At 41.7% G+C, this 60,948-nt stretch overlaps 1 protein-coding gene across 1 annotated transcript; it reads right to left on the bottom strand.

The window, feature by feature from the left end:
* Nucleotides 1-4,770: 4,770 nt before the first annotated feature.
* Nucleotides 4,771-35,409, bottom strand: RRP15 (ribosomal RNA processing 15 homolog). The gene is made up of 5 exons (XM_012930378.2): nt 35,206-35,409; nt 24,209-24,480; nt 22,087-22,184; nt 16,931-17,132; nt 4,771-5,277 (listed from the first exon to the last, which is right to left on the bottom strand). The coding sequence occupies exons 1-5, from the start codon at nt 35,348-35,350 to the stop codon at nt 5,134-5,136; spliced, it is 861 nt and encodes a 286-aa protein (XP_012785832.2). The 5' UTR covers nt 35,351-35,409; the 3' UTR covers nt 4,771-5,133.
* Between the last annotated feature and the right edge of the window lie 25,539 nt (nt 35,410-60,948).

The following is a 60,948-nucleotide window of genomic DNA, read 5'->3' as shown; positions in this document are numbered from 1 at the left end:
ATACTGGTACTTCTTAGAATGTCCAGTATAAAAATCACTGGGTTTATTGTGCATGGGAAGGTCCTAACTGCACTCAAGATGTGATAAGCTGTCTCATGCAATCTAGTTATTCCTAGTGTTCCTGACATTCTCAAAGAACAGTATCACATTGACTCCTCTGGATTATGAGCTTTTATATTTATAATACACTTAACACAGTCCAGTGTTATTGTACAAAGACAAATATTTTTATGTAGCAACAGCCCTTATGTTATGCTTGGTACTACTCAGTATTTCAAGCTAACAGTTATGTCTGGCTGACTTGCTGAGGTTTTCAAAGCTGATGTCAATGTATTGTTTATGCCCTTTTCATGGGAGGAGATATATTTTTACCTAAATCTCAAGTCTTGTTCTGTAAGAGCAAAGAGGCAACTGTCTGGTAGCCTAAGGGTAAACCAACAGCTGCACGGCCACCCACGCATCGGACACAGCCCTCAGCTGTCTCTATTCAGGGCCCCATACAAATTTGGTGTTCTCGCTTTGATGTTTATGAACTGATTGCATTAAAAATACAGGATAATGATTCAGGGGTTAGAGAAACTGTTATTTATACAAATGTGGTTAACACCTCATCATTTCAAACTGACTGTGCTAATAACACTCATTGTACTCTGTTTTCATTTTTTCCCCCGTTTTCTTCCCAAATCTGCAATCTACATTTGCTTTGGCAGCATGCTGAGTGCATGCTAGCAGAGGATGGAACTATTAGACAATTCTAGAGTCCCATCCTTAAAGGTACTTCCTCTGGAAAGCTCCTAAAGAAACAGGCTCCCAGACACATCCAAACCACGGGAATTCACGACTCACATGAGAAGTGGTATCTTTCTGGCATTTCTCGGTATATCCTTGTGCGGCATCTTAAGCCTAGATGACAAACAATGCCACAAACCAAATGCTATTTGTTAGTAAAACACTGTCTATCTGTCCATAGGCTATTATATGTGTGTACAAAAAAGTTCATTACTATTTAGAAAAAGTTCTAAAACCCAAACTCTTGAAATTATGTTTAACAGACAAAAGATATTAATGAGATTCTCCTCGCTAACATACACTCTGCAGAGAACATAAAATTATCCAATTGTTAGGATACACCTTCCATCTACTTCTTGCTAGATTCATTGCTGCTTACCATCTTAAGACATCAATTGCAATTCTAAATGTCTCAATACTTACAAAAACCACTCTATTTCTAAATCTGCTTATAGGTCCTCATGATCAACATATTTGATAAAATTTCAAAAAGCTCCTCTAATGAAAAAAGTTATCAAGTCTACCTCTGCCACAATGATCAGTAAGGTTCAACCACTCAGCTGGCCAAAATTCACACTCCTCTCTTCTTGGGGAAGGAATGTGAGAGCTTGTTGTAGGCGCGGAGTAGTTTTCTGTTTCCAAAATCTCTGTCAATGCTTCTCAAACAGTCTTCATATTCATAGTACCTACAGGGCTTAACAGCCTTGCTGGCTATCAGTGACAACTTAGAGATTCTCAAAGACGAGTAATGAGGGATGAGCAGAATGAATTGTTAACCTCAACCAGAGAACTATTCACAAATAAAAAATACAGAGCACTAAGAAATTTTAACCAACATAGCTCTAGACAGTTTCATTATTCCAGACCTCTGGAAATATGTAACATAATCCATTACAATATTAGAATTTTTAAAAAGGTATCTCTTACAAAGAATGTATAAGTCATGGCAGATAACGGATTCATTTCAAGTTACCATTGTTCAACAAATGTGCCCCATAATTCTTATAATATACGGACTTATAGGAAGTCAACTTTAACGAGATTTAACCTCTTGTTCGGTATAAGAGGAAAAAAATACACCTGTATTTTACCACAAACACTTAGATAATTCCAGCAAAGTTCAGAGAACAGGTGTTCAATTAATGGTATCTAAAGGTTTCACTTAGCTTTCTAATTCTTTGATATATATGAGACACAGTGGCAGTTACTGCTACTTTACATCTAAGTGAAGATTTCAATTTATGCTATCTTGTTATCACATACATATTTCCTGAAGAAATTACAAAAGTTGAATATAGTCTCCAAGTGTCTTAAAAAGGAGAAACTTGTGCCACAGACGTGAATATACTGAGTACAGTAACAGTATTCAGTACAATAAAAAATGTTCAACGATTCTGAAAAAAAAAAAGTCTTGTTTTACTTATGACTCTTCTAAAACTTATATTAACAAAATAACAAGAATACATGTAAGGAGGAAAAAAATAATTCAAATGACCTAAAAGCGCTAGCTCTCTTATCTAATCTCCTCAAACCTTTTCCTTCCCTTGCTCCTTTAAAGTCCTTTAGGGCATATTGTTAGATCTTCTAATTCCTTGAACTCCGTGGCAACACAATTCATATTTTCAGTTCGCCTATGTTTGTGTCCACATTTCCATCTTCTTTGTCATAATTATGTTTTAAGAAGTCATCTGCAAGAATCTAAAAACTGTAATCCGGGGTGACTTTGTAATTAGGGACATGTACACACACTGTGCAGACCCAAGCGCAGGTAGCAGCCTTCCGTCAACTAGCAGCCACTCAACATTAGCATATCCACATGGGCAACATTCAGTAAAAAGCCTTAGGAGTTTTTCCAGAATTTAAGGTGTCTTTCTTTACCGCAGCTAAGACAAAAAATATTTTAAAGAACTTGGACCTTTTACAAACTTGTACTGAGCGATTTAGGGTCTAAAGACTGAAAATAACCTTTGAACTGATCTGTCCAAAGATCCAATGGGATATTGTGCAGATCTGAATACATGACTAGTACAGAGTCTAGGTAAACTGAAATGAATTCAGTATATCAACTTTACACTAAAGAGCTAAGCTACCACACCGATCACCAGCTATTCCTAGTACTAAACATCTCTGAATTCCAAGTTCTCAATACTAATAAACGATAACCAACATACATACTAATATGTAAAGAAATATTATCTTGACATTATTATTTTCTACACTGCTTTTAAATTCAGAAAAGCAACTTCTTTACAGTCTATTTTTTATTTATAAAGCTTTCTTTTCTTCAATGCTTATGTTAATGTCCTTCTAAGACAGTTATCAGAATCAACACAGCTCTTAGATGCAATTTCAAAGATCGTAACTTTAGGAAGAAGAAAATCCTAACAGCATTAGGTTTAGATAGGTGGAGCTGGCTGGTAGGCTGCAGTTCTTTCCTGTTCCCCTCCTTAGAGAATTCAAGATAATCCAGAAAGAATCACAATTACTTATCTCACTGGTATCAGACAAAATTTAATATCGCAGGTGAAGTATTTAGGGTAGAGGGGTCATTAGATTATTTAAAGTATCCATGTAAAGACACAGTTTCTCAGATATGCTTGATCTTAGATTTATATTTAAACATGGTGATATCTGCTTAAATAGTTTTATATACAAGATACAAAAGAAATACTAACAGATTCCACATGACCAGAATTATTTCATGTAACTTATATATGCATACAGCCATCTGACATAAGCCATGCCCAGCTTGTATCATCAAAAATATTCAGAAAAAAATTCTGCAAACTTACTGGATGATGACTGAAGAACAAGAAAAATATAAAGTTTAATATTTAGTTCTGAGGAAAAGCAAGTTTTAAGTGTTATACATTTTTTCCAAAACTATCAATAATAATATTACACTGCAATATTATCTATTCAAAAAGAGAAATATTACCTATTAAGTTTCATCAGTATGCTGAGCACTCCTGTATTAACACTGAGGAATAACTGTTCACATTTATTTATATTGAAGTGACAAAATGGCAGTTACTAATTTAATAAGAAACTGAAGTTCAAAAGTTGGGACAAATACAGAAATGCATGCTGAGCTCTGCTGTTTTAACCACCCGATATCTTGGGTGTCTACCTTCCTTTACGATAACAAATACCAGAACATGAACTAATCTAGCGTTAGTCACATAATACTCAGAGCACTCCAATGGATTTGAAAACATAAGCATCTCTGTTCTAGCACAGTTTCGGGGGAAGGTTATCCCTTCAATAGGTAACAGATGCAGTGCGCACAACTGGCCGGTAGAAGGGAACTGTTTTTATTATGGAAATGATAGAGAAAGAGATTATACTTTTCCAAGATGAACAGATCACATTAATAAATAATTCCCTTATAAACTTAGATCTGGGGCTGAGTTTCAAAGGAATTTCAGAATCATACTGAACAGCGTTACTTTTCTCTTTTTACTTAAATACCAAGTCTCAAGTCAGAAGCAATATTCTGATGCAAATTGTAACTGAATTGACTGACTTCTGGATGTTTTGATTCTATAATTTTCCTATTAAATTATCAAAAAAAAAAAAAGATTACCTATTGCGCAACTTCATTTCACTGCTTGGGTTGTCCAGTTTGCAGAACAGAAAGGGAGTAAAGATACCAAATATGCTTCCTAAGAAAGCTCGTCTTTTGCATAAGTTACACATGACAATTTCAAGCTCAATAAATCTTTAGTGAAAAAAATAACTGGAAAAGTAAGTGCATATCCCTGTCTGTATTACTTGGTATATAAAAGGAAATAATATAAAAGTAGAAAGCTGGTATTTCTAAAATATCTTCCAGTTTACCTAAAACCTAATTTGTCATGCAAAATCAAAAATTTTAATTTCATTGCAAAGGTTTTCACAACTTACCAAAAACACAGAAAAATCCATCACTCCCAAAGCTAGATACATGATCTCTAAAGTGAAAGGCAAAAAACCCACTAACTTCAAAGAGCTCATTATACTTATGAAGCAGGGCTGCATGCCCAGGACCACTGGTGACACTGAGACAGCACAGCACGGACATGACCAATCTGTAAACATCTGACAGTACTGGCACAATGCGCATCTTACTGAGTAAGCAGAAATATTCCTAGTTGCAAATGGTTTGAGGAACAATGCCTGAAAGTATACAAAAGTTCAAAATAGAACTTTAACAAAGTTTGCATGTAAAGGGGGAACATCAAAGCTGGTAAAAGTCCTTTGGCTTTCTCACAAATAGTATTCTTCTAATTCCCCAGATGTCAGAGATTGGAGTATCTTTGTAGAAAAAACACACCGACTGCCAAATGCGTTGCCTCCACTGTTTTACACGTCACAGTCACTTGCAGAGCCTGGTCGGCTGTCATCAGGCCCGTCACTTTCCTTGTCCCAGTCTTTCATAGAGGCTCCCATCATGAAATCATCACGTAGGATCGTCCAACCTGGAGTCTCTTCTGACTTCGCTTCAGGCTGAGGAAAATTACAGAATCAAAACATCCAGAAGTCCATCAATCCAGTTACAAGACAATTAAAAAATTCAAGTGAACAACGCAAACTTTTCAAAGTTTAGGTTCACAATAGGGAGGAATCAAAATAAACTACAAAGTGACATTATATACTACAATTGCATGTTAATTAAACATCTTTGCAACTCTGTAAAAGAAACATGAAAGCTAAACAACTGTGGCGGCAGTAGAGAAAAGTACAGTAAAACCTAGGTTTGATACCAAATATTTAAAATCTTTTAATAACTGGAACAGAACATGAACAAAGGTTTTTAAACTAAAATAACCCAAATAAAGACAGAAACCAACTTCATATTTTGCTAAGTTTCTATGGATGCCTTTTTAACACTTAATACATATTCGAGCCAAATCTTGTTTATTCAGGTTATAATACCACTGACCCAATCATGTAATTAAAGACTAATCATATGCTAGAATTACCAGTAAGCAGACAATGAATGTAGCAGTCAATTCATTTTGGCCACAGAACTTTCCTAATACTATGTAACCTAGGATTTACTTGGTGCAACAGTACCACCTTGTGGTATTAATTAAGTAATACAACATATGCAATACTGAGATTTAGTATTCATTCCACATTTATCAAAAACCGTCCCAAACACTTCTTAGTTTGGACAAAACAAACCTGCTGTCTCATGGAGCAGAAATACACAATTTTGAAAAAGCCTAAATATGTACGAATCCATGACATCTAGTTGTTAAATAGCGTTATCTTTAACAGTTAACCAGGTAAGAAGCAATCCTTAAAAGATATTTAAGATATTTGCAACAATAGATTATTTACCTGACACTATGAAACTCCCCATTATTTTACAAAAGATGGTAGTAACCATTACGTTGAAAAACAAACAAACAAAAAACACCATTAAAGTAGGAAAACTGTTCTACTGGCTCACTCCTGTCTTCCTAGGACCAAGAAAATTAAGCACAGTTGCTGTCTAGATATAATCTGATGATTACGCGACAAATGATACAAATGATCTTAGAATCAATACAGCCAAAGTCAAAATTCAGCACACTTCCTTCTGTGATTTAATCATCACCAAGATTTAAAGATTATGTTATTAAAAAACCAACAGTAGGGCCAGTGTGGTGGCACCGCCGCTAACTCTCCACACTGTGGCACCAGGCTCCCATAGGGGCTTGGTTCATGTCCTGACTGCTCCACTTCGATCCATCTCTGCTTGGGGCCTGGGAAAGCATAAGATGGCCCCGCACCCACGTGGGAGAGACCAGGGAGGACTCTTGGCTCCCAGTTTGGAATCAGCCCAGCTCTGGCAGATGCAGCCACTTGGAGAGTGAACCAGCTAATAGAAGACCTCTCTCTATTCCTCTTTCTCTCTGTAAAATCTGCCTTTGGAATGAAAAGAAACAAATCTTAAAAAAAAAAAAAAAAAAAATAGTTCTAATACTTCTCATGCCACAGTGACATAACAACAAAGTAGAAAGATACTTAAAAATGCTCCTTAGACTGTGCTAACATTGCTATGCCTTGCTTCTGTAACAGCAAGCCTACAGTCTTCACCCTTCTGCTTCAGGCTAAAAGAGCAGCTTTCCCCGTCTCAAAGCTTTCTATGCCGATGTATTTAACTTAAGATGAAGAACTGTTTTCAACAGAGATCCACTTAGAACCAACACTCATTAAACCTCTTGATTTAATACTTTTTTAATGAGATAACTGAACCCCATTTCATTCATTTTTTTAAAAAAGATTTATTTTTTATTTTTATTACAAAGTCAGATATACAGAGAGGAGCAGAGACAGAGAGGAAGATCTTCCATCCGATGTTTCACTCCCCAAGTGAGCCGCAACGGCCAGTGCTGCGCTGATCTGAAGCTGGGAACCAGGAACTTCTTTCCAGATCTCCCATGCAGGTGCAGGGTCTCAAAGCTTTGGGCCATCCTCAACTGCTTTCCCAGGCCACAAGCAGGGAGCTGGATGGGAAGTGGAGCTGCCGGGATTAGAACCGGCGCCCATATGGGATCCTGGCGTGTTCAAGGTGAGGACTCTAGCTGCTAGGCCATGCCGCTGGGCCCCTGATCTAATATTAATTGAACTATTAAGTTCAAAATTTTCAACTAAGTTTTTTGAAGTATACAGCCATATCCGAATGATTGACTAGCCAAGACTTGTCCTGAATTTGACAACTGTTTTACATATGAACATGTCCAATCACAACAGCGAGCTTCAGAGTTCCATTAACCATATCAAAACAGTATCAACACGTGGCCAAGCGATAGCAGGCAGATCCCAGAATAGCGGCCTCACTGCGGAGTGATACCGGAGCTCGCCCCGACAGGAGCCAACCTCTTCTATCAAGTGGCACGAAATATTTGTAGGCAATAGATTAAAGATGGCAAAGGGAAGAACAGGGACAAAAATTTAACTAGGTACTCCAGCGAGGAACAAGATTAACTCAAAGAAAACGCATTAATATGGTAAATCAACTATCTTGCATGTCTATCCTATAAGATGATTATCATGAGCATAATTTAGGCAATGAAAGCAAGTAGCAAAGTAAGGTTAAGGTTTCTCTGAACTGACCAATTTGAAGAGTAACAAGTAAAGTTTTATAGGGAAATTGCAGCGATGTTTTCCTTTTCCAAGGTCATCTATAGCATCTGTATCAGTATTTTTCTTTATATTTTATTTATTTGGAAGAAAGAGAGACAGAAAAGGACCAAGCTTGCTTCCACTGAATTAGTCCCTACATGCTGTGACGAATGGGCTCCGGGCTAAAACCCTAAGTAAAAAGTTCAACCCAAGCCCCTCATACGAAAGGAGCACAATCACTCCAACTATCACCACCGTCTGCCAGGGTCTACAAGCAGCAAGGTCAAGGCAGAGCCAGGCATTAGACGCAGGCACTTCCATATATGATGTAAGGAGTCGGCATGGTGGCATAGCATACAAATCTTACATATGTGCAACTGGCATCCCAAACACGCACCAGTTCGTGTCCTGGTTGCTCCACTTCCAATCCAGGTCCCTACTTACAGCCTGGGAATGCAGTGGAGGGGGACTCAAGCCCTTTGGCTTCTCCACCCATGTGGGAGACCTGGGAGAAATTACTGGCCTTTGGCTTCGGGCAGGCTCAACTGTGGCCGCTGCAGCCATTTCAGGAGTGAAAGACCTCTCTCACTGTCTCTCCTTCCCCTCTGCAAAATCCGCCTTTCAAACAATCTGCGATGTAAACATTTCAACTGACGCCTTCCCCACCAGGCCAAACACCTGTCCCTGTATCGGTGACTCTTGAAGTGTGAGTCTCAGATCAGCAGCTTAAGCAGCAGCAGCACCTGGAGACTCAACATCCCCACCTCTGTTCCTGAGCTTCAGAAACCCCAGTGCCGGCCAGGCATCGTTCCTCTATGCCATCCAGTGATTCTAATGCCTACTAAAGCTTGAGAAACTGCTCTCTACAGAAGGAAAAATCTTGTAGTGGTAATTTTAATTCACTGTGGTAAGACCAAGTACACTTTATGAATGAGAGTGAATGGAGACTCCAAAAGGACCCCTAGGTATCAGGCATAAGGAACACCTGCAACCGGGTGACTGCAGGGAAGGCACACTCAACACCATCCTCTCTATGCCAGTGAACAGCACTACTGTGACTTCAACCCGGCATGCTCTCAGGAGGCTATCCAGCACACACACACACACACACACACACACACACACACACACACAGAGTAAGCCAAGAAAAGGATTCAAGAAGAAATAGAAAACTCCACCCAGGAACAAATCCAGCAATCACAGGCTATGTAAGTACTTGAATAAGAGAACAGTCACCTTAAACAAAGGAGAATAGAAGTTTTCAAGAAAGAATAGCCAAACAGGAAACAGTGACTATCCATTTGTTACTTGAGGTAATTCCAATCTGAAAAACTAAAGAAACTAATACGAGAAATCAAGCCATTAATAACTTCACGATAACAAAGAGGGAGAACATAACATCTGGAATATGATCCCATGCAGCTAAGGTATAATAACGGCGAAGGCTGATTTAGGAACTGTAAGCCACCCCAAGAGGGGAGGGAAGCAAACCATCTAAGAGAACCGTCTTTGCCGATTCTAGTAGGAAGCCAAGAGAAAAGCACCTCAAACCGAGAAATCCAAGAGTCTGACTATGTGTCAGGCATGAAGGCTGACCTGGGCAGCTGTTTATAACCCAGGGATCAGACAGAACACGGGTGAAAACGCACACAAACGTCGGAGTATGTGCAAGGGAACGCCGACAAAAATGACATCTTACACTGGTTTTACATCATTTCAATTTCTGGTATCTTCCCCCAAAACATGATCAGTCATTAAGTAAGCAAATTTCCTGAATGCTTGGAAAAGGTAGATCAGAGATTATTATGAAAAAAGGAGAACGGCTGAGGCATATTCCAAACATGACACTCATTAAAACAGGATGTTCCCAGAATAAATTTCATTAAGTGTTAGAAAACCATGCAAACGGTTTTCAATTTTGTTTGTTAAGTAGCAGCAATTCATTGTACAGCTTTACAAGAAGCATAAACAAAAAGAAAATTACTTGGTTCTTAATTAGGCCACTGACTACAATACTACCGTTCAGGAAAAAAAAATTAAAAACTGCTTAACCTAGATACAAATACACAAAAGAACTTAATTATAACCACATGATGCAAGGCACCACAACAGACCGCATCCTCACTGGCCTGATTTTATCCAAATACTGAAGACCATCCAGTCTGGGTTCCCCTTACAGAGGAAGATAGCTCTTCAGCCCGTTACTCAGCTTCCACCTGAGTCCAGGCACACCCGGCAGCTGGCCAAGCGGATGCTAACACAAGGGCTTCGGGATCATTCGTTAGTCTAACATAAAACAATTAAGAACTCAACCTCACTTCATTTTGAAGGGGGAAAATTAGACCCAATCCCTTACTAAAATACTGTTTTCACTTCAAAAAAGTTTCTTAACATAGGCTAAATACTTTTGCTGTATTCTGTAAAACAAAAAAATACTATGTTGAAAGAAAAAACTTTTAGTAAACTACTTACAATTGTAGTTAGTAACATAAATTAAAGCCTATCTATCTAAAGGGCACCTGAATAACTCCCCTAAAGAAAAAAAAAGGTATTCCGGTAGAAATCAACGGAAATAAAATATGACCTTTAATCCTCAGAAATAGAACAAGAGCACAACACTTGTCCAAAAGGTACAGTCACATCCCACTGGTCCTAAGGAAATGCAAGTTTCCAATTTGGATTATAAGGCAATTAATGGGATGCTAAATACAGAGTTCCCTAAGAAAAAATAATTGCACTTTCTCTTTTTTGCATGATTTATTTTTATTGGAAAGTCAGATATACAAAGAGAAAAAGAGAGGAATGAGCTTCCGCCCACAGAATTACTCCCCAAATGGCCGCAAGGGCCGGAGCTGAGCCGTTCTGCAGCCAAGAGCCTCTTTTGACTCTCCAACGTAGGCACAGGGTCCCAACGCTTTGTGCCGTCCTCAACTGCTTTTCCAGGCCACAAGTAGGGATGGGGCCGCCCGGATACAAGCTGATGCCCAGACTGGATCTCGGTGTGTGCAATGTGAGGACTTTTTAGCCACTAGGCTACTGTGCCAGGCCCAATTACATCTTTTTTTAAAAAAAGATTTATTTTTTATTTTTATTACAAAGATATACAGAGAGGAGGAGAGACAGAGAGGAAGATCTTTCGTCCGATGATTCACTCCCCAAGTGAGCCGCAACGGCCAGTGCTGCGCTGATCTGAAGCCAGGAACCAGGAACCTCTTCCGGGTCTCCCACGCGGGTGCAGGGTCCCAAAGCCCAGGGCCGTCCTCAACTGCTTTCCCAGGCCACAAGCAGGGAGCTGGATGGGAAGTGGAGCTGCCGGGATTAGAACCGGCGCCCATATGGGATCCCGGTGCTTTCAAGGTGAGGACTTTAGCCGCTAGGCCATGCTGCCCAGCCCCAATTACATCTTTCTAAGAACTCCAGTCTTAATACTAGAAGACATGCTTTGCTGATTCATTTTTTTCCTCTACTGAATTATTTTTGCCTTAATAGGTTCCTGCTCAAAGTGATCCTGTTGGGGCTTCTATTTCAACTGGCTATCCATATACAACAGAAAAGAGTTTTTCCTTAATTATTTTGAGATTTATTTATTTGAAAGGGAGAGTTACAGAGACAGAGTGAGCAATAGCAGCCAAGAACTTGCATCTGCTGACTTACACGCCAGGTGGGCCCCAGGGCTAGTGCTGGGCGAGGCCAATGCCAGAAACCAGAAGCTTCCGAGTCTCACACGTTGGCACTGGGCTCCAAGCAGCTGGGCAATTTTCTGCTGCTTTTCCCCAGCACATGAGCTGGGAGCTGGACCGGAAGTGGAGCAGCCTGTGCCCACAGGGGATGCAGGCGTTGCAGCTGGCAGCTTAATCCGCAATGCAAACAACAGCCCCAGGAGTGAGTTTCAGAAAAACGTTAATTTAAGTAGCTGCCAACCTTATACCGAAACAGCCCTAAGCTATCACTTTCAGCAATATGGGTGTCAACTCAAGCCCCAACTGCTCCTCCTTCAATCCAGTTCCCTGCTGGTGTGCCTGGAAAAGCAGGATTGGAAGGTGCACGTCTTTGGGACCCTACACCCATGTATGAGACCCAGATGAAGTTTCTGGTTCGCATCAGCCTGGCCTACTACTGCCCTGTGACTAACTGGGGAGTGACCCAGTGGCTGAAAGATAATACTGATTTTCCTCACTATTCATATCATTTAAGAACTGTTAATAAGTCAAAGTTAACTGAATTGTCTTAAGAAGCCAAATATAATATCTTAAGGACCTTCTAACATAGGGTCACATACATGTTCATACTAAGTGTCTGAAACATTCAACATGTTTAAACATTCTGAATCTCTTCCCAGTTAGTGCTTTTTTTTTTCCAATTTTTTTTTCCTTTCCCCTCCTTGGCCCATGTCCCTGCTCTGCCAGTTAGTCTCTTAAAGCACATCTCTGCTGCTTTATTTGCTGTGTTAGATGGAATGTACAATAAGCCTATATTTATACAATGTATTTATATGCTGTTACATAGTATATAACATATGAATGAGAAGTAGTTATAAAAAAAATGGAGCAAAGGTGTGTCTTCTCATTATCGCATTTATTAAAAGGCTCAAAACAGAAAACACATGGAAAATATTCTTTAAAATTTTCAAATATCAATAAAACTAAAGTGTGTCTAGCAATATCAATCTCTCCACTGAGCTCAACTGATAAAAATAGACTGCTACCATCACAGCTCCCTGGGGAAAAGGGTCATTCCAGCCCAGTCTCAGGACTCACAGAGCCAAAGGGCGCCGGGGCGAGCCCATGCCCAAAGGATACAACAGTCAGTTCCCACAGCCACGTTCACAAACTTTAAAGAAATATGCATCTATTTCTATTTTTAAGACAGAATTACAGAGAGACAGACGGAGGGACAGAGAGAGAATATATGTCAATCAGAAGCCAAGAGCTTCCCCTGGGTCTTCTGAGTGCACAAGTCCGAGGACCTGTGCACCTCCAGTGCCTGCCCGGCTACCAGCAGGGAGCTAGAATGGTTGTGGAGCAACCCAGACTAGAATCTGTGCCATTCTAGGATGTCAGCATTGCAGGTGGAAGCTGAACTTGCTAAGCCACAGCACTGGCACCACCATCCATATATTTAAGCACCAAAGATTCATGATCTGTAGCTTATAGTAAAACATTATATGAATAAAAGATAACTTCAAAAATACCTCTTCATTATTTTAAAAAGAAATAAAAGCAGTGATGGAGTAAGGCAGGCTTAATTGCTGACACTAGAGCTGATTGTTAACCAACTCCTTACCCTGGAAAGCACTAATTAAAAGGAACAGAAACTAACACCCATCTCTAGGAACTTTAATTTCTCTCCGGAAAAGTCAACTAATGAAATACAAAATAACTAAGAAAATCACCATTCTGTAATCTCAAACACAGAACTCTCTGAGGTGAAGATCAGTTAAAAGACGGATAGGGAAAGGTATATTCATTCCCAGAAACTGTTTTCTAACTTAGCGTGGGGAGAAGGAAGAACGCACCTTTAACAAGCATATTTTTATATTACATTAACTAACTGAAAGACTAGCATCACTAAATGGGACATTCTGATACAATCTCTCTTGGTGCACTACAGTAAGCACACAGCATGAAATAATCAAACCAGAAAACGTTACTCTAAATATCATCAAGCCTTTAGTACGATTTTCCAGACACAGAAATAAACCACACACGTTACGAAACATTATAATAAAACAACTGACAACTCAAAACTAGGGCCTGATTGCTCTGGCTGAGCAGCGGGGTCCCTATGGGTTCTGGGGTCATGCAAAACTGCATATGAATACGGATCCCATCAGTAGCTACCAATGAGACCTCAGGTAAGTCAGTTAACATTTCTATGTTTCTCAACTCGAAAACACAGTCCCTAATTCTTCCAAAAGTATTATATAAAAACACCATGCATGGAATATCTGTCACAAAACAAACACCATTCAGTTTCAGTGCCTCCACCCACTATCTTATGCTGACACCTGACTTCTCTGTACCCAAAGACTCCCCCACCTGGGACATCTGCAGTCCCCGGATGCTGCTCTGCGCACTGTTCGAAGGTGAGCACTTCCCAGCAGCACAACAGCATCCCTTAGAAACCAAACTTTCTTGGTAAGTAAAATTTTACAGTTAGTTCAACCACAGCACAAATCTGGCAAAATCTAATTTTTTTTTTTTGTAAGATTTGTGCATTACTAAACCCAACCTACCTAAAATATGTAAGATTTTTTCAAATCAAACAAAATTCTGACTAAATTACCGGCTTATCTTTGATACTCAATAATTCAGATAAGAAATAAAAGTCTTCTTTCAAAATTTACTAACTGTAGAAGTGATCTTTGAGAAGTAGCCTAAGTATTAGAAATTCATGACTCCCCTTCACACCCTAACGTCCATCCACAGACTGAACTATGAGAGGTGTTGGGGACCAGCTGGTCCTGTCAGAGGCAGCCCCACTCCTCCCAGACTGCCTTCTTCAGAACATCTCGGCGGATCTCAGCACCTGAACGCCCACACAGTCTGAAAACTAACAGCAATTTGGATTCTGAGTTTTAAGATATCAAAGCCACTCAGGTATTTCAAAAACATTCTCCATTCTCACTACTAAATAACTAATTATGAAATTACAACACTGTCCCTTCTGAGAAAAGAGAAACACAATACGGTAACTTATCTCTGTGCCTGAGAGCTAAGATACAACACAAAATCACAAAACCAAGTAAACAACAAAAACTAGCATCTTCTAACAACTTTTTTCTCTAAGGACTTTTTATTTATTTTAAAAATTTATTTACTATATTATATATTTATATCGTATTATATATTTTATATCATATATTTATTTGCTTTTGATTTATTGCTCTGCAATCACTAAGAGAATGCACTGAGCAGAAGTTAGCTAACATTTTCCATTACCACAGAATTTTCATTACAGGTTCCTTAAGACAAAATAAAACTTAAAATCGATGCCTGGCTTTTTCAAATGAATGAAAACCTTCCAGAAACTTTGTATTTCAGGAGAATTAACAAATAACCAATGCTTTTTCAACAGACTAAAAATATCTATTTGCTTCTGTTCCACCGTTAGGCTAAGAGAACTAATTACTTCTAAGAAGCCCTAAAGAGTTTGAGGAAAAAGTAAAAACAATTAAAACATTAAAAACGAAGAAAACATTGGCTCTAAATGAACAAAACATTGATTACTTTAACATATTGGATACCCAAATACTTTAGATAGGTACATGTTCTAAATGGGGGCCAAAAGAAGAACATTATTCCCTTAAAATTTAAAGTTTAAAAAAATTTATGAATATTCTCTTAAACAAAACATAAGCTTTTGTTATTTCCTTAAACAGCATCCTAAATACAAATTAATCTTTTTCGAAACCACTCAGGGTCAGCATTAAGAAAGCACTCAATGTGCCTTGCCATTTGCTGGGATGTAACTGAGTTGGTGCAAGAAAAGAGTTAAGGTTTTAGACTAGAGAATTACTTCCAGATTAACTGACAACTAATTCTTTAAACCCAGAAACTTAAAGTTAATCTTCAGAGAAAAAAAAAAATCTCTAAAACATGCTATTCACCTTTCCTGACCTGGTAAACAGGCCTCTGGCCCTGAAAGCGAGGACCAGGAATTCACTATTGACTGAAGAGCTAGCCTACTAAACTCCAGCCATTCCAGAGAAAACGCAGAGCGACAGGGATAAAGAGAAGATTCTAAACGCTTCCAAAGAGTAAAGAAGCAAGAAGCAAAGCAGCACTGAATCAATATTGGGGCAAAGGGAAGGAATCCAGGACAGAAGCGGGTACAGACGATAAGGCAAAAGCAGTCGTTTCAAATTCCTAAATAAATTATTTTCCATCACAGAAATCTGTTATACTGATTTGTTATTGCTTCCATAAAACAAAACAAAACAAAAAAACCCCAAACAAAAAACCACAAACTAGGCAGCTTGAAAAAAAAAAAAAAAAAAGCAACTGACTCTCACACAGAAGTGCATTATCTACATGATAAGGCCTTGTTCTCTTTGGGAGTTCCAACTCACACCAGCACCAGACCTCATGGCATTCCTCCAACTTCGTGCAAACAGTTCAATCAACTGCCATGCTGTGGCTCAGTTGGTTAGGCTGCCACTGGAGATACCAGCATCACCCTGCTCTGTGGGTCCAGCTTGCCTCTGGTGCACCTGGGAAGGCAGCGGCGGACAGCCCATGCACTTGGGACCCTATCACCCACATGGGAGATCAGGATGGAGTTGCTGGGTTCTGCCTTCAGCCTGGCCAACGTCCGGCTGTTGAAGCCATTTGAGGATTGAATCAACAGGTGTGAGATTTCTGACTTTTGTTCTCCATCATTCCATCTTTCAAGTAAATAAGCAAACACACAAAAAGAAAAAAATCCTCATCTTCCATAAAAGCTAGTGCCAGTACCAAGTACTGCTAAAAACAGATATTATTCAAGAAATTAGCAAATAGAAATAGAAAATTTTGATATTCTAATGCAGAAAAGGGCTCTGAGAAATATCACTTTTTCGAGGTATCACAGTAAAACAACTGTGATGATGTTTCAAAGATTTTTATACTGTGAGCAAATAATTTTATGCAATCGTGAAAAGAATTTATGTCCTCAATCACTTGATCAGCCAAATATTACCAAGGATGACTTGTTACCAATATTTCTTTAAACTCGACTTTTCATATTTTAGGAGTCACATTCCATCACAATTATCTCTGTGAACAAAAGTCTCAAATTGAATCTGTAGCCCTCTCCCTTTGGCTTCTAGAATTCAAAATGCACAAATGGTAAAATTTTAGGTAGGAGACTTAGTAGCAACTTTCATACTTAGTAAATTATCATGAAACTAAAGAGTTCAAAAATTAAACTAGGCTGTGGCCAAAATAGAATTTCCATAAAATCTAAAATGACTTGTGATTCTACAGTGTGATTTTTCCATCTCAAAACTCCTTCGTTTTAGAGCTAAAAAGGCTGATACGCTGAACTCTTGAACAAGTGTTACCTGATTGGCTTTTGAGTTCTTCCCGGCTGAACTTTTCTCATTTGCACGTCCATCCATTCCTCTGAGGACACTGATGAAATCTTTCTTAGAAACAGTCGATATCAACTTCGCACGCTTTCTAATAGAGCCTCCAGCTTCTTTAACCTTCTCATCAACATTCTTTTGATGTTTCTGAACAGCATTAAACAACTGCACCACACCTCTACAAAATATAAAAGACCAGAACCACGCTGTTAAACAACCACACTGAAACATGAACTCCATGGATATAGCAACGGTTATTTTCCTTGCTTAGGAAAAGGGCAAACACCAGGCAACCAAATCAAAGAAGTGAATGTTTACATACATCAGAAAAAATAAGACATTTCAACGAGCAAAAATAAATTTCTGGAAAGAAAATAAACATATGTGGATGGGTACATGCATTTTTTTTTTAAAGCCTCGGTCTTTCTAAATCAATTTCTGTGCTATTAGGACCAAGGACTATTTTGAGCTCAAACATCCACTTAACATGGTTGAAGACACAGCCTGGCCTTCTCAGTTAGTTGTTGAGCACTAACTCCGAAAAGATCTGCTGGAAGGGCTTCAATTTCATTTGTAAATCAGAGAAATACCTGCAACTTTGTGTTATGAAACTAACTTCAAAATTCGACTTTTGAAATATATTTACTTCTAAAAGTTTGTTAGGTATTAGTTCAAAGTTGAATTCTGACCATGAAAAAGTGGAGTGCCCAGTGCGGGGGCCGCAGGCCTCGTCTGGCTGGTGAGCACTTAAGAGTGCGGAAACTGCCCAGGGCTGCAAAGGGAAACACGCTGGATCTCTGAGACTCACTATGAGACATAACTGTAAAATCTCACTAACAATTTTATTCCAAATATATGATAAAATGGTGTCTTTAATTATAATGATATATAAAACATTATTGAATTTATTCTCATCTATTTTACTTGTTTCACAGAGGCTATGAGAAAAAAAAATTTTTTTTAACAGATTTACTTCTTTGAAAAACAACACTAACAGATTCTCTGTGCGCTGATTCACTCTGCAAATGCTCACAACAGCCAGGGGAGCCAAGCTGCAGCCGGGAGCTTGGGTTTCCCACACGCACGCCAACAGCTCAGTAGCTGGTGTGTCCACCTGCGACGGGAAGTGGGGACAGGAACAGAAAAGCTGCAACTGGTGCTCAGGCAGGGACTGTGGACGACGCAAGTGGCAGCCTAACCCATGGCCCAATCAGCACGTTGAGAACTTCTTCTTTTAAAAGGTTTTGTTTATATTTATTGGAAAGCCAGATATACAGAGAGAAGTAGCCACAAAGACAAACCTTTTCCACCCGCGGATTCACACCCCAAGTGGATGCAACGGCTGGAGCTGAACCAATCCGAAGCCCTCTTCTAGGTTTCCCATGTGGGTGCAAGGTCCCAAGGCTTAGGTCTCCCTCTACTGATTTCCCAGGCCTCAAGCAGGGAGCTGGATGGGAAGTGGAGCAGCTGGGACAAAAACCAGAGCCCATATGGGATCCCAGCTCATGCAAGGCAAGGAAGTAGCCACTAAGTCATTGCACTGGGCCTGAGAAAATATTAATGTGCTTATGTAGCTCACATTACATTTCTACTGGACAGAACTGAGTAAGGCCATTAAGATCCCTTCTGGCTCTAAAATTCTTTAGTCCATGAATTATTACAAAATTATTAGCATTCCTACACATTTCTGTTGGGTTTTTATGAAAGGCCATACATTTCTCTACCCAGGCTGGGCTGTGTTTGCAGGCTAACACTGAGGGACAAGGTAACATCTTCCAGACAAGAAACAGATTTGCTATTAATCCCCATAAAAAGTGATCCATTTGGAGTGGGCATTGCGGTACAGCAAGTTAAGTCTCTGCTTGGGATGCATACATTCTATATGCTGTAACAAGGATCAAGCCAATTCCCCTCAGAGTTACTACACATTTCCAACCCATTTTCCTGCACATGTAAGTGGGAGGCAGCAGACAATGGCCCAATTACTTGGGTTCCTGCCATCTATATGAGGGGCCCAGATGGAGTTTCTGATGCCTGACTTCAGCCTGGCCTAATTCCACCTATTATGGGCATCTGGGGAGTGATTAAGTAGAGGAAAAACACAATCTAATCTCAATCTCTCTCCCCTCCCTCTACCTTTCAAATGAATAAAGAAAAAAATCTTTTTTCAAAGTAATAATAAATTCCTCAACACAATACTTCTTTCCTGTAACAGCGGGTACTGAGACCCAATATAAGATGATCTGCCCTCAGTCACAGCATTCAGCAGCAGGTAGGTGCTACAACCTGGCTCAGCCAAGTCTGCCCCTAACCCTCATGTAAATTGATAGGTGTTGTAGTCCAGCCATGCCTGGTGTGTACCCTGTCCTGGCTCTTGCTTTTGCCAGTGTGTGCTGTGGACTAGTCCAACCCAGCCTGCTCTCAGACCAGGCCCACACATTTGCCGATGGGTGCTGCAGCTCAAGTTGGCCTGACCTACCCTCAGCCCCAGCTCTCACACTCACCAGCAGGCACTGCGGCCTAGCAAAAGAATTCGCCAACTTTCCCTGGGCCCGTTCTCAGCCCTGGATCTTGAGTGTGCTGGCAGGTGCTGCGGTTCAGCCTGAATTGGCCTGCCCCCAGTCCTGGCCAGCAGGTACTGTGGCCCAGCCAGACTAGCCAGCAACCAAGCAACCATTCCGGCTCCCATTGACAGCTATCCCAGCCTGGCCAACACACAGACCCAGGTTTCATGTGACCCAGCAGGCGCTTCAACCCAGTCGGGCTTGGCTCTCATTGGTGGCTATTGCAGAGCCCAGCTGGGTGCAGCCACACCCTGGCCTGGCTCTTGGGTTCACTAGTGAGAGCTGTGGCCTACAAGGGGAGTTCCCTAAGTTTCCCTTTCGGGTCCACTCACAGCCCTAGATCTCATATGTTGCCAGTGGATGTTGCAGTCCCACTTGGCATGATCTGCCCTCAATTTCAGGCCCTGGATATGCCAGCTAGTTCTACAGCCTGAAACAGCCTGGCCTCCTCCCAAGTCCAGCCCTTCCCAAGCCGAGACTGCCAGGTGAGTTCCATGGTCCAATCTGGCTTGGCCCAACACAACCCCCAACTCTTGTGCAAACCAGTGAGTACTACAGTTCCACAGAGATGATCCCACAAGTCCCCTACAGAATCTACCTACAGATTCAGTTTTCTTACATTCTGGTTGGTGATAAGGCCCGATAAGGCCCACCCTCTTCCCCAACACTTACAAGCAGGAACTGCAGCTGACTCTGGTCAGACATGTGCCCCAGCATTCTGCTGCACCAGTGGGTGGTGGGTGATCCTACTTAGCAAACCCAAGTATTCCTCAGGACCTGCCTGAGCCAGACATGCCCTCTGGTTTCTCCCTTTAAACCATCCCTTTGTGGCAACCTCACCTAGGTAAATACAAGTGGCCCAGTCCGTGGAAGCCCCCAGAAAGCATTCCTCCCCAGTTAAACATGCCCTCATCACTCCCATTTCAACATGTCTCCAGACCCCTTTCCTGGGGCAATCTGCAGACCCCCACCCCCCCCCCCACCTGGGAACTAGGGGAGCATGTCCCAGTCTGGTATTCCCTGCTTTTCCCACAAATCTTAAAAAAAAAAAAAAAAAGAAAGAAAAAGAAAAAGAGAGACAACTATGCTGGCACACAGGTATAACTAACACAAATTTAGTGCTAAGCAGGTTCTAGAATGCCTGACAGCTATTGGCAGCTTCTCTCTCAGCAGTGCCACACTTGCCTGGGCACAAGGAAACCTAGCCACAGCTGGGGTACAACCTTCAGACCAGCACCAGGATCAGGGTGAAACACGTGAGATGTTAGGGTCCAAATTTCAGGAGGAACTCACTCTCATGTGAGGATCCTACATTTTTTTTTAAAGTTAACTCATTTTTGTTAATTTAATTCTCAAGAATATCTATATTATATTAATTCATTTAATTCTCAAAGAACAGCTATGAGCTGGAAATACCATTATTCTTTCTTTACAAATAAATCAAACAGAGAAGTTAAATAACATGGCCAAGGACATGCAAGTAATAACAGCGTTGGGACTTGAAGCTAGCAGCCTGGCCCTGTCACCAACACCCTCAATCAGCGCACTATACAATCTCACTGTGCAACATTTTGATACATTAGGAAATGAGCAAAACTGCGTAGCTAAGAATGTAATGACTCTAAATATAACGTTATTATTATTATTACTATTTTTATTGCAAAGCCAGATATACAGAGAGGGGAAGAGACAGAGAGGAAGATCTTCCATTGGGTGATTCACTCCCCAAGTGACCACAATGGCCGGAGCTGAGCCAATCCAAAGCCAGGAGCCAGGAGCTTTCTCCAGGTCTCCCACACGGGTGCAGGGTCCCAAAGTTTTGGGCCGTCCTCAACTGCACTCCCAGGCCACAAGCAAGGAGCTGGATGGGAAGTGGGGCCGCCAGGACCAGAACCGGCAACCACATGGAATCCCGGGCGTGCAAGGTGAGGACTTAAAGCACTACACCATCGTACTGGGCCCTATATTTTTAAATAGTATCTCAAATGTTTTTAAGTAGTAAGTCTCCCAACCTACTGTACACTGTAAGCACACAGAAAATGCTCTGTTCTCAAAAAAGACTACCCACAGTGGATCTGGCAATGGGTACCCAACAGCTACCATACCCGGCTTTCTCTATGGACACGAAAGTTTAGTGTTAATGACTTAAAAAGAGAGACAACAGCAAAAAGGACAGCATGAAGGTACCATAACATGTAATACGTTATGCCATCAATGTAATACAAGGTATTTTTAATAATGTAATAAAAGAGAAACATAAGCACCTAATGCTACAAATACTGGTAACTATTATAAGAAAAATGCAGAAACAGGTCTGATCACACTGTTCTTGTGGATATAAAAATAAGATAAATGGAAATAGGTTTATACCAAGCATATACTTAGCACATTATATTCCTGCCTCAGGAGACATGCGATAGCTTTGGTTGAATTCAGTGTTGAATAGCAGGCTTAAATACATATCCTTTGGCTTGGAGAGGGCAGAGCTGAGGAATCAAATCTGATGAAATACAGGCCCTATCAAAGCTTTACTAGGTTTATTCTTTAAAAGGGCAAAACCAGTCTTACCTCGTCGCAATTCTCTGAAGATTTCTCTCTGTTTCTTTGTCTTTGACAACATCTGGCTTTACTCTGCACAGCATCTCCCACTCCCGCTTCTTATCCAGCTGTGTTATAATAAATATTGTTAGGTGAAAGAATATTAGACACTTTTGAAAATGCAGCACACTTTGACATGATACTCTGAGAGAGGACGAAGGCAATCAATCATTCTGGCTCAGTCTGTCCTACACTTTCGGGGTTCGGCTCAGAGGCTGTGGTTGGCATTCGGCATGTCACCTGAGAGGCACACAGTGAGTTTCTTCCAGGATCTCAGGCGGCAGGGGCTTGGAGAGCTGCCAGCACATTCAGCCATGCGGGCCGAGGTAGCGTGAGATGAACTGCCGTCACCGACCATCTCAGAGGAGCCGAGGAAGACGCCATCCCAATTTCTTCAGTAACTACAGGGCTAACTACTAATTCTTATTTTCAGGATCTGACGTCTTCTACGGCATTAAGAATGTAGAAACGTGTACCAGTTTTTAAAAGAATACCATCCTATCCAGATATTTTTGTAACTATTTATTGTTGAAAATCATTTAAATTCATTTCTCCTCTGTAAGCACACGTGATCAAAACCCTTGCCATCTATACCCTGTCAGTCACAAGCTCACACAAACTGATCTTCACTTTTCATGCAGAAATAGAAGGGGAACTGAGTAACAGAAAAAAATCCATAGACAACATAACCTCATTCAAAATTGTCTGCGATGACTCTCCCGGTCCCAATCACCCGACTATTCAGGGCTCCTTCTGAGACTAACCTTTCACCGAGCATTACATATACTAACATGGGGTGGGTGATCCAGCATAACAGTTAAAGCCACTGCTTGTAATGCAGGCAGCCAACACAGGCACTGGGTTCAGCCCCAGCTGCTCCACTTCTGATCCAGTTCCCCGCCAATGTACCTAGAAAAGCAGCAGTAGATGGCCAGTCCCTGGATCCCTGTCCCACATGGGAGACCTAAATGAGGCTCTGGACTCCTGGCTTTAGCCCAGCTCAGTGCCAGCCATTGTGACCAAGCAGGAGTGAACCAGAAGATGGAAGACCAATTCTCTCTCCCTCTCTCACCTTCTCTCTATGTCTTTCAAATAAATAAACCTTAAAAAAATTTTTAAATATATACTAATATGGATGAGCCAGTTAACAGGAAGCTAGCAAACACCCAAAGATTCAAAGCAGTAATAAAGACTAGTGGAGGGCCCGGTGCAATAGGCTAGCAGCTAAAGTCCTCGCTTTGCACGCACCAGAATCCTATATGGGTGCTGGTTCTAATCCCGGCGGCTCCACTTCCCATCCAGCTCTATGCTTTTGGCCTGGGAAAGCAGTCAAGGAAAGCCCAAAGCCTTGGGACCCTGCACCCATGTGGGAGACCTGGAAGAAGTTCCTGGCTTCCAATCAGCTCAGCTCCAGCCACTGCAGCCAACTGGGGAGTGAGTCAGCAGGTGGAAGCTATTTCTCTCTGTCTCTCCTCCTCTCTATCTGACTTTCCAATAAAAACAAATACATCTTAAAAAAAAAAAAAAAGACTTGTGGAAATTGTGTCTTCTTTTAGCTCTTGCTTTTCTGCTTTCACTTTTTATAAATAAAATAATAGTAAAATCAAATTTCTCCTAGCACTATAAAATGTCCCCAGATAATTCATTTTAACAGCCCTAAAATTCACTATCACTCTATGCCAGAAACAAAAACAAAACAAAATAAAACAAAGAAACAAAAACAAAACAGTGCAAGTTTGAAATAATTCTTAATTACCTATAACTCTCCAGGAGAAATAAGTATGCTAAATACTAAAATAACTTCTACTTTGAGAAGTATTTTTCTTTTTGCAGTAAAAAATAAGTAGCAAATACACTGGACACCTGTCCTAGCATTTATGTGTAACTTTTCTTTTGGTTTATGTTCTCTTGCTTTGCTTAGATGATTGAAGAAACTTAGACTAAGTTTCTAAACATAATCTTGGTTATCCAGCCCTATATGAAACAGAAATTACAACACTGACACGTCACCTGGACAAACACGCAATGAACGACCTGGTACAGGTAAGAACAGACAGACAACCTGATACATAAGACAACTGCTAGGATATACCTGTTTTCTTCTCTCAAGTCTTTCTTGCTTTAACTTTTCTTTTTCCTTCTCCAGCTTTTTATTTTTGACGAGAATGGTGGGTTTACTCTTAGGAATTTGCTTATTAAGGATTTTAGCCATAGCATCTGCCCAGCCCATGTTAGTCCCAACACCTGATTCTGTAGCATTTTCATTTTCTTTGTCACAGGGTTCAGTATCATCCTCATTGTCAGCATCCATAGCTTCATCATCAGAAAAGTGATCCTTTCCAGATCCACAGCTTCCTACAGAACCTGAAAGTAATTAAAAAACAAAAACCAAAACAAAACTTTCAACATCCTAGACAGAGGTTGCCATGCCAGCACCATATCCCTGGCACTCCATGAAGCTCCGGCTCTTTTGGGCAGAGGACACTTGCTGAGTTGCACTGTTGTAGTGTTAATGGAGAAGAAAGAGCAGGACCATCTATGCCACTGCCATCAGACACCAAAGACACAGATGAGCCATCAGGAACGTGTGCCACGTGGCTGATGTTAAAGGTGACGGTCACTGCTCTCACAGAACTAAAGCAGACTGCCACTCACCTACATGGACATGACTTGTGTCAGAAATTAATGAAGACAATGTGACACTGACAACATAAAACTGTATTTATTAAGAAACCTATACAATGCTACAGAACTAATTTTTAAAAAAGAATTTGGTTCAGCTATTAAAAGATTTGAATTTGTGTGCAGAAAAACTATTTTAAAATCAGCCTCATATTTGAAAACTTTGCTATAACGTAAAATCAGGCATTTTAACATTTGGGGGGGGTTCCTAATGATGGGCCCAAGACAAAGTTCTGAGTTGAAGATGAACATTTACAAATGTATTGCTGAATTTTATCACAGAGAATCACCAAAATGACCTATACAGGTATCAGCAATTTAAATCATTATAAGATTTAAATGACCGGGGTCAGAGGATTGGAAGAAACACCAGTGTAGTTATTAGCTTTGCCTGAAAATACATTTTCTCAGAAGCTCTGGGTCTTTTAAGCTTAGCAGTCCTTCCCGACTGTGGAAATCAACTGCATTTCAACACTAAGAGCATCAGCAGCCAGCGCCGCACGTGTGTATCCGAATGATCCAGAGCACCCTGGAGTTATTTAGTTCTTCAGAAACCTATGGAACTTACTAGAAAATACTTCCCAAAACGGAAAACCATCCAGCAGAGCTCAGTAACTTGGAATGTTTATTAATAAGCTGAAGAAAAGCTAATGAAAGGCTGAGAACTCTATCAGGAGGAAAACACAGTGCAATATAACTGGCTACCATTCTGAAGCAATGTCATTAACATGCTTTCTTGGGTTGATTCCAGAACTGGCTGAATCTCAAAAGTTAACACATACAATGCCATTGACTAAACTCTTCCTATCAAAATTTCTGCACTGGAGACACAGCTGTGGCACAGTGCGTTAAGCTTCTACCTGTGGTGCCAGCAACCCAAATATGCACCGATTTGATTCCCAGCTGCTCTACTTCAGATCCAGCTCCCTGCTTATGGTCTAAGAAAGCAGATGATGACTCAAGTTCTTGAGCCCAAACCCACATGGGAGACCGAGAAGAGGCTCCTGAACCCTGGCTTCGGATTGACTCAACTCTGACTCTTGTGGCCATTTGAGGAGTGAACCAATGGATGGAAGATCTGTCTCTCCTTATCTGTAACTCTGTCTTTCATGAGACCATCCAGCCCACTAATATCTTGCGTTAGGTCCACAGGCAAGCCTCATGAGGCCATTGTGCCCAGGCCACCATCTCACCACCCCATGTTTCAGCATTGTCAACCAGGATAGCACTTAAACCGTGAGAAGTCTGACACCTCAGTGAGAAGGGAAACTCACCATTCACTCCCTCTGGACCTAACCAAAGGGCCAGTAAACCACACTTTCAAGTGAGCAGCACAGGAACTGCCCAGCCATTTCCTAATTGGTTCAGGGACCACCAACCGGGAAATCCCTGCAGGTAGGCTCCTGCACAAAGAGGAGTCAAGGAACCCTTTAAAACCCAGGATGCTAGGCTCTGTGCCCTGGCTGGATGCCTAAAGGCCTTGCCTTGCATGCACCGGGATCCCCTATGGGTGCTGGTTCGTGTCCTGGATGCTCCATTTCCCGTCAGAGCTCAGCCTTAGGCCTTCGGACCCTGCACCCCTGGAGGAGACCTGGAGGTGACTCCTGGAACCAGAGGATGCAAGATCTTTGTCTCTGTCAATCTGACGTTCCAATAAAAATAGATAATTTTTTTTTAAAGAAAACATATAAAACCCAGGACACATCCTAAAAGCCTGATGTCTCTCCCTCCTTCAAGAGGAACCCCATCTCCCGGAAGTTGCTTCCCTGACCTGCTTCTTTTCCCATTCACTCTGCACTGCAGAAATAAAACTTTCCAGCTTTTTATTTCTGTAAACTGAAGAAAGAACCTGCCAAGCTTAAAAATAAAATAAAATAAAAAAGCCTTCTAGGTACAGTATTAGTAATTTAGTTCATCTTTTTAAATAGTGACTTTATTGTGTTAAAAGAGAATACTGAAATATAACTAAAAGAACAAGCAGCAAAAGGCCAAAGCATAAACAGGTTTTTCACTGTGTTTTACCGAATTTTATACTGATGTCCTCCCATGCGCAGCGGAACCATCACCTGAAGGCATGCACCTGACCAGCTATTTGCAGCCCTCCAACACTGCCTTCCAGTGCGGGCACAGGGTCCTCGGCCCTTAGCAAGGTTAAGCATTATCACCACAACCTCCACCTCCACCTTCTGAGAAACAGACGGACTGACTCCTGTTGTTTGTTCAGTTTGCTATTCGTCAACTCCAATTCGTTTCTTTAAATGACTTAAACAAAATGTCTACATTTTACCTCTGAATACCCTCTCAGTTTTTTTATATCTGCTTATTGCCATGACCTGAGAGGGAAGGGGAGAATGTCAGAGTGGTCCCTGGAATCAACCTACTCCAAGTCATACACAGGAGAAACGCTGGACGTAATTCTTATAATTTGGATATTACTTTTGTACAAAACAGTTGATTCCTAATCAAAAAATCTGAAACATTCTGAAATTCAAAACTTTCTGAGTGTAGACATGACACCCCAAAGGTTTCAATTTGGGGACATTTTATACTTTCAGATTAACGATACTGAGCAAGTAAGGTCTAAGTAAGCATTCCAAAATCTGTAAACAACCAACTCTGTAACACTTCTGGTCCCAACCATTTTGGATAAGAGACACAGAACTTGCAACCTTACTTCTTAAGTGTTGAGAAGTCTTGAAACAAAAAAGACATAAAATCAATCAATATATTTCCAATGGAAAAAAAAGTAATAGAAAATAGCAAATAGATACAGAAAAAATGAACTTCGAGTAGGAGTAATAACAGATCTTCCAAAAATGACCTGAACATCACACAAATTAGGAAATAAAAATATTTTTAAAGAATAAATCTAAAACAAAGTATGTTAATAATGTGAAAAAAACATTAGAAGAAACGGTAAAAACAGGAAATCACGTAAAACGTTATAAACTAGCAGAGCTACGTATTTTTTAATAGTGATATTCTTAAACTCATTTGTTACTTTAAGAAAAATCTCTATCAGTCCTTGGTACAATGTCAAAACTGCAACACTGCCCCCTAGTGTTATGTCCTGATACATTCACACAAATACTGCAATAAATCCCAATTTCACATTTTTCAATTGCACAGTAAAGGCAGCCAAAAGCCTTATGATCATCTAAGACACTCCAATCCTCTACTTCAAAACCCCAGCTACTTTCCTCTGAAATATTTCTCACCCAGCTTCACTACTACAACATGTAGATTATGGACATGCACATTAAAATCACCAAGTGTTTCTGACACCATTTGCTCTACATCCTGTGCTGATCTTACTGATAATAACAACGATGATGATGATGATGATGATAATAGATCTAGAATAACTTGTTAAAGCTATGGTTTTTATTTTACTATTTTTAAAAGATATTCTACCTAAGAGGTTTCGGGTCAGGTACACACCACCAATGGAAACACATTACTATATGAACAAATTTAAAATTTGATAAGAGGTCTATAAATAAATTTAAAATATAATAAGAGGTCTCTTGGCATGCTGAAAAACACAATTTTTTCCTAAGATACCAAAAAAATACCACTAACCAACCAGAAATCAGAACATTTTCTTAAACATTTTACTGCATTCTACTAAGATGAGATTTATCAAATTTTCCATTCACCAATTCTTTTTTGAAAGAGAGAGAGAGAGAAGGAAATGGGGAAGGCGAGGAAGATTATCTTCCATGCATGCACAGGCTCATTTCCTCATGTCCACAGCAGCTGGGCCTGGTCCAAGCCAAAGCCAAAAGCCCACAGCTCAATCTGGGTCTTCCACATGGGTGGGCACAGGCCCAACCAGCAACTTGGGTCATCATAAACGGAAAACTGGAATGGAACCTGAACTTAGGGTTCCAATGGAGGCGTTACGGTCCTGGATACTAGAGATCCAAGAAGTGTCTCAACTGCTGACTGACTGACCGTCCACAGAGCGAGTCGAGCCGACAGAGCCGGCACTCTAAGGGCATAGAAGAAAATGATCAGACATGCGCAAAATTCCTCTGAAGTCATCTGTGTTATATTTAATATGAATTTTGCATTCCATTTCAAAAATCTTGAAATTAAGAAAGGACTCCAAAGAATGGCTACCAGAACCAAAGACTAAAATTTCTGATCACAGCAATGCCCTAAATAATAGCCACAGGCCACAGGAGCCTACTGAGGGCTTCAGATGTGGCAAGTACAACTGAGGAAATGAATTTTTTATTTTAACTACCTTAAACAGGCTCATGTAGCTCAGCCACGTGTGGCTAGAAGCTGCCACAGTGGACAAAGCAGGATTAAACCTCTTGGGTACTAAGACAGACGTAAGGCATTGCTCCTCTCCAACTGCCCTTCCCCTAAGCCCCTGGACCCCTTTTCAATCTGTTGCTTGTTCCTCCGCCAGATATTGTTAGCTGCAGACAGGAGAGCCGGCCCTTTTCTTTAGCCTTTAGAAGCAGGATACAGTTTCAAGGAGAACCAAAGTTCCTCCATACTTACTAAGGACTCATGAATGACAGGCAAGAAAAGGAAAAAAATAAATAAATAAACCTCTAAATCTAAGTTCTTTTCTGAAGAACTCTAAGATCTTGGTAGAACAGACAAACCAGGTAGCCAACTACAATATAAGCTCTTGAATGTCCTGTAAGAAATGCAGTGAGGGGCCAGTAAACCACCTGTTGAACGGCAGCTGGGATCAGTGTCAATATTCATCCAGCCCGCTGGGAAGGCACAGGATGATGCTTAAAATGTTTGGTCCCTGCCACGCAAGTGGAAGACAAGCAAGGCTTCAGCTTAACCCAGACCTGACCGCTGTGGCTGAGCAGTCAGTGATGGAAGATTTCTCTCTCCCCCTCTGTTACTGCCTTTCAGAGACGGCAAGAAAATCCACGAAGAAAGGCTGGTATCTGAGACAGGTGACAGAAAGCTTTCTTAAAAGGCAAGTTAAGTTTAACTATCTGCAGAAAGAAAAAGGCCAAAGATTTCACTTCAGTCACATGAACTCTTCAAGGGACAAGATCACCAAACCCGGAACAAAAATATCCAAGATTTGAATTAATGCACTGCGTGGAAATAAAAACTAATGTAATCATGTCATAGTAGGCATCACAACCAGAAGAAACCAATGAGTCCAAATGTATGATGTTCAAAGACATGAAATCCTTACAAGAATGGAAAGGAAGTTTAGATTGGCTGAAATTGTAAGCTCTGAGAACGCAGGGCAGGCGCTGTGGCACAGCAAGCTAAGCCACAGCTTGAGGGGTCCACGTTCCACATCATAGCATTGGTTCCAATCTAGAACATCTGTTTTGGACCCTGCTTCCTGCTAACGCAAATCCTGGGAAGTAAATGCAATGGCTCAAGTGCTTAGGCCCCCGCCACCCACATGGGCAGCTGAGACAGGATTCCAGGCTCCTGACTTGAACCCAGCCAAGCTCGGGCTATTGAAAACATGTGGGGAGTGAATCAGCATATGCAAGTATTTCTCTGCCTTCTAGATTTATGAAAATAAATATGTTTAAGAACTGAGGATATAAAAGCAGAACAGACATTTCATAATAATAGTCTCATTTGTGGAAAAGATGAGCTAAACCCGAAACTAACATCAAGCAATTTGAAAGCTCCACATTTATACGGCTTCCAGTAAGATTCCAAACCGCCTGTGTTCTTCCCTTCTAGCACTTACCTTAAGCGCTTACATTTTTAAAAAATTAACTGAAAGCAGGGGGAAGAGAAAGAGAAGACACAGAAAGGCAGAGAGAGATGTCCAAACAGTATTACTTCCTCAGTGAACTGTTAGGATGATCAATTGGGATAACATGAAAAATGTTAGCACAAACCTGGGGGGAGCACAGCAAAGAGATCTAATAAAGCTAGCAAGGAATGGAAAGAAACAAAGAAGAGGGGGAGGAAGGCAGGGAGTGTGGGAGGGAGGGAAAGAAAGAAAAAAAGAAATGACAACGGTAAAAACTCTACCTAAACATCTTGGTTATAGTTTAGAATTCCCATGCCAGAGAAGCCTCATGTGCAGGCTAAGTTTCATTTTATTTCACCAGTAGTCAATGTTTTTATCTTACAAAATAATAACAACTGGCACACATGTATTTAGAGTCCTCATCACAACACTTCTATGAGTTGTTCTTAGCAACTCTATGTGCACTGACGTCTCTAAAGATCAGAACCATTAAAAACATTTCCCAAATCACAATAATGGGGTGGTGCAGGGCTGTTGGACTTCTGAGATAGCACAGGGTTTGGAACCAGATTCACTCCTGACTAGCACTCGGAACTAGCACAGCAGATACTCAGTAATATTCTACATCATTGTTTAACAAAGTTTGATTTAAAATGGAACTTATGTCTAAGCTTAGGTTAACCAGAATGGCCCACATCCTATCCCACTCTGATTTTACTCAAGTGCACATATCCCCCTAGTAATTAAAAACCCTGAAACTACTATTCCCCATTCACGTATAAATCATGTGTTCTGCTCAAGTCACATGGCCTTTCTGAAATTATTACTAAATTTAGAATATTAAAAAAATGACGCCTTACAACCTTTAAAAAAAACACTACACTTAAAAATGAAGTCATCCCAGGCTTCCACAAAAATAACCAAAACAAAGTGAAAGTGCTACCATGGGACAACACCGTCAGCTGTGATTACACGTGCTATCTGGGCAAGCCAAAGCAGATAGCGTCCGGAAGGCATCTGTTTCCTGAGTCTGTCCCATAAATCGCTAAACCACTCAAGGTGGACTATGATATACTTCATTTCTTAGGCATGTTCTTCAGCTATTTTAAGTAACTGAAATGATGAATGAGGCTATAAGCTACAGTCTGATGAAAAGCACATTTATCTGCAAAGTTACTATATCTTTAATCTAACTTTGTAGTTTATCAAAAATGAAGGGATAACTCCCAGGACCTTCTAAACTGGCTAGTTTTCAAGTCCTGAGTTGGAAGTCCTGACCATTTGTCATGTAGGTGATAGGAAAATGTAGGCTTTTTAATAGGCCAGAAAATCTGAAATTACCATCCTCCATACTTTCTGATTCACACAGGCACACTCACACAGGAGGGCTCGATCAGATCATGGCACTAGACAATAACCAAAACCTTTAGTAACCCGAGTTTGACTTACTGACTACAAGAGTTTTTTACTCCCAAGACCACTAACCTAAGAGTCTAGCTGGCTTTGTGTCTCACCTCTAAAAACGTACCAATTCAATAAATCTGAGTAACTCGGGTAATTCAGAAGCACAGGCTATCATCCGCCCTCCACAACACCTGACATCAAAGATTATTTTTATGCTTTAATTTGAGGTAATTTACTATCTAGAGAAGCTGTTTCTTCTGTATTTTTTTAAGTCTGTGAACTGAAGAATCAAATATATATTATATCATATATATAATATACATATCAAACCTTCAAAAATGGACCAATTTAGTAAACTCAGGATAACTCAGGTAATACTATCCTTCCCTTTACAACACACTCGTAAAAGGCAGACTCAGCATTTTACCTTCCAAATATCTGACTCATGCTCACCTATGATTTTACCCTGGCACAAATGAAAAGTATTAAACTTCATCAAATATCTCATGAATCATTCTGTTATTTATCTCCCCCACCAATGTTGATAACCCAGTTAAAATTCAAGCCTAAGACCCTCACGACTCCTGGTAAAATGGATTAGTGCTCTTTAACAACATGTCGATAGCTTGCCCTGACTCCTCATGGGTACGGAGCCTCCGCGGTCACACTCTTAGTACCACAATCTAAGCTTTTGAGAATAGTCTACTGTGGCTACAGAAACACATTTGAGGCAGAAAAGTTGTTTCTATGAGCTACTTTCCAGAAACATGATTTCACGAGAGAAAAAACAGCAATTACAGCCAATGTCTCATTGAGATATGAGAAATATGAGACAAATGAAAGAAAACGCACCATCTTTTATTTTTAGAATAAAATTATTTACTTGAAAGTTAGTTACAAGGAGATGGAAGAAGGTAGACAGGAAAGGAGGAAGGGCGGCAGGAGGGAAGCAGGGAAGGAGAGAAGAAGGAAAGAGGGAGGGAAGAAGGGAAGGAGGGAGCAAGAGGGAAAGCGAGGGAGAGATCTCCATCTTTAGTTCACTCCCCAAGCAGTGAGGGCTGAGCCGAGCTGAAGCCAGCTTGCTATGAGGGGCTCCCACCTGGCTGGCAGAGGTTCTAGAACTTGGGCCATTTCCCACCGCATCAGCAGGGAGCTGGATCAGAAGTGGAGCAGCCAGCACAAGTGCCATGTAACGCTGGCTTCACAAGCAGCGGCTTTACCTGCCATGCCACAACACAAGTGCAACAATATCTTATCTTTAACCAATGGGTTTACATTATTTATTAAAGTGTTCTTTATTATTCATTTCCATTTCAGTAAAAGCCTAAAATAAGAAAAAAAAATGGAAACATATACATCAAAACTACAGAAATGCTGTTTAGGCCAAAGTAAAGAAAGAGAGAACATTGTATCAAAGGAACAGCCTAGGTACTGCTAGGGGAAGGGAGAGTGGAGAGGGAACAGGGGAAGGGATGGAGGGAGAGGGAGGGAACCCTGTGTTCAAAAAATCAGGAGTTTAGGGCGATTATTACACTGTGGTAGCTTAAGCTGCTGGCTTAAGAGCCTACAGCCCATATTTGGTCCTGCCTCCTGTCCCCATCCAGTTTTCTACTAGCACACGCACTGGGATGCAGCAGACGACTCCCCAGGTACTCGTCCCTCTCAGTCACCCACATGAGATACCTGGCTCCAGGTTTCCGACTGGCCCACCCTCAGCTGTTGCAGGCATTTGGGAAGTGAACCAGCAGATGAAAGAGATCTGTCTGTCTGCCCTTTAAACAAATTCAGCAAACTTCAGAAACAAACACATAGACAAACTAGGACTCTGAGGTAAAACCTAAGGAATGACAAGGTGTGAGGCCTGAGAAGGAAGCAGTAATCGGACCACACATTGCAGCTCACAAGGAGATGTAATCCATCGTGCTCACAGGTTCTGCCCACAGCAGATTAGAAATACTAAAAACAAAATGATCCTTAACGCTGGTAGTTCAACAAAAAATGCCTAGGGGAAAAAAACAAGGGAACTGCAAAAGTTCATGGAAAATGAAATGAAAAAGACAGTGCCAGACGGGGTCCAGCCTACCAGCTAAAACACCAACATCCCAAATCGGAATGCCAGGGGTCAAGTCCTCACTCCACTCTCAATTCCAGCTTCGTGCTAACATAGACCGCAGGGCACAGCAGGTGCCGGTTCAGCCCTAGTCACCCACAGGAGAGACAGGGATTCAGTTCCTACCTCAGGCCACCGTAGGCACCTGGGGCAGGAACTAGCCCATGGACACACTGTCTCTAAAAAATACTGGTTTTGAAAAACAACGCACATATTCCCCCAACTTTTTGAAGTTCACTCATATTATAGGCTACACATATGGAAAACATAAGTTAAAGAGATGCAGGGAAGAACTAAGGCCATGGCAACAGGAGAAATGGACACATGAAACCAAACAGAGGCAAGGGGGAAAATAGAGGAGGAGCGCTCCATGGACGGTGCCACCATTCTCAAGAGACCAAGGTGGTTTTGGGAAAGGAAATGGTGTCGCTAGCTTTGCAAGTATTAAATCTGAGACAACAAAGCACACACAAGCAACTCAGGTGAGGGTATCCTTGTCATCCTTAATTTTACCAAAGACAATCAAATTACGGGCAGGAAGTGAGGAAAAACAGGCAAACACGCTGTTATCTGTGGATGTTAACAGTTTTCTCCTAGGAAACTTTTTTTTGCAGCAAAGTATAATAAAACCTTCCTTTAATTCCAAGTACCCATCCGTGTCTCTGAGGCACCTTCCCGCGGGCTAAGGAGTCTGGAGATTATTCTGAGATGACAGGGTCACTCATGTTCACGGATATGATCAAACGCATTACAAAAAGCCTGGGAGTGCCTTGTGGGATGGGCTGACCCACAGCAGCAGCGGCAGCGAGGCAGTGGGCAGGCAGGCCGGGGCTGCCTGCAACTTGAGAATCACGGTGAGGAGAGAGGCAGCACGGGCACTCCAAGGAAGAAACTGTAGCAATACTCAGGACTGAACAGAAGCGTCTCAAGGAGACCGAGTTCCCAGCTGCGGCTGGTACTGACACCACCGCAGTCGCTGCGGTCTCCCACACCTTCCCGCTCCGCCCCATCTGGCCTGCTGCCCCTGGCTCCCTGGGAGATCCTATAGCAGTCCTCCGCGGTACCCCGTAAGCCTCGGCGTCCCCCCTACACCCCGCAGCACCAAATCCCAGACAGCTGACCGCAAACGCCATCGCACCCCACCACCTCCGCCCGCCCAAGCGCAGCCTTATCCCAGTACCTCCGCTGTCGGAAGCACCTTTGACCTCCTCTTCCAGCTCCGACGGCAAGACTTTGGCTATCATTTTCACCTTCTTCTTCTTCTTTAGGGACTTTTTCAGCTTTTTCCCCGCACTCACACGTGAGTTCCCCACGGACGCAGCCATCTTCTCTCACCGGAAGTGTGCTCTTAGAGCTGCGTCCGGGGCCAACACAAGGCACTTCCGGGCGTCGCCCGGGAGACGATGGTTCCGGGGCGGGACAGTCTGGCCTGAGGGGAACTGCCCTGTCAGAAAGTGACTCGTAAGGAGCTGTAAATAGACTCACGTCTCGACGTGAAGCGGCTTCCTGAGCACAACAATGACCTCGCGCTCTTGGGCGATCGCTCTGGCCCTGCCCTCTTCGGTTACCTTGTTCGGCGCCGTCTGCCTCGATTTCGCAGTTTTACTTGCCTGCCTGGCTTCGGCCGTATTTTACCAAAGGTTTGGACTGCACCGCCAAATCCGCTTTTGTACGCACTGAACACGCCGCAGCCAGGAAGCGGGAAAAATCCTGGGCATTAGATGATGAGCCTCCCTGCGGGCCCGGCCATGACTTCCAACACGGGAAACTGGATGAGATCCTCTCCGCTTCAAGCTGCGAGCCCTAACGGACCCTAGCCGCCCTTTGAATCCCTCTCCACCCGGGCTCGACTCCCTTCTCCCTTCCCTGGAGGCTCCCTCTGTCCCTCCAGGGCCATCTTCTAGGCTCCACAGGTCACCTGCTGCCAGCCCCGTGTTCCTGGAGCCATCAGTCCCGTTTTGAACCTTGCTAACAATAGGTGTACGTATTTGGGGCCAGCGTGCGATGCTGTAACTTAACGTATCCACAGTGCGTGCTGATCAAAACACAGTAATCATTTTCTCCCCTTCTTGGAGGATATTGTGAGCTGTAGTCTCCCCATTTTTCTCACTAAAAAGTTGGCTTCTGAAACGCTGGGGCCATTTATCATTCACCATTTTGCCTGCAAGGCTGTCAACGGGACTTGACTTGTATTTGGAACTCAAAAAACAAATTCAGAGGGGAGTAAATGAATGGCAGAATGCAGCTACTGATGAGGCTAATAATGCATTCGCGGGGTACAGCCTTTACACCATGCTGTAGAGCCGAAGCATACTCTAAAGCTTTTTCCTAAGCTTAGTTGTTTACCTGTACAGATCCTTGGTTTCTATCACCCAGCACATAAACAATAAAATCCTCATTTTAACAAGTCACAGCTGATGCTTATACAACATATTTTATATTTGCATTCTGAAAACTCAATACATTAGAAAAAGAAAACTGCTTGGGAAGTAATATCCCACACATAGACTGTGAAAGATTCCAGCACGAACTTTTGCAAAGTGTGGTTTTGGCTGACAAAAGGGATGCGCCGTGGAAGTGCCCCTTAGGCCGGTACTAGAGCCCAGAAGTTCCAGGGTGATCCCTTCGCTAGGACGACACCCTTTTCCTAAGTATGTTTCCCACTGACATTTCACACTGAGCTCTTGCTGTTTGCCTGGTAATACATAGTAAGTTCCAAGCAAATCGGAGAAAGCGCTGAGGAGAGCTGTGGAGAAAGAAGCCACATGAGAGAGCAAGACGATTGCCATCTGTCCTGGAAGAGGTGTTCCTGTATGTGAACCCCTTCATCCTGCATCTGTCTCCTGGTATTATTTGATGACTACCAAGTATTTTTTTTTTTTTTTTGGTAAATTTCAGAGTCAGGAAAAGAGGCATGTGTTGGCAGGTGTGAGAGAGAGAGAGAGAGAGAGAGAGAGAGAGAGAGAGCTCCTGTCTGCCAATCACGCTTCGAAGACTGCAAAAACCAGAGGAAGAAGTCAGGAGTCTACAACCCTGTGTGGGTGACAGGAGCACAATGGCTTGTGCGATCACAGCAGCTTCCTGTGTCCCGAATGAGTAGGGAGCCGGAATGAGGAGCTGCAACTTGTTCAAAGACAAGTGCTCCCATAAGACTGTGGACATCCTAGCCCGGAGGCTAAGTGCCCACTCCCCCAAACTGATGTTAGTGTAGTTCTACATTTCCGTATGATAATTTTTTCATATATAGCAATTATATATGTTTACTGAAATTTGAAAAATTGGGGGTGATTGATTTGTCACACAGATTTTTCTTCTTTAACATATGATGATACAACAGAAAGCTGTTGGAAATAGAATTAAAAGACAAGTTTGGGGCCCAGCATGGTAGCCTCGTGGCTAAAGTTCTCACCTTGCATCCACCAGGATCCCATGTGGATACCAGTTCGAATCCCAACTACTCCACTTCCATTCCATATTCCTCTCTGTGGCCTGAGAAAGCAATCGAGGATGGCCCAAAGCCTTGGAACCCTGCACCTACATGGGAGACATGGAAGAAGCTCCTGGCTCCTGACTTCAGGTCAGATCAGCTCCATTGCAGCCACTTTGAGAGTGAACCAGAGGACAGAAGATCTTTCTCTGTCTCTCCTTCTCTCTGTAAATGTGACTTTCCAATAAAAAATATAAAATAAATCTTTATTTAAAAAGTATGTTTGTTGTGGTGCAGAAGTTTTTGAAACCCATACATAGTTCTTTCATAATACACAATCCCTATAAATTTTCAAAGACCCTTCATAAAATAGTCTCCAGATTTTTTGAAATGTTTTTGTTGTGTTTTGCCTTTAAGATTTAGTTTGTAGTTTAGGTTCAATTTGGAAGGCAGATTTTAGTAAGTGAAGAGAAAGTTCTATCCACTGGTTCACTCCCTAAATTGCAGCAATGGCCAATTCTGGTCCAAAACAAAGCCAGAAGCCAGGAGCTTCTTTCTGATCTCCCACGTGGGTGCAGGGGACGAAGAACTTGAGCCACCCTCTGCTGCTTTTCCAGGTCATAGGAAGGAAGCTGGGTCAGACGTGGAGCAACAGGAGACAGGAAGCAGTGCCCCTATAGGATGCAGGGGCCTGCACTCTGCCACCACATCGGCAGTGAAATTTGTTTATGTGTTTTCATCTTTTACTTTAAAATCAAAGAAACAGATCTTCTGTCTCCTGGCTCACTTCCCAAATTTCAACAGCAGCAGGGCTAGACCAGTCCAACCTCAGGAGCCCAGAGTTCAGTTAGGGTTCCCCACATGAGAGGAAAGCACTTGAGCCATCATGTTGCTTCCCAAGGTGCACGTTTGTGGGAAGCTGGGATTCCGACTAGAGCCAGGGCTTGGACGCAGACATCCTGAGTGACACCTTCAGGTTTGTGCCAGATGCAAATCCCAGCTCCAAGGATTTAATCCAAAAGTCTGGTTTTAAGAAATAAATTCCTGCTAAAGGGAATGATATCTGTTGTAATATGCTTAATCCTCCCAAATTAGCCAACGAGTAAGGTACAGTTATTATTCCATTTTATACATGAAACAATAGAGGCACAGAATAAATAGCTTCTCAAGGTCCCAGGGAATCACATTCAAACCTAAGCACAATGCCACAGAGGCTGCTCAGACAGGGAAAATCACTGCCGACTCATCTTGTCTCACTGTAGCACTTAGAATGCAAGTAATCGTAGGCAATAAAGATTTCTGACAAGCATTCAGATTCATAAATTAGAAAATAATCTACACTTTAAAAATGTTCATCTTATGTTGAAAAATAACTGGAGTAATCTGTGTGCTTGTCTGAGTTTTATAAATAAACCTGTGTTCTTTATCTGCTTACTGCCTCTTAGTTCCAAATTCACCCTTTTTTGCTGCTCTCTGAAAATAAATCTGGGTTCTATAAATATTTTTCTTCGGCCTGTGAGGCAAATGGCATAGTTCGTCAGTAGAGGGCACCAGAGTGACGTTGGAAGAAGAAAGGATCTCCCTACAGAGCTCTGCGTGCTTCGCTGAAGGCTACAGAAGAACTTGCTCAGCATCAGACTCCTGCCACGGAGCTGGAGTCCCAGGACTGGGTTACTGTGGCCCAGGTGACTCCCTGGGGATCCTCCAAACCTGCGACCTGCAGCTCCCCTCCACAGCCTCCTTCACAGCAGAGTGCTTCTGACAGGACAACTGCCCAGCACTGCTTTTTCCTCAACCTACAAGAGCACTGATTCCCATTGAGGCAGAGAAAAGAGGATTTTCAGCAAGTTCTGATAAAACATCACTACAACATCTCAACATGTGAGACTGAAAAGTAGCTTCTGGCTCCTGGCTTCGGCCTGGCACAACCCCAGTTGTTGAGACCATTTGAGGATCGAACCAGCGAATGGAAGATTTCTCTTTGCCTTTCCTCTCTCTGTAACTATTCCCAAAATCCAACTGACCTTCCTTTTTCTGATATGTAAAAAAAAAAAAAAGACTTTGGTAGGAAGCATAAAAAAACTTATGTTCTGAGGTTGGGCAAAAATTTCTTAGGTAAAATATCAAAATTATTATCTATAAAATGCAAATTGATAAATTAGACCTTACTTATAAGGAATTACAGTACTTTCACAATCAGAAAATAAACGTTAAATGCTATTTTTACTGCAATAAGTCATTGTTAGCCAGTAAGACCTCATTTACTGAAGTGAGAAAGTCTGGAGGACTAAGAAAATTTGAAAAATTGTACAACAACTGATGGCAATGGCAATATTAGAAATTTGATCCTTTCGAATATGGGATTATGAAACTTTGAAAAATTTCAGTAATATTTCAACCTCATGGAATATTTTTTTCATAATTGCTGTAGGCATCAGCATACCTTGATTGCCTAGCCGGTAACACAAAGCACATTGTTATTTTATCAGATGAAAATGAGGAGATGCCCAGCTGCAGGCAACTGGCTAGGTTGCGCTATACCTAGGCAGGTGTTACATTGCTGGAAGAAAAGCTACTGACAGTTGGTGGGCATTCTGGCTCTGCTTTATGCCAAATTTGTGTTAACTATAACAGTGTGCCACCATAGTTGGCCCGAGAGCAGGCAGGCAAGGCCCCACGCGAGCACGACACATTACCAGAGGACTGGGCTTGTTGATCTGCATGTTGTGGGCATGGGGGGCCATGGATCGGTCAAGGAAGGGTGTCTGGTGAATGTGTGGGAGAGAGGACTGCTGGGGAGGATGTGACATATGAGAAGTGACTTTCGGGAGATTTCCACTGACTGGGCTACTGCACTTGCAGGTAAATGAGAGAGCTGAGACTGGGTGCTTTGGAGAAGGGAAACAAAAGTACCCTTCAGGGCCAAATCAATACATCTGTCCACATGGGAGACCTGAGCTGTGCTTGTTGGTATCAACTACCATCTAGCAGCACATACAAAAGCCATGGCTGGGGGGCTTGACTGGCAGGACGCAACCACAGTATCCACCAGTGATTGCTAGGTCAGGGGGTCGACAACATAGGGCTTGGCCATGACACTAACCAGCATGCAAGAGAACCGGGTCTGAGAGCGGATCTGTGGGGGAATTTGTGGGTTCATGCCTATGGAACTGCCGTTTCAGTTAGTTTGCTTGAGGGCTAGGAATTGTGATGAGCCAAGCAAGGCATGACCATGGAACTCAACAACACTCGTGGGTACTCAGGTTGGGAACAGGCAGGCTGGTCCAGGTTGCAGTACCAAGAACTGGGTGTGGGATGGACCACCATACCCACGAGTACTCACAAAGGCCAGTACTGGAGGGTGAACTACGCTGAGTAAGAGACCAACACCCACTGGCATGCATGAGATCTGGGTATAGGGTCCTGGTGGGAGAACTTGTGGAACTCCCCCAAGTAGACTGTCACTTACACTGGTGAGCACATGAGTCAGGCTGGGTGTTGGTCAGGCTGGACAGGACTGCTTAATTTGTCAGCAGGTGCATGGGTTGGCTCTGGGAGTGGCGGATTGGGCAGGGCCTGGGCCCAAACTGTAGCACACTGGCATGCACAGGATGTCAGATGGGGTGCAGGCCATGCTGGGCTAGGCTAGGCTAGGTTATCACTCCTATTGTTTTGCATAAAAGCTGGTGATAGGGGTAGGCTGTACAGGGGTAGGTTGCAGCACCCACCAGTAAAAGCTGGGATTGGGGACAGGCCAGGACAGGCTAAGCTGTAGCGTCTAATGGCAAAGGCTGAGCTGAGTGATGGGTTGTACCAGACAGGGTTAGAACAACCAGCAGCATGCACAAGATCTATAGCTGTGCTCCTATTGTGGAGCTAAGGGGATTCCCTAGCTGGCTTGCAGTTCCCAATTGTGAGCGCAAGAGACTGAGTATGGGTGGCAAACTGTACTGGACATGGCTACAACATCCCTCAGCATGGGTATGCACTGGGTCTGGGATATGCAAGATTGGGCTAGGCTCTAGCATCTGCTAGTGCTCACAAGAGCCAGAGTGGGTATAGGACAGATTGGGCTAGGTCTTGCCACCTGCTGAACCATTCAAGAACCGATTTGGGGATGGGTCAGGCAGGACTGGGTTGTAGCACCCAATAGTAAGAGCTGGAATGGATGTGAGCTGTTCAGGCAAGGCCACTGTACCTGCCAGGACAGTAGGTGGGCCAAGTCAGTTTAGGCCAAGAACCCACAGGAATGCATGAGATCTGTGACTAGGAGGTGACCTCTGTCTTGGAGAATTCCTCTGTCAGAATGCAGTCCCTGCAGGTGAATGCCAGAACCAAGGTTGGCAGCAGTCCAGACCAAGGCAGGTTAAAATGCATGCCAAAATACTTGTGGCTCAGGTTTGGGGGAAGGCTGGGCTGGGCTAGTTAATAATACCCATTGGCAGAAATGAGAAGCAGGACAGGGTGAAAGATAGACCTGGATGGACTGCAACAATAGCCAGTTCACATTAGGGCCAGGACTGCGGGCAGTCCAGGCTGGACTGGGCTGCAGCAGCCACCAGCATGAGCTGGAACTGGTACAGACCAGGCTGAGCCAGGCTGTAGCATTTGCTAGTGAATTCCAAAGTGAGGTGACACATGCCAGACTGGGCTGCAGCTCCCACCAGCACATAAAGGACCCAGGAGAGAAGGGTTTGAACCTGGGGGGGCTGTGACGACACCCTTGCTGGGTCACTGCTCCCACTGGTGAGCCTCAGAGCTGGAACTGGGGCACACCAGGCTGGGTAGAGTTACAAAATCTGTTAGCTTATATGTGAGCTAGGTTAGAGAGAGAACCAGGCTGGACAAAGCAACTGGATCCACTGGTGCATGTATGAGCCAGAGTAAGTGCAGGCTGGTCAGGCCTTGCTAGAGCATCAGCTAGCAGGTGCTATGACTGGGGGCAGTTCCTGTCAGGCAAGACCACAGAATCACCTGGAAAGTGCATGATTCATGGCTGGGAGTGGGCCTAACAGGGAAACTGTGGGTATCCATTTGATGGGCTTAAGCTCTCACCAGTGAGCATTTGAGCCCAAGGTGGGTGTGGGCCTGGCTGGACAGGCAGAACCCACCAGCTTAAGTGTGGGCAGGACAGTGAGGTTGGTTGGGGTGAGCTAGGCTGCAGTACCCATGGATGTGTACAAGAACCAAAAGGGATGAGGGACTAACTAGACCAGTCAGTCGTGCATATCAGCATGTGCAGGAATGGGGTTGGGGGCGGGCCTGGTGGGAGTCGGCCTCTCTTCTTCTCTGGACAAGATCATGTCTGAACATGGAACTTGGAACAGTTGCAGCCATGTTGTTGTCGCTTGAGGGAACACTGAAAATGCTCCATTGTATAAGGACCTGGGTTCCCTTTGAGCATCACTGAGCTACTGAGTCAAAAGGAGCTACAGCACACTGTTAGGGACTGAGATGTATTCTCCAAAACCCCTTTGATGAAGCACTAATTCCCAGCGTGACTGTGTTTGGAGACAAGGCCTTTAAAAGATGGTGAGTGCAGTCGTCAGCTTTTCTTCTCTGTAAGCGATGTCTAAGAAATGTCATCTATGAAGGCAAGAAGTTTGACTTGGCTTACAGTTTTAAAGATTTAAGATCCAGCAGGTCTATTGATTCAGTTTCTGGTGACAGGACAGTGGATAGTAATGGAAGCATCACATGAAGAGCCAGGAGGCAGAGGGGCCAGACCCAATTTAGCTTTCATAACCGCATCCTCATGAAAATAACCTTCTGAGGGCACATCACCAGTGACCTAAGCATCTCTCACTTGGCCCACCTCCTAAACACTGAAATTGGATGAAGTTCCTACTTTTTTAGAATTGTTAATATATGACTTAGGAAATTCAAAGTTGCTTGACTTTGGGAGCCAAGTCTTGTTCAAACTGTTGCATAAAGTCATGAGATCACCAGGGTGAGGTCCTTACCCAAAAGGACTCAGGTCCACATTAACAAAGGAAAGGACATCAAGAGCAGGTGCAGGTACAGAAGACCACGTGACAGTGAAGAGTCTCACAGTGAGGCTACAGGAGAGAACTCTGTGGGCACCTTGATGCTGAGCTTCCAGCTTCCTGGTCTTGAGAAAACAACTTGCTGTTGTTTAAGATGACCAGTTGCGGTATTTTATCACAGCAGCTCCAGCAAACCAACGTACCCAATCCGTATCTGCTCCTCCTGTTGGTGAGAAAAACTGGATCCGTGTTTATACCCATGTTGTGAAAATACAGGCTTCCCATTTCCCATTACTTGCATGCAGAAGTCATCATACTAAGTACAAGATGACCTTGGTCAAGTTGCTTTCATTTCTAAAGATAAATATACTCCACTTTCTTAGTAGTTAGAGGATTTGGGGCCCAGCATAGTGGCCTAGTGGCTAAAACCCTTGCCATGAATGCACCAGGATCCCATATGGGCGCCGGTTCTAATCCCGGCAGCCCTGCTTCCCCTCCAGCTTCCTGCTTGTGGCCTGGGAAAGCAGTCGAGGCCGCCCAAAGCCTTGGGACCCTGAACCCACGTGGGAGACTTGGAGGAAGTTCCTGGCTCCTGGCTTTGGATCGGCTTAGCTCACACCATTGTGGTCACTTGGGGAGTGAATCATCAGATGGAAACTTTTCCTCTCTGTCTCTCCTCCTCTCTGTATATCTGACTTTACAAAAATAAATAAATAAATAAATAAATCTTTAAAAAGGGATTGGACAAAATAAGCCTAAGAAAATTTCAGCATGCTTTTCTTTGCTATCTTGGGATAAATTTCTAAGTAGAATTGTTTTTTAAAATCCTTTACCCTTTATCCAAAATCTATGATTCAAGGGTAATATGTACGTTTCTCCAAATATATTTTAAAATATTAATCTAAAGTTAATAATAATAATATGATAGATGTATTATATCAAACTCTACATTTTTAAGGCAGTGACAGGATAGGGAGAATATAAAAATGATAACAATACTCCTTTGTTGGATGGTCCTCAACACAGTAAACTGGGTAATATTCCTTTGGGGGAAAGCAGGACTTGGAAATTGTTCTGAATCTTACAGCCTAGATTTTAAAGACTGGTTTCTTTATTTGAAATTCAGAGCCAGAGTGACACAAAAAGAGATCTTTCTGCTCGTTCAACCCTCCAATGGCTACAGGAGTCAGGGCTGGGCCAGACTTAAGCCACCAGCAAGGGCCTATCACATGGCAGCGAGGACAAAGGCCCCAGCCATGACCTTCTGCCTTCCCAGGTGTGTTGTCAGGAAGATGAATCAGAAATGGAGCAGCTGGGACCTGAATTAGCATTCGGATATGGGATGCCAGCCTCACAAGTCATAGCTTAACCGGTTGTACAACACAGGCCCCTTAGAGTGTTAAAGTAATTTAATGTTTCTGAAAGATTTGTTTTATTGATTTGAAACAGAGAGAGAAAGGGAGAAATAGAGACAGAGAGAAAAGAAGATATCTCCCATTCACTGGTTCACTGCCTAATTGACAGCAACGGCCAGAAGCCAGGAGCCTGGAGCTCTACCTGGGCATCCCACATGGGGAGTGAGCATGTAAGCCCTCGGGCCATCCACTGCTACTTTCCCAGACTCACCGGGAGGGAGATGGATCACCTACAGAGCTTCTAGGTCTCTAACCAGTGATTCAGTACAGGATCCCAGCATCACAGGCTCAACTTGCTGCACCAGAACACTGGCTCCTCTGAAGACAAACATTGCTGAATCCTTTGGAATGTCTTTAAAAAGAAGCTATCTTTCCTCCTTATCTTTGGTCTCCTGCACTGAACTTTTACTTACGATAGAATTAAAACCCAGTCAGAAGCCTCGTTATTCCTAACCAGTCTGAGTTCTTTGTACTGTGTTTGATGGCTTGTTCAGAAACATCCCTGTACATAAGAAAAGGACAGATTACATCATCAGTTTGGTGTTAAACAACAGAGCAGGTGAATACTGGCAAGACTAATAGGCTTTATTTCATTTGGACAAATTACCTTTGGACTCCTGGTCTCAGAGCCTGCATTAGTGAGACAGGCACTATCATGCATCAAGGAGACATATTCCACCTTGCATAAAACCTTTCCATTAAAAACTCACCTCACTGTGGGAGTTAACAGTCTCTTAAGCAATATTCTTCAGGAATGACAAGATTGGCCTAGCACTTGTGAATGATTGAGAAAACAAAAGAGAGAAGTGGGCTCTCTTGATCCTGCCCGATTTTAGACTTTCATTTCTGCTGGTAGAAAGGACATCTTAAGTTGTGTGTGACGCACGGTCACTCTGAAATCATTCTGGGAGTTGGATCTGACCTATGTGACCAGTAATACAGTTAAAGGAAGAATTGTGAGTTCAGTCTTTTTATTTCAGCCTATTGTACAGCCACATCATCTCAAATGGTTGCTTATTGATAAGGCCGCAGGATTCAGCATTCCTGGATATGTCATTCACAAATTTACTCCTTCACACAAACACTTAATGAGTCCTTACTAAATGCCAGGTTCCATTGTAGGCATTGTGTATTTTTAACAGGATAGACAAAGTTATTGGTTTCTTGATACTTACATCTTATGTGACTAAGACAGTAATAAATAAGGTTTTTTTTTTTTTAATAAAGCAGAGGGTAATGTTGGGAAGATAGTACAACACAATAATGAGGAAGAAATTGGGACAGGCTGTTGCCAACACATGTATTCTGGAAGAAATCAGGGAAGCTCTAGGAGATGGCATTTTAAAAAAAGATTTATTTATTTTTATCGTAAAGTCAGGTATACAGAGAGGAGGAAAGAGAGAGAGGAAGAGTTTCCATCTGATGATTCACTCCCCAGGCCTTATCCATAAAATCACAATGTCGGTTTCCCAAACTCATTTCTGAAAGATTCCTTTAGTTCTGCTGGAGAATGTGGAGGTCAGACTGCAGCTGCACAGACCCATTGAGAGGCTACCGTAAAAACCTAATGTGTGCGATTATGGTGGACCACAAAGGCGAGAGAGAAGTGAAATGGAAGATTTGGAGCCAACAGGTGGTTCAGCATCCATTTGTGGCGCCAGCATCCCATATTGGCATCAGTGTAAGTCCTGGTTGCTCCACCGCCCAACCAACTCCTGATGTGTCCTGGGAAAACAGTGGAAGATGGCTCAAGGCTTTGGGGTCCTGCACCCTTGTGGGTGGTGGGGAAGAAATTTCTGGCTCACAGTTTTGGGTCAGCTCAGCTCTGGGCTATTGAAGCCATCTGAAGAGTAAACAAGAGAATAGAAGAACCCCCTTTCCTCTTTGTAAAAATATGCGTTTCAAATAATATTTTTTTTAAAAAAAGGAAAACTTATCTAAGAGTTGGATGAGGTCATTGGATAGAAAAGAATTCAAAAATTACACTTAGACATTTTACTTAACGGATAACTGGTACGAGGAGAATTGGGGGAAAAAATTCCTTCTGGAAAAAAAACGAAATTTCTGTTTAAACTGGTTAGGTTTAAGATACTAACATCTGGGCTTGGCAGCGTGGCCTAGTGGCTAAGGTCCTTGCCTTGATCCCATATGGCCCCTGGTTCTAATCCCGGCAGCTCTACTTCCTCTCTATCTCTCCTCCTCTCAGTATATCTGACTTTGTAATGAAAATAAAATAAATCTTTAAAAAAAAAAAAGATACTAACATCTATTTTGGTCTGTTCAGCCACTGTAACAGAATTCAACAATCTGGATGGCTTAGAAACAGCAGAAGTTTATTTCTCACAGTTCTGGACGCTGGAAAATCCTTGATCCAGACAATAAGAGATTTGGTGTCTGGCGAAAGGTCACTTTCTAGTTGTTAAATATAGTCATCCTCTTATTGAATGCTCACACAGTGAAAGCAGCAAGAAGGCTCTCTCCAGTCACTTTCGCAATTGCATTGATATCATTCAGAAGGACAGAGCCCTCTTGACTGATCACCTGAAGTCCTCTCTTAATACAAAATTTGGGAATACAAAATACAAAAATTGGGAATTTTTGTTTCTATATATAAATCTGGGGAGACATAAGCATTGAGTCTATAGAAACATCTATGATGTTGGTTAGGTGGTTAAATGTCAACAGAGCCCAGGACTAAAGATATAAACTACAAAATATATCATATGGATATATTTTAGAACTGAGGAATGGATGGAGTTTTCTAAGAGAATAAGAAGTCAAAAATAAGCTAGTGGAAATTGCAGCACTTACAGGAGCAGAATGAGCTCATGAAAATGGACAACCTGGAACTATATTGAATTAGGAAATTAGAGGGGAATGTTTCAAAGAGGAAGCAAGTGTCATCTCTGTCAAAAGTTATTGTGAAATCATGCTAGGTGACAAAAACGGACGCGTGCGTAAGACTTTTTCAAAGTGAAGATTATTAGTGAATTTGTTGAAGATTCAGAGGAATGAAGGAAGCAAAGTCCCTTAACAGAGAGGGTTAAAGTGTAAATAGAAATTTTACTTGTCAGTGTATGTTGGGCCATATATGTAGAGAAATACACCCTCACAAGGAGCGCTTAAAATTAACAGCCCAGCTTACTTTTCAGATGTTCAGTGTCTGTTTATTGAATAAATAAGTCAATAGCTTCAGACACGCCCGGCTTCCTGAAGTAAAAGCACTCTCTAATATAAAGCTCTTTTGAGTAACCCCCTATGGCTTCGTTAGCAGGTCAAACTTACAGTCAGACTTTAATCATTATGTAATGCCTTACTTTCTCTCCAGTGTTTCTCTTGGTTCTGAATTCTCTTATCTGAGATTTATAAAGCATTACCTTTTTTAAAGAATCCATCTATTCAGTATGTAAAGTAACTTTCTGGAAGCTTAAAAGTGATTGGATCATATTTTTTAATCTACTTGACCCATCTTTCTGTGAAGTTCGGTTTATTTACACTATTTAAACTAATAATGAGCTTACATTTGTTACTTTCTAAAATGCTCTTTCTCTTTTTCTTTGTTTTTTAAATTTCTCTGGGTTTATTATTACCTTCATTTAGACTACTTGAATGTTAGGATGGATATCATCCTGACTTGTGTACATATAAGAATATTTCAGAAAGTTCATGAAGAAAAGTGAATTAAGAGATACATTGAGTTTTGTGCAAGCAAAATTAAAACCCATGCATGGGTTTTTTTGCAGTATGCATTTTACATGGATTTTTGATGATACCTTCATAGTGTTTTGAGTATGATACATTACAGTGGGATCTCCTTCTACAGGGAAAATTTGTTGCAATATTCCCAGTGGATACCTGAACTATGGCTAGAATCACCCCCCAAATATTATTTTTCCTCTATATGCAGAACTAGGCTACAGCATAATTTATAAACTAAGCACAATAGGAAATCAGTAAGAATTAATGGTCAGATAAGAAAATTCCAATGCTGTACTGTAGCCAAAGTTTATGTAATTGTGTTCTCTTTCACTGTCACAGACAGTTATGCATATACAAGTGCTGTGTTAGCATCAAGACAACTGGATAACTGAACAGGCTGTTAAGTGACTAATGGACAAATAGCAAATATTGGGGTTTTGCTGCAGGGAGAGATGAGTCTGTGTCAGACAGAGAGTGCAGTACGGCATGGGACCTCCTCATGTGAATCAGGATGGCATGCTCTTTGAAACTCATGACTTGTTTATTTCAGGACTGTCTGGCCGCTGTGCACTGCAGTTTAGGTTTGATAGTTTCAGATAAGACACCAGCTTGTTGTTCAAACTGGCATTTCCCCAAGGTAATCAGTCACTTTTCTCTAGCTGCTTTCAACACATTTTTAAAAACTTTGCCTTCAGTTTTCAGAATTTAGCAGTAATGACTCTTGGACTGGGTTTCTAGAAATTTATTCTAATTAGGCTTTGCTCAACTTCTTGAATCTTTAGATTTGTTGGAGGAATATTTCTCAGATTGTATTGCAGGCTCTTGCTTGGAGTTCCTAGTAGACACATACATAAAGTGTAATAACGAGAGACGGGGTTTATTTGAAATGGGTACGTGTTTACCTGTGAGTGCAGAGAATCTCACAAGCAGAAACACTTGCCATGACAGAGTCAGAAAGAGCGAGCTGCGCTTGAGAAGGGAGCTCAGGGAGGAGCGCTCCCAAGTCTAACAGTTCTCATTATAACTGAGTACAGAGATAGGGTGGGACTGGGCATGATCTAGTGCATGTGGGGTCTTCTGATTGTGTCGTGGTGTCTCCGCGCGGAGCACACTCCACATGTGCTCATGGCACCTTCTCCTTCCGTGTGTAGCAGTCTCATGCACATCATGGCAAAATGGGAATACTGGTTTGGCATGTAAGGCAGTGGAGCTAAGGTGCAGGGCTAGAGACAGAAACTGGATATTTTCCAGTTCATTTTTTCTGAATCTAATTTGTTGCCTGTTCTGGACCCCCATGTCATACTTACATCTTTCACTACATTTTCACTACTTTTCAGCTGTTATTTCCTCAAATGCCTTTTTTTTTTTAAAGGATTTATTTTCTTTTTGCTGGAAAGGCAGAATCACAGAGAGCAGAGACGGAAAGAAAGATGTTTTGTCTACTGGTTCACTCCCAATGTGTCCACACTGGCTGGAGCTGAGCCAATCTGAAGCCAGGAGCCAGGAGTCAGGAGCTTCTGGGTCTCCCACACGGGTGCAGGATTGCAAGGTTTTGGACCGTCCTCTTCTGCCTTCCCAGGACTCACGCAGGGAGCTGGATGGAAAGTGAAGCAACCGGGATATGAACCTGCACCCATATAAGATCCCAGTGCATGCAAAGTGAGGACTTTGACCACTAACTGAGCCATTGCACTGGACTGTTCTTGACTTTTTAAAACTTATTCTCTCTTTTCCTTTCTATTGAAACTCTGATGGCATGAATTTAAAATGTTTCCTGAGATTCCTAGTCTGATTTTTCTCCACTGTTCAGAATGAGTGCATCCTATTGCCTTGCCATTGTGGCCACTGATTCATTTTCAGACATTTGCACTTTACTGTTGAACCCTTCTGCCATTTCATCTTGTATTATTTATGTATTTTCTTATTAATTTTCATTTGTGAAATTGATAATGAGAGACAAAGAAAAAAGAGGCGTTCTCATCTACTCTACTTTTTTTCCCCTTTTCCACTTGACATTTCTTTGGTACCTTTAATAGATTGCCTTGTCAATTCTTGACTTAGCACTGCCTTCTGACACTAGAATTTTACCTTTTTAAAAATGCCAATAAAAAGAATTGCACATTATTCACTCTTCTGTGTTTAATATCTGTTGATTTTATTACATTATTCCATTGAATCAGAAAAAATAACCATGGTCAGCTTTACTAGAAAGATATAATGCCTATAAATTAGTTATTTCAGAACAGAAAAAAATTCATGTATATGTGCATATACATAGATATTTCATATAATAATATACAGTATATTATATAATGTAGAATGTTTATATGCATTTTAAAAGATAAGAAAAAGAGAGAGAAAATAATTTCAAGAAAATCCTTGTGGAAAAAAAGAAAAACAGGGAAGCCTCCATAACTTCTTTGCAAACGCAATCAGCAGCTAGCCTCGCAAATATATACAAAAGTTGTTACCAACAGAAGTAACATTGCACACTCTGACCTCTAATTCAGTAGCCTAGGTCCAAGGTTTTCCCTAGCTTTTGCGAAGCTCTTCATGGCCTCTTGTGTATTTCCTTTTATTCCAGCCATACAGCCTATTTTCAGTTCTTTGTACAGGACAGTTTTCTCCTACATTAAAAATAAACAGCATGTAAATGTTATCACATATTGGTCTCTGGCTTTCCTAGTAAATTTTCAGCATAATAAACCTAAAGTCGTTCATGCAGAGATATAATCAAATTAACAGATTTCACCATAATTAGTTTTTTAAAGATTTATTTATTTTTATTACAAAGTCAGATATACAGAGAGGAGAGACAGAGAGGAAGATCTTCCGTCCGATGTTTCACTCCCCAAGTGAGCCGCAACGGCCGGTGAGCGCCGATCCGATGCTGGGAACCAGGAACCTCTTCCAGGTCTCCCACACAGGTGCAGGGTCCCAAGGCTTTGGGTCGTCCTCGACTAACTTTCCCAGGTCACAAGCAGGGAGCTGGATGGGAAGTGGAGCTGCCAGGATTAGAACCTGCACCCATATGGGATCCCGGTGCATTCAAGGCAAGGACTTTAACCACTAGGCCACGCCGCAGGGCCCACCATAATTAATTTGAAAACAATATATATATGCATATTGAAAACACTTCAAATGTAATTATAATTTGGAACATAGTTTTATGCACTTCTTCTCTATTAAATATTATCATGAGATTTTTTTTTGTCACTAGATTTTCTTCTTTTTCACTCTGCTATTGTCGGTACTGAAACACAGATTCCCATCAGTCCCTGCGAAAGCTGCGAAGCACAGAAGACTTGTTCTGTTTCCACACAGCTTTGTTTCCAGGTGATCCTTGTTGCGTTGATGGATGCTGCTTACACTGGCTGCGATCAAGGTATGAGCTCAGCATGAGCATGATGCACCTCTCAACCCTCTGTCTTCTTCTTCGTCCAAAAACATCCAAGGATTCTGTTTTCTGATTCACAGAGAGGTAATAATAAGAAACTTGGATGTTTCAACAACTGAGAAACTTACCTAGCCTCCAGGCTTGCTGTCTGGTGGTGAGACCAAGGCATTTCTATTTTTGAGATGATCTTGTATATAAAGTCATCACAGGATGCATTAAGGCCGGTGAGGAAACCCCCGAGTTGAGAAGGAGATTAAGTTATGAATTACCAAAAGACAAACTATTCACTCTTATTTTCCTGTTGATTCTCATGTCTGTACTGAATTCATGGAGGATTTAAAGAAAGCACATACTTTTGTGGATTTTTTACTTATTTTAATTGTAGAATGATAGCTTTTGACAACTCTTTAGGCATCTGAGACTCAAGTTCGTGGAGTCAGAACTGTCCAGCGCACTCCCTTGTCTGATCCCAGCTCTGTGCTCCTTTTTCTGCACTACGCTGCTTCACCGTGGCTAGCAGGCTGCAGGTGGAGCTTTCCAGGACACTTCACCGTCTTGGCTAAGTTATTCCATTTCCGGTATCTTGGACTCCACTACTTTGGAGAGTTGGTGTGCTATTGATGGATGATATTTCCTTAAGAGAAATGAGGGATGACCTTGTGTTTGTTCAAGCCTACGTAGGTATTATCACATCAAACGAAAGTGGTTATGATTACAATGGATGCCTCCAAAGTAAGCTGTAGTGCACTGTCTACCTAAATTTCTCATTTTTTGAGGCTTTATTTTGTATTTTAGGATGGATTTGCAGAAAAGTGGAAACATGATAATTCTGTTAAGAAGGAAAATAGGGGGTGAGGGAGGAGGAAGGGGAGTAGGTAACCTTTGGCTTTGAGTTTAGCAAACTTTGGCACTTGTACTTTATCATTACGTAGAAGAAAGATGGAAAGAGAATGTCAATATTTGGGATAGAATCTTTGGGCTCGCTTCACTTTGGAAAGGTATCTCCAACACAGTGGATCTCTGTGACTTGAGGCCACATTAATGTGTCCTAATTCAGATGTGCAGGTGAAATTCTAGGTTGATGGATAATACTGATTTTGGTACTATGCATGCATTCCCAAATACTTTTTTGCAAGGTGTCTAGTTACATTGAATCTGGAACATTGTTGGTTTTAAGGAAAATTTTAGTGTCCTTGGTGAAGGCAACAGTTTTCATTTTAGGCCCAGTGCTGAAAAATAACAAGAAAAACTGAGCCTGCCAGTAAATACAGTTCACTATGGTAAACCAGATGTTTAGAAGTGCTTCAAATCAAAAGCTGACCCTGAATGGCTACCTGGCCAGTAAGATTTTTTTTTTTAAGTGAGGAATATCAATAGAATCCCTGAGGCTAAATTCTGAGGTGTAGAAATTATTGGTAAAATTTGTAAAATTGGTAAAAAAAATTAGTAAAATTATTTCTATTTTTTGAACATCCATTGGTGATCTGTGTCTCACAGGAAAACCAATAAGGATAAGATTGTATATTTTTTATTTCATAGAGAGGAATTCAGTAATGGCTAATTATCTCCTCTAGTAAAAGGTCTGTCTAATTAGTGGATAGAAGTTGCAGGGAAGCTGTGACCTTTCGTCTCTTCTTTTACTAATGGAAAAGGTTTCGTACTGTGGGAAGGTGGGCATAATGAGATTGTCCTGAAGCCACTAAATAGGGTAATAAATATATTGTGACTATTGTTGACTTTTCCGTGAGAAAATCAGATGACTATTCTGTTGACTTCAGCAGAAACTTAGACTGCGGAGAGCTCAACATTTTTTTTTTTTTACACTTAGCATTATTCGCTGAACTTTCCTTGTCTAATAGAGATAAACTGAATAGTACAAACTGTTGTTATAAGCTTCCAGTAGGAAAAAAAAAAGGCAACATGTCAATTTTACTTCAAAAAAGAAATACAAGTATTGCCCTTACCATCATGGACAGTTCCTAGGCCAACCTTAACAAGTGCTACTAAGTTAGAAATGATCCTCATTGTTAGCAATCAAATAAATTCCCTGATACTCCTATGTCTAACCCAGATGTAACCAGTTGAAATCAGAAGGAGTACAGCCAAAGGCAGAGGAAACTACATGCAGAGCAGAGTGAGGGAGGATGGGAAATTGCTAGAAGGATGACTGTAACAACTTGCAGCCTGTGGCCTAACACCTCTCAAATCCATAGGCTTTTAAAGATGCTGCTGCCGTTGCCTGAATCCCATCCTTCATCCTCTCTCCTGTGTAATTCTGCAATGAACTCCCATTGGCATCACTGTCTGAACTCAGGAATATCGTAATTTTTAAAAATGCATATCAGAGCATAGAAATCTACTATGCTTTCCAAATTCTCTTGTGGTCTGTATGGTCCTACAGTGCTCATTGTTCCTGAATCCTAGGGAATCTTTCACCAGGGAACCAGGATCTAAAGACACTTCTGGTTGTCACACTGGTGAGCTACTGGTGCTTGGTGAATATGTTAAACATTCTGTGAGTCACAAGAATGATTCCACAAGAAAGAATTGTCTGGGGTTGGTGCTGCAGTGGTGTAGTAAGCTAAGCCTCTGAATGCAGGGACAGAATCCTGTAAGGGTGCCAGTTCAAGTTCTGGCTGCTCTACTTCCAATCCAGCTCTCTGCTACTGTGCCGGGGAAAGTCACAAGATGGCCCAAATCCTTATGCTTCTTACCTAGATGGCAGACCTGGATGAATGGCCTAGCGCTGGCATTGGCATGAAGCTCCTGGCTCCTGGCTTCAAAATGACCCAGCCCTTGTGGGCACTGGGGAATGAACCAGAGGATAGAAAATCTCTCTGTCTCTCATTCTCTCTGTAAATCTGCCTTTCAAATGAAAAGAAGCTTTTTAAAAAAAGTTTTTGTCTCCAAATGTCGCTAATGCTGAGGTTGGGAAGTTCTGAACCCCAGCTCCTACCTACGCTTAATCTCATCATGGACCACTCCCCTCTTGACTCACACTTCAGACATCCTGCATTCCTCTTGGTTTCCCTAATTTACCATCTTCACTCCGATTTGTGATACATTGCCCCTATTATTCTCTCCTATTACTGTCTCTCTGAAATTGTTAAAAGTGCTGTATCACTGAGGATACAATCTTCCTCCCACAGCTTTCCCTACTTGTCATCTAAACGTACCTTGAACGTTCCTGTCTCCTTAGGTGGAACAGGCGAAGCCACCACCTCGGCACCAGCAGCCCACATAGGCACTTCACTATGCATTTCAACTAAGTGAACATTTTTTTTAAAAAATCTCTTTCGTATGATAGTTATCTTTCTATTTGATTATTGGTTATAATCCTTGCCTAAAATTCCATTACACTAGGTTCCTCTTGCTTTTTGTTGTTGTTGAACTTTGTACTTACCCTTCACTACAGTATAAATGAACGATATCTTAAGAATGATAAGGAAAAAGGGACTATCATTATACTCTTAGAATTTTATTTAATTAATTGTATCAAACTTACTAAAAAAAATAAAACAATTAAATTTTAAAAAATCTGTGCTTTCCCTAAGGAAGCCTTGCCTTGTTAAGATTGTCTCAGCTCCTGGGCAGCACTGAGATTACAGATGTGAAATTTAATGTCAGCAGTTTGTCAATGGAAGATGCTGTGGAGGACACTACTAGTTCTGAAGGAGTCCCAATGGACATGGCTAAATTCTTTACATTTTCCTCTGCTCATTCAATTCTGACATTGATGTTCTTCATTTTATTTTTCTGTGTATTGTGTCGTTCATCTCCAAAATTTCTGATTTTATATTTTTGTTAGTTCACTCTCTATTCAATTCCCCCTTCTGATCCCTTACAGTTTTCCTACATTCATTGAATTTATCTGTATTTTTTCTTGAAGTTGGCTGCTATTTCTGAAAGCCCTTATTTTCATATATCTCAATTTATTTAAGGTCAATCATAGATACCTTATGTTTTCTATTTAATAATATCTTATCTCCGATTGTTCTTGGTCCTTGTGCTTCTGCATTGATGTTTGTACAACTAAAAAAAAAATGGTACTTATTCCAGTGCTTGTGAATGACTTTTTCTGGAAAATTCTTGCAGGTAGCACATCCGGTACTTGAGAAGTACCAGATTCCCAGGATCTCTGAGGACTGTCTGCCACCGAAGGACGTCTGGCACTTGGGGATCTGTTGTCGTTGATGTAGGTCAGGGATTGAATTCTCTGTGCAAACCTGAAGCCTAGAGCCAAGCTGTCTCGCTGGTACCAGAGTAGGTCAAAAGGCCCAGCCCACACATGGCAGCCGACGTACTGACCGTGGGAGTCTGCACATGGGTAGGTGTTACTGTGGTGTGACAGCTGTAGCATACACAGTATAGTCTATGCTCCCTTCACTCTGTTTTCTCCAGGAACCTGGCATCTCTTTCTGTGCTCTGCTGCTCATGGTAGTGGAGGGGTGATATGAACAGTCTTAACCCATCCTTCCTACATTCTGTTCATCTTTTCTCATTAGCGAGGCACTATCACCTCTCACCTGGTTTCCTTCGCATTTATCAAGCTGTTATATGTGAATAATTGTTCAAATTGATGTTTTTGTAAAGGAAAATCACTAGGATATCCGTCAGTCAGTTTGTTACACTCCTAGTGAGCGCTTAGGCTTTCTATTTTTAATAGTGACTATGAAACTGCATCTTCACTCAGATGAATGCTGATAGACCTCTATGGATGGGGATCATTTCAGGCAAGAGCAAGAAATACAAAATGAACAAGACATGATCCCACATCATATGTTACATTGTTAAAAGTACTGTAGCAGGCCTGGCACAGTAGCCTAGTGGCTCAAGTCCTTACCTTGCTTGCACCAGGATCCCATATGGTTGTCGGTTCATATCCTGGCTGCTCTACTTCCTGTCCAGCTCCCTGCTTGTGCCTGGGAAAGTAGTCAAAGATGGCTCTAAGCCTTGGGACCCTACACCCATGTTGGAGACCCAGAGGAGGCTCCTGGCTCCTGGCTTCGGATCAGCTCAACTCAAGCTGAGTGAACCAGAGGACGAAGATCTTTATGTATCTCCTCTCTGTATATCTGCCTTTCCAATAAAAATAATAAATATTTTTAAAAAATAGTATAACATGACTGAAGGTAGAATAAAGGGGTGGCAAATTTGGTCTATGCTTGCTCTTTATGGTCACACAATAATTTTTTATGAATTATCTCCCAAATGCCAAACATTATTCAAAATGAAGGGGATACAGAGGTAAATAAAACTTCTTATGCTCTTAAGGAATTTGCATTCAGTGGGAATAATAGCCAGTTTTATCCAGCTTTACAATTCCTTCACACAACTTACTACATCCATTTTTCAGAACTCCTGCTGTCCTTACGAATTACATGTTAAAATGTGCTTCAGATTAATAGAAGAGAAAGCCGAGCTTTGGAGAACTAGCTAAGCAATGTGTAACTTATTGAGTGAAGGCTCTGTCTGATTTATTTCACTGTGATAATACTAGTGCCCAGCATATATTCAGTGGTCAATACAAATTTGCTGGTTATAGGAGTAAACTCTCTTGCCAAATCAAGAGAGTTTACTTACTAAGTGATAAGCCATGACTGCCTACCTTCCAAGTCCACTCAGTTTACAACATGACAGTGAGTCTGACAATGCTTAACCCATATCCTTGGAACAGCTTCATTGCTGCCTCTACTCAATGACAATCTCTTTACTAAACTGTTAATCTCCCACTATAAGAAGGCTACACAGAAACAGAAAAGGAACTTATTGTTCACCTCTCTTTCGACAACTAGTTAGAAGTACCTAGACCAGGATGATGTTTTTCATTCACTCCTAAGAATGACAAAAAGAACTCATTTTTACACAAATATGCCTGATAACAGAAGGAAACTTCCACACAGAAAGTTTCTGAAGTTATATTTCATTTGCATCACCATAAATACAAACAACTGAGATGTCTTCTTTATGCCTATTAGATGTGAATGTTTCGATAGCTTTAAAAGTTTCATGATACTGTTTTTTTCTGTTAAGTGTAGTTGACTTGTTAAAATATGATCAGGAGAGGCTGCAAAGTAGAAAATATGCACAAAGTATTTGGAGGAATTTTTAAAAGTTAATAGGAATAGAACTAAAAGATACACTTTTTCTGAACTTTTTTTTAAAGACTTACTTTAAAAAAAAAAAAAACCTGAAAGGCAAAGCTACAGAGAGGAGAAGCAGAAAAAGAGAGAGAGCTCTTCCATCCACTGGTTTCTTCCCCAAATGGCCACAACATCCAGACCTGGGCCAATCTGAAGCCAGGAGTAGCAGCTCCTATGGGTGCAGCAGCCCAAGAACTTGAGCCATCTTCTGATGCCTTCCCAGGCCATAAACAGAGAGCTGGAACAGAGGTGGAGCGTCCAGGACACATGAGATGGTGCCCACATTGGATGCCAGCTAATTTGTTACTAGTAAGACTAGTTTGAGAGTTAATAAGCATCAAGCATGGTGGTAGATTTTGACATATTGACTGGACAGTGAAAAATGAGCTGCTGGAACCTTTTGCCCTTGACCAAAGCAAAAGTAAAGTTCAAACCGAAAACCAAAGGAGGGAACTCTGCATGCGATCCAACATGTACTGCCTATTCCTGACAGCTTTAAACAGCAACTGTGACTGAGCTGATGAATAGACTTTTAGAAGATGAAATAAACCCAGCCCAAGCCAGAATTTAAAAATTTTTTTTTGAGAAAGGCATGAATGAAGACCGGAAGATATATATATATATATATATATATATATATATAATTTTTAAAAACTTGGATATGTGAGAGGACTTAATAGAAGCTAAAAATCAGTTCTAACGAACTAGAGAACGCCAAATATCACTCTGGAGCCATTGACCAGGAGGCAAATCCAATTTGAAAATGGTATCAAATTTGGGATAAGTGATGGTTTGAACAAGATTTGGCTCCTCAACACATGCAGATATGTATATCCCAAATTATGTTAGCGGTGTTGAAACAGTGGAAACTTGAATCAATATGGTATTTGAATGTATTGCTTTTGGGAAGTGATTGGATTGGCGTGTACGAGATCACGATGCTAACAGGTGGAGCCACATGACTGAATCACGATGGTTTCAAAACATAAGATCACATGGAAGAGCATGTTTGTTTTCTCTCTGTTTTCTGGTTCACCCAATGGTCATTCCTCTGCACATGCTGTAGCCTCCCCAGATGGCAGAACTACTCGGACCTGCCTGATCTTGTGCTGTGTATATCCCAAAGTGGGAGCCAAAGAAGCTTTGCTTGTTAATTTCAGTGTTGAAAAACTAATACGTGCTGGTAAGTGCCAGTCAGCCTGAAATGTCGGCTTGGTAGCTTATAAAAGATACCAGAACAATGGCTAAATACTAAAGTGAAATAGACACGAGACAGCTGAATGGTACCTTATAGCCATTTTAAGGTATATAGCAGCCGGTCCTGTATATAAACTAAAATTGAAATGTCAATGAGCTAATCAGAGGTTGTGGTTAAGAACTTGGTTTTTTTTTTTTTTTTAACATACTGGTTACTCAAAACCATGTCAATTCCATAACGTTGTAAATTGCTGTTGATGTTATATTGGGACTCTTAATTGACTGGGATGATATTCTACCAGCTCTAACTTCAGACCAGAAACGGTCTCCCCAAGAAACTGTTCAACCCCTCTGGACAATAAGTAGCTGGACTCTGTGCTTGGTATACGTTTGCAAGGAAAGAATCTTGATTGAATTTGAACTGTAATACTGCATCAAGGTGGAGGAATCCACCAGGGGGGAGGGGCGTGGGGAGGGGTGGGGAGATTCCCAGAGCCTATGAAACTGTCACATAATGCAAAATAATTAGTAAAAAAAAATTTCCGTACCTAACAAAAAAAAAAAAAAAAAAAAAAGATACCAGAACAGAATCTAGTCCAGAAGCTGCGAGTAGAACCAGGAAGAAAGGAGTAGGCCACTTCCTCTTCATATCCATACAGGTTTACTAGAGTTACCGTAAAAAAGTCCCATAAACTGAGTGATCTACAATAGATTTAAAAAATTTTATTTTACTTTAGTTTTACAATATTGGAGATTAAATGTCTTACATCAAGATACGGGTAGAGTTGATTTGTTCTGGATGTACTGAGGAAGAGTCTCTCACACACCTGTTTCCTAGTTTTTCCTGATTGCCAGCAATCCCTGGGTATCCTTCGCTGTGCATGCATCACCCCAATCTCTGCCTCCACAAAACCATAGCACTCTTTCTGTATCCCTGTGTCCTTGACTTTTGTTCTGCTTATAAGGACACCAGTTATGGATTTAGGGCCCATTCTATCCCAGTGTGACTTCTTAGCTTGATTATATCTGCAAAATGACCTTGCTTCTAAAGAAAATCATATTTACAAGGATGAAGAGTTCACATTTGCTAATGTTTTTTAGAGGACCCAGTTCGGTGCACAACAACCTTTATCCCTCTGGGACTGAACTCTTCTGCCAGGGAGTCTTCCATCTTTCTTCTTCATCCCGCTGACAAGCTGCTTCTGATGTCAGCCAAGGTTCCCAGCCCTAGATGTGCCATGACATGAGCATCCGTTTGCACCATCTGTAGGGCAATGGACACTGACTGAAGCAGGTCTAGTCTGAACAGGTTGGAATTGTGATTTGGACTACTGGCCCTTTCCTGTTGCTTGGGAGATGGGAGTGGGTGCGTAAAGAAGTACAAACTCACGTATCATAATTAGTCTCATCACTTCCCCCCCTGCCCTTCTAGCTATCATTGACAACATCTGTGCTTGTATCTACTACCAGCAGAGGTGTCAGCATATCTCAGCAATGGCTATGCCATTCATGAAAAAATATGGTCATTTTGATCCCCTCATGTCATTTCATTCTTTTCTTATTCTCAATAACATTCATGTTCAGACCAAAAAAAAAAAAAAAAAGGCAGCAAAAATAAGCACTTTCAACTAAATACTGATGTCATCGGGCTTAAAGTG

The sequence above is a fragment of the Ochotona princeps genome, chromosome 10 (assembly GCF_030435755.1).
Source record: "Ochotona princeps isolate mOchPri1 chromosome 10, mOchPri1.hap1, whole genome shotgun sequence".
NCBI classification, from domain to species: domain Eukaryota; kingdom Metazoa; phylum Chordata; class Mammalia; order Lagomorpha; family Ochotonidae; genus Ochotona; species Ochotona princeps.
Note: the sequence above shows the minus strand (reverse complement) of the source record. Positions and strands in the feature narration are given on the sequence as shown.

Bases quoted from the DNA above. Each gene is read 5' to 3' on its own strand.
- RRP15 (XM_012930378.2), bottom strand. From the start codon at position 35,350: ATGGCTGCGTCCGTGGGGAACTCACGTGTGAGTGCGGGGAAAAAGCTG. The intron at 22,185-24,208 runs GTATATCCTAGC...ATTATAACACAG, and splicing joins GACTTGAGAGAAGAAAACAG to CTGGATAAGAAGCGGGAGTG. The intron at 17,133-22,086 runs GTAAGACTGGTT...TATATTTTGTAG, and splicing joins CTTCAGAGAATTGCGACGAG to AGGTGTGGTGCAGTTGTTTA.